Below are 72089 nucleotides of genomic sequence, written 5' to 3' on the forward strand. Positions count from 1 at the left end.
TCATTTGTACTTTTGGGACCGGGTAGTTTCCGACAGGTTGCTTTCGGTGTGGTTCCCTATAGATGGAAATCGCATGGAGTAGTCGGACGTAGGAAGTCTTTTTGGAAGCCGTTTTGGGCTGACTTACTTTCCGGAGGACTGTATTTATAAAACCTATGACTCTATTTATGAGTTGCACTTATTTGCTTGCGGGTACTACTTTCAGTTACCTGGTGTTACTTGCCGTCACTTGAGGATACTCATGACGATGCTTTTAGTTGCAGCGAGGGCTGTGCTTGTAATGTATATTATTCGCTGTTAATCGCGATTGGGTTGAGTCTTTATTTCGACAAGTATTTTATTTAAAAAGAAAACGAAAAAAAAATACCTGCTTTTCCGCTTTATTTTATTTTTGGTTATTAAAGTGACGCCACCGAAATCGGGGTGTTACAGGCGCTGCTCTACTCTTTCCTTCTCCAGACGATCGAGTATGTACTCTATGTTGCAGAGCCTGTTGCTCAGCTCATCCCTCTCCAGACACTCCTCCATCGTCTCCAGATCCTTCTCCACAGCTTCCTTCTCTTCCAGCAGATTCAGCTCCAGCTTGAAAAGCTCCTGAATCTCCTCCACAAAGCAGAGGAACTCCTTCAGATCTTTCTCCAATTCTGGACTAAGATCCTTTTCAAGCAGCTTTGTAGTCAGCTCATGTATGGTTATCGGACCCTCTGGGTGCCTAATATTGATGAAAAGATCTTCATCAAAAGCCTTCCTTCTGAGCTCCTCTAATGCAACCATGTATGATGCCATTTGTTATTCAGAAGTAGTCTTGTTGTGAAGCCTACTTTGTTTCTAATCGATTTATATAAGCATCCTTCTCTCTCCAAAAGTTATTGCTCTTGCAGTTTCTCGAGGATAAGTTATTGGTAACTGAAACTTCTCTTTACTCCCGTGGCCGGTGGTAAACGTTCTGCATATGCATTAACTCCTTTCATTAATTCGCTAATCTCTTTTTCATCATTATTTTTTTTCTCCATCTTTTCGAAACTTAGACCTTCTCTGAGGGGGAGTACCTTGTACTTCAAGCTAAGTTTTTCACACCCCAAGCTTTTTGCTTATGACAAAAAGGGGGAGTATAACCCAGTTTTTGATGTGTAAGCTGTGTTAGTGTGATTTCTTTTTCTTTTGGAGAATTTAAGAGTTCCACTTTTATGACCATAGATGTGTCACTGGGCAAATACAAGGAATACATTTCACTTCTTCTGAAGTGATATTGGTTGACTCTGATACATTACCATACTTATGCGCTCTGATTATTTCATTTCATCTATGTCATGCGTTTTCACTCTAAACTCTTTTATTATTTAGCTCAGAATCTAGATATCACTAATGTTTTCATTAAGTCTTAGATTCAATGGGAGCTAAGCTCAGAATGAGCAAAATAAACCATTCACATCATGATAAGTCTAATTCTATTTCTCTAAACTCTGAGTGAATTCAGCTTATTGTTTAAGAATTGTTCATCAAAATACTTTGTTTTGTCATCATCAAAAAGGGGGAGATTGTAAGATCAAGTTTTGATCATGTAGTACAACTCTATGTTTTGATGATTACAAGTTAACGTTTTAGTATGAACAATTATGGTACTCTAACGTGTTTTCTGAGTGTGCTCTTGACAAGCTCTGACCTGGACATAATCTCACACAAATCAGAAGCACTTTGCTTAAAGAGTGACCCTAGCAACGCTTTCGCAATATCTATGTTCAAACTGAACAGTAGAAAAGCTTCAGAAGATCTGAAGTTAATCAAGCTCTGATGTGGACTCAACTCACTTGAAGTTCTGAAGATCCAGACGTTCTGATAACCCAGACACTCTGAAGGTTCAGAAGCTCTGATGGTTTAGAAGATCCAGAACCTGAAAAGTGGAGACTCTGAAGTCCAGAAGCAAACTGGCTCTGAAGACCAAGTACTTCTCCTCTGAGTTCAGAATCAGAAGGTACAACGGTCAGAGGATCCATGCTTCCCTCTAACTCTGATCAACAAGCTTCACAAGTTCCAACACGAAGCATTCCTCTGATCAGAAGTCAACAAGGTTAAAGGTCACGTCACTATCCAAAGTACAAAAGCAAGTGTACTATCCTGACGACCTGGCCTAACATTCTCAGCCACAGCAGAAGCTGGAAATCCCAGATCTGCCCTCCAACGGTAGCATTCCCATGCAATGTTCAAACCCTAATCCTTGGAGTATATATAGAGGCTGAAGACTGAAAGATGCTGTTGGAAGAAACTTATACGCGCAAGCAATATTCAAATCTTCTAAGCAATCTTTCTTCATCGAATTCATTGTGTTTACTACAAGCTTTTCAGAAGCAATTTCTTTGTAAACAAAATTCTTTAAACAGTTGTTTAGTTTACCTTTAGGAGATCAAGGTTGATCGGATCCTAGAGAAGACTAAGAGAGTGAATCTTAGTGTGAGTTAAGTCAGTGTATTGTTAGTCACTTGTAGGTTTCAAGTGCAGTTGTAACAAATCTCTGATTAGTGAATTGCCTTCATTCTAAGAAGGAAGAAATCACCTTCACGGGTGGACTGGACTAGCTTGAGTGATTCATCAAGTGAACCAGGATAAAATCCTTGTGTGCTTTTCTCATCTCTTATCTTAAGCACTTTACTTGTGTCTCAAAAGATTTGTTAAAATCTTAAGTGTGAAGTTTTATTCTGAAAACGCTATTCAAACTCCTCCTTTCTATCGTTTTTCATACCTTCATCTATCAGATCTAATTCTCCCAATTTGCCCGTTTAATTGATGTTCTAAATCAGCCTTAGAGGAAATCAAAGACTCTATCCTTATTTCTAACTAGTATTTTTTACCCGTGCGTTGCACGGGGAATATACGTTTTTTGTTTATTATTTGTTACGTTTATTAAAAGATAGTTTATAACCTAAAATTAATTTTAGATATGAAAAAACATAAATTTACACATGGTTTTATTGTGTGATGCATGTGTCTGACTTTTTTTGTAGTAGCGTAATATTTATATTAATCTTTTGTGTCATTTTTTTATTAGAATGTTGCATTATTTAATTTTTTTATAATAATTTAATAGTTTATTGTGGAGAGTTGATGAAACATATATGAGCTGTAAAAGGCATATGAAATTGCATTAAATTTTTATAAGTGGAATAATTACATTGAGAAAGAAACCAAAGAAACTGAAATAATCAAATTATTCCTAATTAATTTACTAAAATAAATGAAAAAGAAAGTTATATTTATTTTTTGGTGCATCGGAAAACTAAAGAAATATATTTTTAAAGAAAACAAAAATGAAAAAGATAATAATTAGTATAATGAGGTAAAATTATTTGATTTTTTTATAGAATTATAAAATAAGTCATTTTATCAATTGGAAAATTCAATACAATACTACTTAGAGTACACAATTTACAAATGTGATTGTTGTAAGATATTTCTGAAAAAGAAATTAACATTAAAGAATTATTATTAGAATAATTTGATAAAAAAAATTATATTTTTTATTTGTATTAAAAAATCCTTCTTATATGACATTTCGGAAAACATCCACATAAACTACTTTTAAAATAGTGAGAGTTGTTGTCACCATTGTCGCAAATAGCTTTTATAGTTCTGTACGATTTGTAACTCTAGAGAACGCTACAAAGAATATGAGTGGGAAAAAAATATAAGAGCGAAAAATATAAAAGGAAAATGAGGTGATTTAATTTTTAAGTTATACTTTTTAGGGTTGATATGCTTTTAGTCTCTAACTTAAAGAGATACATCTAAATTGGTCCTGAGAATTTTTTCATAGCTTTTGGTCCCGAAAAAGTTTTATTTGAAACAAAGACTTCCAAGGCCTCTTAGTCACCACTATCACCCACCTTATTGCAAGAGTTGAATCATTCTCAATCTGCACATTATAAACATTATATTGTTGACATAACAAAGCACATCCGCTTCATATATAACATACTTGCCTAGTTGCCTTCCTTTAAAAAAAACATACGGATAAAGGTTTTAATTTTAATGAATTCACACCAACTTTTCTTTCATATCAATTTCACTATTCTACCTATCATGTCACACGTTTCTTTCTCTATTAGTCTTATGTCACTATTAAATCTTAATACAAAAATTATTCCAAGTGTTAAGTTTTAAATTTATTGCAAGTAGAGGTGGATATGGGTGAGCGGCTCATCGGGGGCCTACGGCCTAGCCTACCAAAGGTCAGGCCTAGGCCGGACTTATTTCGTAAAAAGATCAAGCTAAGGCTTTTTAAAAAGCTAGATTAGCTAAAATAAGCTTATTAGGCCTGATAAGCCGACCCATTTATCAAATTTTTTTTTTGAAAATTCAATAAATATATTTATTAATATATTAAAGAAATTTAATTGTAACAAAAAAATATATATTAATAAATTTAATATCATGTCTAAAAAATACAAAAATACAAAAACTTAAAAGAGAAGAAATCCTAAGATGAAAACCTAAATTAGAAACGTTCTCTCCTTTTGTCTTTCACTCTGTTAACTCTCACTCTCTCAGCCTCTCACCTAGTGGTTGCTCTCCTCAAGGCTTGAAGCAACCGCCGCTAGCCCGCCACTCGTCGTCTGCCACCCACTACCTCGTACGACCACCCCAAGACCTATTAGCCTCTTTAAGAGGATTCTTTTTTAGGTAAATATGCTTTCAAACAGGCTCGTAGGCCAGGCTAGGCCTCCTAGAAGACCAAACCTTAAAATTTGGCCTACGAAAAGCCACGAGCTAAGGCTTGGGCCGCGAGTTTCGATTGCAGGCCAGACCTAGACCTCGCAAAGCCTAGCCTAGCCCAACCCATTTCTACCCCTAATTGCAAGTGTTATCTTAAGTTTCAACTTTAAATAATGTTGTTTTTATTTCCTTCATGTATAAAAAAAAACTCCACTTTAGTAATTTGACATATTGGAAGTCGACATAGTAGGAGGAGGGAATTATAGTTGTTAAAAATAGAAGAACATATAGTATCTCTCCTCTAAGCCCACATGTTGTCCGAGAAAATTTTGAAGGCATAAGCTTCTCACTCATGCAGACTGTCTCTCCCCGATGATCATTTAGTAAGTGCTCCAAAGGAACTGTCTTGTTCAGCTCTGACCTCTGACCTCTGACCTGTCAAGATCTATTATTTATAAAATTATAGTTCATAATCAATTTTAAAGATAAAAATAGAGTGGGAATTTTGCAAAAGCTTGTGTAGAAAATCTATGCATAGCATAGCCCTCTTGGTTTCTTATAAAACCTATGGATATCATATATAAGTGATATGCCCCCTGTCTTTCCAGAGAGCTGAGAAGCATATGGTAAGTTATATTATATCAACATGCAAACGAATCCAAATTTATATAGTCCAAATCCTAAAGCTAATGCATGTAGGCCGAAAGATAAGTTGATTAAAGGTGAGCATGAGTTACTCCAACTACCCATAAAGAAACTTTGCTAAGCATATAGAAAATTCAGCAAACTTCAGGAGCCACTCATTCAACCCTTTCCTCAATGAGTCTTCTTCAACTACAATAGAAATTCAAGATGCATGTTTATGAAAATTCAAGGACCAAGACTATTAAAAAACAAAGTGTTTGTAATAACTCTTTCAAAATTGTATCTTTTCCCCTGTACCAATGATACCGTGTTCATCTAATGATATAGTTCTGATTCACCAAGTTGGGTACAAAAAAGTCACCTAAAAGACAAACCATAGCCCAAAGATGAAAAGCTTTATCATTGCACAACAAATACGGCAGTTTCAGTAGGGTTCAATATTTGCTTTCATAGAAGTGTGATCTTGTTTAGGACCTTGTCAAACTATCATATTTTCTATCTAATAAATTTCAGCTTCATGGGAGGGGGATTGGTTGCATTGATTCAGCTGCATAGTTAATAACAGAACACTTTTCGTACATAAAATGTAATTTTTTTCTGCATGCATCAAAGACAAAATATTTTGTGGCATCTCACATTTGGAAATACTACACTTTACACAATTAGTTTCAGATGGAGTGCTGCAAAAGAAATATGCCATCATCATTTTATTTTAGCCCCTACCAAAAAAACATTTTATTTTGGTGCTGCAACTCCATACACAGTGAGTCAAGCTTATATATGATATGATAGCATGGGCTACACAAAGAAGGCAATGAAAATTTTTAATTACAGATTAGATGTTGCCATTTAAAATTCCAAAAAAAGTGTCTCTTAGATATACCATTCCCCAAACAGTGTTTCTCAAAACAGCCCAAAATCTCATCCTGCAACACTCCAATTAAGCAAAAGTAAGAAAAGGCAAGAAAAAATGTGATCCATTTCACTAAAGCTGTTAATTCTGGTAAAATTCTTTCAGGACACAAAAGGGTCCTCCCAAAAACACAATGCATTCAACACTGACTTTCATATAGACAAAATGAAGCATATAATGAATACGAACTAAAATAGTTCTATACAAATTAAACCAAGACAGATAAATATGCAGACTTTGGGAGCTTACTTCATATAAGAGAACAATCTTCCCACTCCAACTAAGCCCACCTCAACAATTCTCTCACATGAACATTCAGATGCAATGCGAAGCACAATCCAGTGCATCAAAATCACTTAGCCACATACCCCTAACATTTTCATATAAAAAACTACAAAAAAATATTTAAACTCAAATCAGTACCTCAACTGAAAACATGAAATCATTCCTAAATCTTTTGCCAATAGTTGCACAATGTATTGCACCAGTTGCTTGCTGGAGGTTTTTTAATGGCTAAATACATGAAACAGGGTATACATATGTAAGTGGAACCTGGTTATCATTTATCAAAATCATATGGAATGTTTAGACTAATTAACAATTCTGCAAAGAATAGTGTTTACCTGGTTCCCATAAGCCTAGAATCCGGCAATTGCAAGGGGGAACACCTACATGGCAATGAATATATAGGAAAAGTTTCATGAGTTGAAAGGTTTCTAGATGGATCAGTTTAGAAGATGAGGTGACTATGAGTTATAAAATAGTGTGAGAAATCAAACTGATGCTTCAAATTCCAAATAAGTTATGACTAAGTGATGACCTGATGCTTCAAAATTGTATGCTAAGATAGTGGAAGTGTGGAACATAAGGGAAATAAACAGTCTGAACGCTGTGAGGAATATAAACGATTCCGCACTACAAAAACAACATACGGTCAAGATTAAAAGATATGAACGGCCCAGATTGCATTCCTGATCATTTCTGTTGAAATTTACTAAAATAACCATGGACAATCTCTAGTTCATGTACACTAATTTATTAAATTACTAATTTACCATCAAAGCTCCCAAAACTTCTCCTTTATATAGATTATAGATAGATAGATAGATAGATAGATAGATAGATTATAGATAGATAGATTATAGATAGAGTGAACTTTAGAATATATCCTTCCAATTTAAAATTAAATCAATATATTCAAATCAAATTAAAATCAGTTTAGCACATAATCCAGATAGAGGGAAAAAATAATATGTTTATACTAGGTGTTACTATTTTGATGCACACATATCAATCTTCAATAGTAGATTTCACATATCACTTATCTATAATAAGCTGCAGCATGAACCAAAACTACATTTCTAAATTTAGGACCACATTTGTCATCCTTAAATTTGTTTCTCATAAGATTTACTATCTCATATGAACTCAAAATTAATGCCTAATAGTCATCAAGTTTCCAATTCCACTGATTTGTGTTTCGTATGATAAGAGAAAGTAGAACATATCCACTGATATGCAAGTTCTTATGTCTAAGCTGCTTCTTGGAATTGTAGAGACAAATTGAAAAGTGAAAACACAACTCCGATTCAACTCTTAATTTCCTTTCTTAAAATCACTTTAGATTTTTTTTTCTCGACAAGAAGCCAATTGGAAAGGGCAAGTCACTTCAGCAAGACCATTTGAATAATTATAATCTTTAACAAAAGGAGCAATAAAATAAAGACTCAACGTATTTCTCATCGATAAAAAACCTCTTTCATCTATAATCAGAACATGAAATACATGCTAAATAATATCACCCATCAATCAATGAATTTAATCTTCGAAAAGAAAACATCTGAAAGTTAAAGACTTTGAATTTGGCATCAGGATAACACTTGATTATGTAACTTTTCATAATTTTGATTTGGTGATAAATTCGAAATTTCTGATTTCAAGATTTACTTAATCTAAGCATTAGAAATTAAGCATGACCAAAGACCAATAAACTTAATAAATAAATCTTCTACCAGTTTACAAACATAAAGTGTTTGCTGCACAATCAGTTTCAATGAATATCATAATTGCTTACTGCAAAATTTCATATCATGAAGGCAATAAAGGAGTAGAGTTTGGAAGTTGGAACAGTCCCACGTAAACAGAGAAAAGTAAGACCATCATCCAATGAGAGAAAAATGTTTCTAAAGACTTCCATCAAGAAAACTTTGTAACGTCTTTATCACATCATAAATATATACGATAATAATAGTTGCTCCCTCCGTTTCTATTTATCTGTCCAAGAAGAGAAGGTTCACACAAATTAAGGAAAACAATTAATTGTGTTAATTTTCATAAAAACATTATTTGTTTTCATATATAACCCTTAAGAATGTATTTTATCTTTCTTCATTTATTGTTTCTGTAAAGGCAATTTCTTGGAAAAACATCAATTAATGCTCTCTTGAAACTCTAAGTGGACAGATATATAGGAACACAGTTTTTTCTTCAAAGTAGACAGTTAATAAGGAACGGAGGGAGTATTATTATTATTATTTTTAATATTGGAACTTGATATTATTGAGTAATGCAAAATACAAACTCTCACGTTTCTACTTAACTGGGCATACTACAAACTTTAATGTAAATCGTTGAATTTGACTGTGATTGTGAACTTCAATCATTTATTTTTATCCAATCCTTGAAATAGAAGAATCGTTGAATACTACTAAATTATTTAGATGTTACAAAACCACGCATTTTAAGAAATTGAACGATGAAAGGTGAAAGCAAATTAAATACTACCTCCGGTCCTATTTATAAGCATAAAAGAGAAGAAAAATCTTGGTAATTTTAATAAGAACCAAATGAAAGTTTTAGTTATATTAATTATTTTTTTCCAATGATGCCCTTATCAATTCTAACTTGTAGAATGTGTCTCATTAATTATTATCTCTATTAACAAAGGGTAATTTGGAAGTTTATTTTGATTCAAGACAAATTTAATGCATTTTATCTAGTTTTACTATATTTCTTAAACTATGTGAATTTTTTTTTTGTTACTTATAAATAGGACCGGAGGGAGTATCCAGCAACCATGAGAAAGTATTACCACAACACAACACAAGAGCTAAGATAGAGAAACTATACCAGGAAAGAGTGCAACCCAATGATGAGCGATGGCATTGGTAAGAGAAGAGCCCAATTGAAATAATTATCGACAATGATAGGTTCATGAAGTGTGTTGAAGGAGAAACAATCTCTTACGTACCAACCTTATTTGCTGCATATCTTGCCAGATCACCATCTCTGTGTGTGATAGTGAAAAAAGGAAAGCATGATGCTGCAGTGCTCCATTTTCATTGGTGTTTGATTTCTCAGTGTTGGCGTTGTACCCACTAATTCTCGAATAAAACTCTCAAGATTGTTGGAAAATTGGGGATGAACGACGCGAGCACCGAGCCAAGTAGCAACTTTGGTGGAACAAAAACGGCAAGAACACGAACAATACACCTTTATGAACCAGAACCTGAAAAAAACAAGCTGAGTTGCGAAAATCAATTCGTTGTCCTTGAGAATTTTATTCGGGAATCATCCCAAACACTCCCACAGGATTAAACAGCCTCTCCTGGTAAGCCGGGTGACAGAACTAATGAGATTTACTTAATCAATATGTGCAAGATACAATTTAGGTGGGAAAGGAAGGAAGAGGAAGAACTAGTTTGTGGCTATGTTTCTGCACGAGAATAAGCTTAGTATTTATAGGGAATGATTTCACCAAATACATTATAGTGGAGTGCATAAATGATGGGCGGCGAAAATTAAAGAGTGGGCGACAAACCTTTAATTAGAGGGTGACAACACACTAAACAAGGGTGATACACTCTAGATTGGACGGTGACATTTATCATGAATGGTGAGCACATGTAAAATATGTTTAAACTTTTAAAAAACACAACATTTTTCCAACCGCTAAAAGAATTGATTAGCTACCTGTCAACAAAAAACCTCTAGCTAGAGACATATAACCTTATGAGTAGTATCCAGAAATTCTAATAGAAAACTTAAGTTATCCAATGTTAAAAGAGAATCAAGAATAAGGCGAAATTATTGCCAGAAATGATACCTTTCATGTGTAGCTCATCATGGAATATTCAATTACCTGCAATGTTTTTTTTGGTTACAGAGGAAAAACAATAACCTGCAATGTAAGCATGGATACATGTTAATATACGAAAAACAAAAGGAAAATAGTAATTACAAAAAGAAAGAACCGGTTTAATCGAGGCAATTGCATAATTGAATAAATCAATTCCAAAAGTTTACAATTTTCCAAAAATTTAATTGAAGCTAGCTACTGGCCTACTGCAACCCTCAATCACTTTGACTGAGTTTGAGGTTCAATCAAGTCCAAGACAACTCAAGCAACGCTACTATTACACCCTCATTCAGGCAAATCTATTGTGCCGAAGAGCACCACGCCTCACTGATACCACAACATGTATTGAACCGCATCTCATTTGGGCAGAGCTCCATACATATGCCAAGGCAGGAAGCTTTGACAAACATGGTAGAGAAGGTTCAAAAAGCACTAAGTACATAACGTGAACATACGTGAACATTTGAATTTTGACAAATAGGTGCATATGTTATAAATTCCTGCACTCACCTATTACCTCTAAAAAACCAAAAATAAATGAGTGGAGGAAAGCAAAACAACGAATTAGTTAACATATCACAGAGTCTATTAATGAAACTAGTACCCTCAAAATGACAAGTGGAAAAGAATTAGAAATCTGGTAAAAGAACAAGAATAGTTGGCTTTGAATTGGAGCTCCTCAAACCTGAAAACAAATGCATCATAATTCTAATAAACATATCAGAAGAAGAAACATAAGAGAAGAAAAAGGAACAAATCAAGATAAGGATCAGATGTTTACCATGTGAATTTTTGATGGACCAAAGTGAACATACAACGCTCTCCCCAACTTCACCCAGTCAAGAGACAATCACAGGGATTCATCCTATTCTACAGGGACCTAGCAGCTCATCATCAGCGATTTCGTGATCCATCCTCTATTCCTCTGTAGATTTCTATAGCAGAGCAGGAGGGCTTGTGTTTGTCTCAGCAGTTCTGTAGCCTCCGGGTTTGTCTTGGAAATGTTCAGGTATAGTAAAATCTAAACTCAAACTGCCTCAGAACTAAAACCGTAGTTAACCAACACATAGAAAAATACAAAAAAAGATTTAGAAATATATGGTCGGATTTTTTTATTGATCTTGTGATGAGAATTCACAGGTTGTTCTATCTAGGAACATTTTAGTATTTAAGCACATCTTTGTGGAGAACACCTCACTTTCCTGGAAACTTCTCGGATGAACGATCACTTGTGAAAATGGAAAGTTTTTGTAAACTAAGGATCTGTTTGATTGTGTTTTCTGTTCTTGCCTTGAAAATTAAGATAGGGTATAGTACCTATAGTAGAGAGATTGCACTAAGAGAGAGAATAACCTCTCAAGAGAGAGAAAATAACTGAATTTCAAGTGTGTATTGATCAAATGAGTTAAGAGGCCCTTACAAATGATAATCACTCCTTGTTTATAATAGGGGAGTTGGGCCTAGCGCATCATAACTGCATCTGCTGGGCCAGTTGGGCCTTGCGTGAGGAGGCCCAATTCCCAGGCTGGGCGACCTCCGCTTGGTGGGTAACCCCTGGGCATAGGTCCCCTAGGCGCTCGCTCAGTCCACCAGTCCACAAGACACTGAGCACGAAGCATGAGAGCTAAGTGTGTCTTTAAGGATCAAAATGGCTAACTGAAGCGCTTAGTGCAAAAATATTTAAGTCGCCAACATGGCGTAAAGAGCAGTAAAATTTCACAAGTCCACAAGTCCACGAGTCCACGGACGGCGGTTGTGGAGTGTTTGGTCGCCACGCTTGAAAGGCGATCGTGGTGATTTTGGTCGCCTAGTGCGTTGACACGTCAGCGAAAGCGGATAGGTCAGCGTATCTTTGAAATCTCAACTGCTATATTCAAAGCGTCACCTCACGTCATAAAGGCAGAATTCGAACCAACCCCGCGCTTACAACGCCCCCCAAGGTTATGTCGTTTACTTTTCCCAAGGGAATCATTCCCTCCTGTCATCATGAGGTGCAACTCACCATCCCCTATACGCAGTGAAACGACCGCTCGAAACACCGCTCAAAATCTACACGCGTCCTATGCCATCACCAGCCCTTTGCCTATAAAGACCCTCATTTTCCATCACTTGCAACTTTCGAAACCTCCACTTTTCTCATCCCCAATCTCTTCCAAAGGATCCCCGACCTACCAACACTCCCGCACCGTCACTTACCACTCATTTGGCTACCCTCTGTTTACCTCCTTTCCTGGCGAACTCCCTACTTCGTCCATAGTGCCCGTTATTGATAGTCCCCATTCGTCCTTATTTTCTCCAATGGTGGTCTCCAAACGCCAAACCAGGAACTCTTCTCGTCGAGACCCCCCCACTTCTCCTCCGGGACGAGTTCCAACGCCTAAGATGCCAACTGGACCTCCCCATCCCGACGGGGTCCCTCTGGCGGCATCCCAGATAACGGCGTTTCGGCTTAGAACCTCCGCTACTCTTCCTCTTGTCGCCAAAACGCCCCCGCCCCCCTCAAGAAGCTATCGACCAACCCTCTGAGTACGTGGACCTCCTTTCCGTTTCGGAACTCTCCTCGGAGATCGGGGGCTTTTTGTCGTGAGGTCTCCCCGGATAATATCCTTGTCTACATTGGCTGCTCAAACAACGATCGCCCCAGCGACATCAGCCGACGGGCGAGCCCTGCAATTCCGACTTCTTCTTCGTCTGTGATTACTTGTTCACCGAGTTGGAAATAAAACTCCCTTTCTCCCCGTTCTATTGCTCCATTCTGAATGACATAAATGTCGCTCCCTGCCAGTTGCACCCCAATGCATGGACGCCATCTAGTGCGAGCCTTTGCCTACTCACTTCTTCTATTTCTACGACGTGGACGCCAAGTCCTTGCAGTCACGCAGCTGGATTTCCTTGAAGGCCAGGCCCAGCCGCAAACGGCTCAACCCGTTCATGTGCAATGCTAAATCCAGCTTTGCCCGGAGGTATTTCATGATCGGGTGACCCATGACTACCCCGCGGTTTTCACCCAGAGGGACGGGACCACCCTCTTTCCTTTTTACTAGAAGGAAGATCCCAACAACATCGCTAACCCGCTAGAGGACTCTCTCACCGACACTGACAAGATTATCATCAGCTTCTTCGCTAGAATCCCCATTCTGGATTGTGGTAAGGTTATTGACGCCGCCAAAAATTCGCTGACTCCCAAGTATCCAGGTTGTTAAATCTCTCGCTCTCTGCTCCTTAATTTTGTCATTTTTCATTCGCACCACCTATTTTAACCTTGTTGGCATATCTCTTTTCAGAGGACCTGAAGTTCACGAGCGCTGAGCTTTCCAATGCCTTTTAACGTAAGAAAACTACTCCCTTCCACCCTAGTTTGACGCCACGGGCGGGAAGAAGAAAACTAGCCCAAGGAAGCGTCCTTCACAGGACCCTAACAGTGAGATTCCTCGCCCACCGCCGAAAAAGAAGTCCCCCCTTATTTTTGGCCAATCCGCCAGGTCTGGGATCGCCGTCCCTTCTCCAAAATGAGTCAAGGTCCCTACTCAGACCTCACGCCCGACGCAGAAAGGAAAACCATCCTTTCCCAGGGCGAGGCTGACGTCCTGCCGGTCTCTCCCCTCCGCTAAGCTGATCCATCATCACGGGAGTTCCTACGACCCTCGTTGTCTCCCAGAACGCCAATGACCCTCAGCAAACCTCTCGCTCTGAGGGCGAGCAAGATGGTCCTTCTCGCCCCCTGCCTTTGAGGATATCGAAGATCCTATTGCCTTTATCCTCTTACAAGTTCGCCACGAGAAGTTAGAAGAGGAGGTGCTGAGCAAAGATCTGGACCACATGGCTGATGAAGCCATGGCGAGCCTCCTGTATGCGGGGAGTATCTGTGGTCACGCATTTAAAACATACAATTCTGCCACCAAAGATGTTGTAGAGCTGCAACGAGAGATTATCCGGCTTCACGCCGCCCACTCCGAGCGGGATGAAAGGTGCAAGGCGCTGGAAACCCAACTGTCAGCCCAAGAGGCCACTTTTGAAGAGAAGCTGACTAAGTTGGGACAAGAAACCACCCAGACCAGAAACGATTTAGAGGCACAAAAACAGAAAACTCTGCTAGAGGTGGCGGCCAGGGAGGAAATTATTGCTGCAAAAGACTTTGAGCTGGCCAAATACTGTCAAATCTTGCCAAAAATTCACAAGTCTTGCCAAAGACTTGCTGCAAAGTACCTGTAATTATGCAGCAAAATACTGTCAAATCTTGCCAAAATTCACAAGTCTAACCTCCAAAATTTGTATGTCTCTTCTTCCTTTCTTTTCAATCATAATGAGACATTTATATCTGCAATTTAAACCTGTGAATCACTTAAATTTCACATGTTAATCTTCAAAGAACATGAATTCAATTTAGCATTCATTTTGACTATTTGCACAAGTGGATACCTCAAATTTTGATTCATTCATTCTCAAAGCTTCCTAAGAAGGTAAACCACTTACTTATCATCTAAGAAACTTGTATGAAGACTAAAATCATGAAAAGAGACACAAGATTCTTATTTCACATTCTAACTCATCCCCCTTACACAGTTTTGTTATTTTTACAACCCAACACCTCAATTTCTTATTTTCTCATTTTTCAGGCTTTCTAAGTCCTCAGACTCATCATTCATATCATTTTAAACTTGTGAGAGGCCTTAAACTACACAGTTGAAGCCCATCCCCACAAGAAAACTACACAATAAGCAGTCTTAATGCATTTCCACTTCAAAGCCAAAAAGTTCACATTGGAATTTATTCTAATATTTGAAAAATAACATTAAAATTCAAACATGAGTTTGCTTAAAAGCTACGGAAAGCAATTTTGTACAGTTTATGCAGGAAATCACCTAGGGGGACTTGTTTTTCATCATGAGCACACTACTACATACCTCCATTTTCTCAAAACACACAAACCTAAAAAACCATCCATTCCTATGCATGGTATGTATCAAATTAGGCCTGTTACAACTTTGAAACTCAGGTTTTACACATAAAATCACAGGATGCACAATTTACTCAAGTTCACATGAAAAAAAAAATCACAACCCTATCTTTTACAAATCCAACAAAGCATTGATTTCCAAGCCTTTGAACACACTCAAAACACTAAATTAAACTTGTGAAGCACATAAGTATACAAATTTAAGCACAACTTCACAAATTCGCACTAAAACTTACTAAAAGTCTAAAACACATAAGAACAAGAAAATCACATTAAAACACTGGGTTGCCTCCCAGGAAGCGCTTTTTTAACGTCAATTGCTTGACACTTTGAAATTCAATTTATCAAGGAGACCAAAGACAAGAGGAGAGAATGGTTCCCTTCTTCCTCTTTGGTTCCTTCTCCTTTTTCAGAAGTTCTTTGAAGCACTTTTGACACGTAGTCACAACCTTCCACATCTTAGAAAACTTTTTCTTCTTTCTTATCCTTCCTTTCTTCCCTAATCACAGTTTTTATTTTTAGAATGTTTAGTTTTTGCATTTTCAAGCTCAGACAAGTGATTTGATGTATCAATTGAAGATGATGATGGATCATGCTCATCAAATAATTTTTCCAAATCAAAACCAACATTTTGAATTAAATAAACCATACCTTTGCTTTGTCAGTGATGATTATCACTAAAAACAGTAAGATGTACCTCATCTTCACCTTGTCTCACCTTCAGGATCCCAATATCTACATCAAATGCTATCCTAGCAGTGATAATGAATGGCATCCCTAAAATTATTGGGACCTCTTTGTCTTCAGGAACATCTACAACCACAAAGTCTATTGGGAAATTCAGCTGCTCCACCATCACACTCACATTCTCTGCAACTCCTTGAGGTAATTTTACTGATTTATCAGCTAGTTGCAGCGTCATCCCTGTAGGCTCTACTTCCACATCTCCCAACCTTTTCAACAAGGAAAGAGACATTAAATTAATGTAGCCCAGAGTCTATCAGTGCATTACATAATTGATTGTTGTCAAGTTTAACCGGCAAGACAAGACTCCTGGAACTTCTATGCTTTGGAGGTGGTAAGCGTTGCAGAATTGCACTACAATGTCCATTGAGCTGGATCACCTCATCTTCATGCAGTGCCTTCAACCTGTCCTTTTTCTATAGAAGCTCTTTCATGTACTTTCCATATGAGGGAATTTGCTCCAATGCTTCAGAAAATGGCATGGAGATGTTGAAATGCCTGAAAATGTCAATAAACCTCCTCATTTGCCTCTCATGATCAATCTTCTTAGAATTAGGAGGATATGGCAAGCGTTGGATAGGAGGACTCCATCTGATTTCCTCATTCTCTTTTTTTTCTCTCTTTTTTTTCACTCTTTTTCTTTTCCTCTCTATCTACATCCTCTCTTTTATTAGTTTCTTCTTCTTTTTCAACTTCTTCCTCTTTTTCACTCTCTTTTGGATCATGGCTCTCATTTTTCTCTTCATCCACATCAACCGCATCACCAACCTTTCCACCAACTACTCTCCCACTTCTTGTGAATATTGCATTGCAATGCACCCTAGGATTGTCTTCTGTATTGGCATAGAACTTACCTTTCTGCTCAGTAGTCAGCTGACTCAGCTGTTTAGCCATTTGTCCAACTTGTACTTCCAAGTTTTTAATGGATGTATTAGTATTTTTCTGGTTGGATTTCGAAACCTGCATAAATTGAGTTAGTGTATCCTCCCGTTTGGAAGTCCTATCTTGTGATGGTTTTTGAAATTGTTGATTCTGCTTGTATTGTTATTTTGGTACGGTGCTGGTGGTACCCTGCTGGAAGATGGTCTTGTGTCTTGCCTCCAAGGTTGGTTATTGTACCGGTTACCTCACTTGGGGTAGTTGTTCTGGAACCCTTGCCTTGGCTGGTTTCCTACATAGTGGACCTCCTCTTCTTGTGGCTGACAATGCTCTATTGAATGATCATTCGTATACACATCACACTTGTTCACCTTTTGCCTTGATGATGGTTCTTTTATTTCCTTGATCTGCTTAGGAAGCTCAGCAAGTTTTTTATTCACCTCATCAAGTTGTTGTTGTAGTTGCTTGTTTTAAGCTAAGATAGCATCATTTGTCCCCAACTCAATCATTCCACCTCTCCTTGGTGGACCACGGTGGTGTTGATCTTGTTGGTCGTTTAGAGCCACAGCCTCAATAATCTAAATGGCTTCAGTAGGTGTTTTAGCCATAAGAGACGCTTCAAACCCATGATTCGGGCACTTTCTCAACATAGACTTAAATCTCTCCCAAGCTTCACATAGGCTCTCACCTTCAAACTAGGAAACAGTAGAAATATCAGTTTTACAATCCCTAAATTTTAATTCCGAGAAGTACCTTGCCATGAATTTCCTTTCAAGTTCATTCCAATCAGATTAGATAGTCTGCGACTGATCCAAGTACCAGTCTTTGGCCTGCCCATTCAGAGTCAAAGGAAAGAGCCTCAAGAACACAGCTTCTTCCTCGGCTTGTGTAAGGCCAGCAGTGCCACAAAGATCATAGAACTTTGTCAAATGCGTGTACGGATTCTCATGGTCCAAACCGGAAAATGGATTGTCATACATAAGTTGCACCAATCCAGACTTCATCTCGATGGCCTGTCATACATAAGTTGCAAATTTAGTTTTCTTGACCCTTAGCAATACCACTTTCAGGTTGTGTCAAAATTTTCTTATTCAAAGTCACTATTTGAAGCACGATTTATGTTGGGGGAGACAGGAGAGCCCATGGGCCGAGGAGCAAGACACCAAGAGATCACGACGCCACATCTTAACCCAAAGCCTTAAGGCATTAGGTTTATGAGTCACATCTCTTATAAACTCTTCTCCTCACCCAAACTTAACCAATGTGGGACTCTAACTCCGCACTTGAATTCTCAACAATCTCCCCCTCAAGTGCGAGTAACCACCACATTGTCATGGCCTCCTCCGCGGAAGCTTATCCACTCTTACACCGCCGTTCGCTTCACTGCGTCAACGGAACCCGCCGCCTAGCCACACTGCCAGGAAGACTTTCGACACAAGGAGCCGTCATGGTCTCATGAACCATCGGCTCTGATACCACTTGTTGGGGAGAGTCACGGCAAGGACCCATGGGGCAAGGTCGAGGGGAAACACCAAGGAGATCTTGGACACCACATCTTAACCCAAAACCTTAAGGCAATGGGTGTATGGGTCCTCTCACTTATAAAGTGCTCATCTCTCCTCTAACCATCCAATGTTGGACTTCTTTATTCACACTTGACATCCCAACAATCTCCCCTCAAGTGTGAGTCCATCTCAAGCGCAAACCTCCAATTACTTGCACCGTCGTTGGATCTCCATCAACGGGACACGCCGCCTAGCCACTATTGCTAGCAAGACTTTCGGCACAAGGAGCCGTCATGGTCCCACAAACCATTGGCTCTGATACCACTTGTTGGGGAGAGTCACGACGAGGACCCATGAGACAAGGCCGAGGAGCAAGACACCAAGAGATCTCGACGCCACATCTTAACCCAAAACCTTAAGGCATTAGGTTTATGGGTCACATCTCTTATAAAGTCTTCTCCACACCCAAACTTAACCAATGTGGGACTCCAACTCCGCACTTGAATTATCAACAATCTCCCCCTCAAGTGCGAGTCACCTCCACATTATCATGGCCCTCCTCCGCGGAAGCTTATCCACTCTTACACCGCCGTTCGCTTCACCGCGTCAACGGAACCCGCCGCCTAGCTACACTGCTAGGAAGACTTTCGACACAAGGAGCCGTAACCATGGCTACACCAACCATCAGTTTGATACCACTTGTTGGGAGAGACAAGGGAGCCCATGGGCTGAGGAGCAAGACACCAAGAGATCTCGACGCCACATCTTAACCCAAAACCTTAAGGCATTAGGTTTATGAGTCACATCTCTTATAAAGTCTTCTCCTCACCCAAACTTAACCAATGTGGGACTCCAACTCCGCACTTGAATTATCAACAATCTCCCCCTCAAGTGCGAGTCACCTCCACATTATCATGGCCCTCCTCCGCGGAAGCTTATCCACTCTTGCACCACCGTTCGCTTCACCGCGTCAACGGAACCCGCCGCCTAGCTACACTGCTAGAAAGACTTTCGACACAAGGAGCCGTAACCATGGCTACACCAACCATCAGCTTTGATACCACTTGTTGGGAGAGACAGGGGAGCCTATGGGCTGAGGAGCAAGACACCAAGAGATCTCGACGCCACATCTTAACCCAAAACCTTAAGGCATTAGGTTTATGAGTCACATCTCTTATAAAGTCTTCTCCTCACCCAAACTTAACCAATGTGGGACTCCAACTCCGCACTTGAATTATTAACAATCTCCCCCTCAAGTGCAAGTCACCTCCACATTATCATGGCCCTCCTCCGCGGAAGCTTATCCACTCTTGCACCGCCGTTCGCTTTACCGCGTCAACGGAACCCGCCGCTTAGCTACACTGCTAGGAAGACTTTCGACAGATGGAGCCGTAACCATGGCTACACCAACCATCGGCTCTGATACCACTTTTTGGGGGAGACAGGGGAACCCATGGGCCGAGGAGCAAGACACCAAGAGATCTCGACGCCACATCCTAACCCAAAACCTTAAGGCATTAGGTTTATGAGTCACATCTCTTATAAAGTCTTCTCCTCACCCAAACTTAACCAATGTGGGACTCCAACTCCGCACTTGAATTCTCAACAATTTATACATTCATTGAGTGAATCATTTATTGATAAATGAAAACTAAAACAGTTAAACATAAAAAAAATCCTTAGCATAAAGTAATCAATATATTGTCTTTTCTGAAAACATTTTGCAGTAAAAACTTTTCTTGCTTGAATTAAGTCAACTAAAGTTCACGAACTATTTTTGAACCTCAATCTTTTTCAATTTTAGTTCCTAAATTAACGTGATTCAATAAAAACATAAAAAAGATAAAGAGTCACTGACTATAAAACTATCCATATAAATCTGGTTCTTTGCTTCTTACTCCTTCTCAAATCCTTGTTTTCATACCATTATCATTGTCATAATCATATGAGATTAATTCATTAGATTTCTTTCTTTGACAATGAGAAATATTACCTTTCCATAAAAGAAATATGCTCAAAGCTCACCAATATTGTGTTATAGAATTGTAATCATGCATGATATTCTTTAAACAAGAAATATACGCAACATAATTATGCAACAAAGGATTTGAATCTTATTTAAAGATGAGAAAACATTACTTTAGTAAGACACCCCACATTTTTAAATATTCCAATTGGTGTTTATAACCTTTCAAAGACTCATAGAGTGTCTTTTAAACTTTCTCATAAGGAATCGTGCTTAAAGTAGACATGCAGATAAAACAATTTTTTTCCATGCATAAAAAGTGAGGTGCAAAAGCACTTACCAACAATGCATTGAACATATTTTCCTTTCGGCCAGTCCACTAGTATGAGAAGGTATTTTGTAAACTATATTTTCTCTTCCTCTTTTCAGATCCATATCTCATAAGTTTTTAGTTTCTACTTCAATCTTATAGAAGAGAAACATGTCAAAGATAAGTCATTAACCAATAAGAGAAAAACATTGTACTAGTAAACAAGCATTCAACAATATCGAAAACGTATTGTACAAATAAAATTTCTACTTCTCTATCAGATCTAATTCTCCCAATTTGCCCGTTTAATTGATGTTCTAAATCAGCCTTAGAGGAAATCAAAGACTCTATCCTTATTTCTAATAGAGTGAACTTTAGAATATATCCTTCCAATTTAAAATTAAATCAATATATTCAAATCAAATTAAAATCAGATTAGCACATAATCCAGATAGAGGGAAAAAATAATATGTTTATACTAGGTGTTACTATTTTGATGCACACATATCAATCTTCAATAGTAGATTTCACATATCACTTATCTATAATAAGCTGCAGCATGAACCAAAACTACATTTCTAAATTTAGGACCACATTTGTCATCCTTAAATTTGTTTCTCATAAGATTTACTATCTCATATGAACTCAAAATTAATGCCTAATAGTCATCAAGTTTCCAATTCCACTGATTTGTGTTTCGTATGATAAGAGAAAGTAGAACATATCCACTGATATGCAAGTTCTTATGTCTAAGCTGCTTCTTGGAATTGTAGAGTCAAATTGAAAAGTGAAAACACAACTCCGATTCAACTCTTAATTTCCTTTCTTAAAATCACTTTAGATTTTTTTTTTCTCGACAAGAAGCCAATTGGAAAGGGCAAGTCACTTCAGCAAGACCATTTGAATAATTATAATCTTTAACAAAAGGAGCAATAAAATAAAGACTCAACGTATTTCTCATCGATAAAAAACCTCTTTCATCTATAATCAGAACATGAAATACATGCTAAATAATATCACCCATCAATCAATGAATTTAATCTTCGAAAAGAAAACATCTGAAAGTTAAAGACTTTGAATTTGGCTTCAGGATAACACTTGATTATGTAACTTTTCATAATTTTGATTTGGTGATAAATTCGAAATTTCTGATTTCAAGATTTACTTAATCTAAGCATTAGAAATTAAGCATGACCAAAGACCAATAAACTTAATAAAGAAATCTTCTACCAGTCTACAAACATAAAGTGTTTGCAGCACAATCAGTTTCAATGAATATCATAATTGCTAACTGCAAAATTTCATATCATGAAGGCAATAAAGGAGTAGAGTTTGGAACAGTCCCACGTAAACAGAGAAAAGTAAGACCATCATCCAATGAGAGAAAAATGTTTCTAAAGACTTCCATCAAGAAAACTTTGTAACGTCTTTATCACATCATAAATATATACGATAATAATAGTTGCTCCCTCCGTTCCTATTTATCTGTCTAAGGAGAGAAGGTTCACACAAATTAAGGAAAACAATTAATTGTGTTGATTTTCATAAAAGCATTATTTGTTTTCCTATATAACCTTTTAGAATGTATTTTATCTTTCTTCATTTATTGTTTCTATAAGGGCATTTCTTGGAAAAACATCAATTAATGCTCTCTTAAAACTCTAAGTGGACAGATATATAGAAACACAGTTTTTTCTTCAAAGTAGACAGTTAATAAGGAACAGAGGGAGTATTATTATTATTATTTTTAATATTGGAACTTGATATTATTGAGTAATGCAAAATAAAAACTCTCACGATACTACTTAACTGGGCATACTACAAACTTTAATGTAAATCGTTGAATTTGACTATGTGATTGTGAACTTCAATCATTTTTTTTTATCCAATCCTTGAAACAGAAGAATCGTTGAATACTACTAAATTATTTAGATGTTACAAAACCACGCATTTTAAGAAATTGAACGATGAAAGGTGAAAGCAAATTAAATATCCAGCAACCATGAGAAAGTATTACCACAGCACAAGAGCTAAGACAGAGAAACAGTACCAGGAAAGAGTGCAACCCAATGATGGGCGATGGCATTGGTAAGAGAAGAGCCCAATTGAAATAATTATCGACAATGATAGGTTCATGAAGTGTGTTGAAGGAGAAACAATCTCTTACGTACCAACCTTATTTGCTGCATATCTTGCCAGATCACCATCTCTGTGTGTGATAGTGAAAAAATGAAAGCATGATGCTGCAGTGCTCCATTTTCATTGGTGTTTGATTTCTCAGTGTTGGCGTTGTACCCACTAATTCTCGAATAAAACTCTCAAGATTGTTGGAAAATTGGGGATGAACGACGCGAACACCGAGCCAAGTAGCAACCTTGGTGGAACAAAAACGGCAAGAACATGAACAATACACCTTTATGAACCAGAACCTGAAAAAAACAAGCTGAGTTGCTAAAATCAATTCGTTGTCCTTGAGAGTTTTATTCGGGAATCATCCCAAACACTCCCCCAGGATTAAACAGCCTCTTCTGGTAAGCCGGGTGACAGAACTAATGAGATTTACTTAATCAATATGTCCAAAATACAATTTAGGTGGGAAAGGAATGAAGAGGAAGAACTAGTTTGTGGCTATGTTTCTTCATGAGAATAAGCTTAGTATTTATAGGGAATGATTTCACCAAATACATTATAGTGGAGTGCATAAATGATGGGCAGCGAAAATTAAAGAGTGGGCGACAAACCTTTAATTAGAGAGAGGGTGACAACACACTAAACAAGGGTGATACACTCTAGGTTGGACGGTGGCATTTATCATGAATGGTGAGCACATGTAAAATATGTTTGAACTTTTAAAAAACACAACATTTTTCCAACCGTTAAAAGAATTGATTAGCTACCTGTCAACAAAAAACCTCTAGCTAGAGACATATAACCTTATGAGTAGTATCCAGAAATTCTAATAGAAAACTTAAGTTATCCAATGTTAAAAGAGAATCAAGAATAAGGCGAAATTATTGCCAGAAATGATACCTTTCATGTGTAGCTCATCATGGAATATTCAATTACCTGCAATGTTTTTTTTGGTTACAGAGGAAAAACAATAACCTGCAATGTAAGCATGGATACATGTTAATATACGAAAAACAAAAGGAAAATAGTAATTACAAAAAGAAAGAACCGGTTTAATCGAGGCAATTGCATAATTGAATAAATCAATTCCAAAAGTTTACAATTTTCCAAAAATTTAATTGAAGCTAGCTACTGGCCTACTGCAACCCTCAATCACTTTGACTGAGTTTGAGGTTCAATCAAGTCCAAGACAACTCAAGCAACGCTACTATTACACCCTCATTCAGGCAAATCTATTGTGCCGAAGAGCACCACGCCTCACTGATACCACAACATGTATTGAACCGCATCTCATTTGGGCAGAGCTCCATACATATGCCAAGGCAGGAAGCTTTGACAAACATGGTAGAGAAGGTTCAAAAAGCACTAAGTACATAACGTGAACATACGTGAACATTTGAATTTTGACAAATAGGTGCATATGTTATAAATTCCTGCACTCACCTATTACCTCTAAAAAACCAAAAATAAATGAGTGGAGGAAAGCAAAACAACGAATTAGTTAACATATCACAGAGTCTATTAATGAAACTAGTACCCTCAAAATGACAAGTGGAAAAGAATTAGAAATCTGGTAAAAGAACAAGAATAGTTGGCTTTGAATTGGAGCTCCTCAAACCTGAAAACAAATGCATCATAATTCTAATAAACATATCAGAAGAAGAAACATAAGAGAAGAAAAAGGAACAAATCAAGATAAGGATCAGATATTTACCATGTGAATTTTTGATGGACCAAAGTGAACATACAACGCTCTCCCCAACTTCACCCAGTCAAGAGACAATCACAGGGATTCATCCTATTCTACAGGGACCTAGCAGCTCATCATCAGCGATTTCGTGATCCATCCTCTATTCCTCTGTAGATTTCTATAGCAGAGCAGGAGGGCTTGTGTTTGTCTCAGCAGTTCTGTAGCCTCCGGGTTTGTCTTGGAAATTTTCAGGTATAGTAAAATCTAAACTCAAACTGCCTCAGAACTAAAACCGTAGTTAACCAACACATAGAAAAATACAAAAAAAGATTTAGAAATATATGGTCGGATTTTTTTATTGATCTTGTGATGAGAATTAATAGGTTGTTCTATCTAGGAACATTTTAGTACTTAAGCACATCTTTGTGGAGAACACCTCACTTTCCTGGAAACTTCTCGGATGAACGATCACTTGTGAAAATGGAAAGTTTTTGTAAACTAAGGATCTGTTTGATTGTGTTTTCTGTTCTTGCCTTGAAAATTAAGATAGGGTATAGTACCTATAGTAGAGAGATTGCACTAAAAGAGAGAATAACCTCTCAAGAGAGAGAAAATAACTGAATTTCAAGTGTGTATTGATCAAATGAGCTAAGAGTCTCTTACAAATGATAATCACTCCTTATTTATAATAGGGGAGTTGGGCCTAGCGCATCATAACTGCATCTGCTGGGCCAGTTGGGCCTTGCGTGAGGAGGCCCAATTCCCAGGCTGGGCGACCTCCGCTTGGTGGGTAACCCCTGGGCATAGGTCCCCTAGGCGCTCGCTCAGTCCACCAGTCCACAAGACACTGAGCACGAAGCATGAGAGCTAAGTGTGTCTTTAAGGATCAAAATGGCTAACTGAAGCGCTTAGTGCAAAAATATTTAAGTCGCCAACATGGCGTAAAGAGCAGTAAAATTTCACAAGTCCACAAGTCCACGAGTCCACGAACGGCGGTTGTGGAGTGTTTGGTCGCCACGCTTGAAAGGCGATCGTGGTGATTTTGGTCGCCTAGTGCGTTGACACGTCAGCGAAAGCGGATAGGTCAGCGTATCTTTGAAATCTCAACTGCTATATTCAAAGCGTCACCTCACGTCATAAAGGCAGAATTCGAACCAACCCCGCGCTTACAACGCCCCCCAAGGTTATGTCGTTTACTTTTCCCAAGGGAATCATTCCCTCCTGTCATCATGAGGTGCAACTCACCATCCCCTATACGCAGTGAAACGACCGCTCGAAACACCGCTCAAAATCTACACGCGTCCTATGCCATCACCAACCCTTTGCCTATAAAGACCCTCATTTTCCATCACTTGCAACTTTCGAAACCTCCACTTTTCTCATCCCCAATCTCTTCCAAAGGATCCCCGACCTACCAACACTCCCGCACCGTCACTTACCACTCATTTGGCTACCCTCTGTTTACCTCCTTTCCTGGCGAACTCCCTACTCCGTCCATAGTGCCCATTATTGATAGTCCCCATTCGTCCTTATTTTCTCCAATGGTGGTCTCCAAACGCCAAACCAGGAACTCTTCTCGTCGAGACCCCCCCACTTCTCCTCCGGGACGAGTTCCAACGCCTAAGGTGCCAACTAGACCTCCCCATCCCGGCGGGGTCCCTCTGGCGGCATCCCAGATAACGGCGTTTCTGTAACACCCCGATTTCGGTGGCGTCACTTTAGTAACCAAAAAGAAACTTAAAGCGGAAAACGTGATTTTTTTTTTTAAACAGAACCAAAGACTTAAAGAAATAAACTCTCAACGAAAGATAACAGAACTAATATATAATATAAATGCAGCCCCCGCTGTAAGTAGCAAACCTCGTCACGAGTAACCTCTAGTGACGGAAAGTAGAAAAGTGTAACGCCCGTAGGCAAAATGTACAATCCCAAAAGGATAGGTCAAGTGTCAGCAACACAAGCCCTCAAAAGTAAGAATAAGTCAGAGCTATGACACTAACACCCAACCTTAGTAGACTCTAAACACCCATCCCCTATACTTCCATCATCGACTCTCATCTGGTCATGCATGAAGTCCGGGTCCATGTCGAAGGCTCAGTAGTAGTCATTTCGCTCCGGGTCTTCCCCGTACGACGAAGCATCACGAAACAGTCCGTCAACGGCATCTGACAAAAAGGGCATACATAGCCCCCCAAACACAGGTAGCACGTGCAAGGGTCAACTTACGGAAGACAGTATAGAGAATACGATACAACAAGTAGAGTATAAAAGGGTATATATATATGTTGTATATACACATAAAAGTTCTGCATTGTCTACCCTAAGGTTTAAACATAGCATGTTATCAAATCTCTAGTACAATTCAATCATCAAAGCACATAACAATATTTATCAACATCTACTCATTAAAACACATAACGATGTTTATCAACTTCAACTCCTCTAAATCCCAACGAATATAATTAGAGTGAATGATTCGTCAATGCCACGTCAATCCCGACGATTCCGGAAGAGATAGGCTGGGCACGATCGAGTCGGTCCTAACACTGGCATTGTGTCGACCATAATCCCTCGAGTGTCACTTACAACCTTGACATAGCCAGATCAGTCCTAACCCTGCGGGTCGACTTTTCCCTCCGCTATGCCCGACAATCAGCAGGTCGATCCTAACCTCACGGTCGATTATATCCCCCGTCGATGTCCGAATTACCCGAAGGTATAAACTGTACCCGAAGGCATAAACTGTACCCGAAGGCATATACTGTACCCGAAGGCATAAACTGTACCCGAAGGCATATAGATATACTGTACCCGAAGGTATATACAGTACCCGAAGGCATATAGATATACTGTACCCGAAGGTATATACTGTACCCGAAGGCATATAGATATACTGTACCCGAAGACATAAAGTGTACCCGAAGGCATATAGATATACTGTACCCGAAGGTATATACTGTACCCGAAGGCATATAGATATACTGTACCCGAAGGTATATACTGTACCCGAAGGCATAAACTGTACCCGAAGGCATATACTGTACCCGAAGGTATATACTGTAACTCATGATGATCTCCAAATCATCCGACTCATCTCAATCCGATGGTCAAAACTGCTCCTCGAGCAAAGAGTATCAACATACTCGGAAACTATCAATTTCCCGGCTTATCCCTCGGATAGCCCAACAAACCCCGCTGCTCCAACAGCACAAGAGTATCAACATACTCAAAACTTCTCAACTTCCTCAACACTTGGATCCGACGACACTTCTCGTTTTCCAAAAACTAAGATTTGCATCCAAAGCTTCCTTTCGAGCTTATTATCTTTATTTAAAGATTTAGAGGTTGTTTAATGTCTTATGAGTTTTCTTTACTAAATGATATCCTTTTAGTCTTATCGCAAATCCTATAAGTTCTCGGGATCTCCTAATCCCCAAATGACTCCAGAGAATGTCTCGATCCATAAACACCATAACAAGGCCCGAATCTCATTCGCCCTATCAAACTTTCTCAAAACTCTCAAAATAAAATCGGCATGACCTGCCCGCTATTCTCACTACTCGGAAACTCAGATTTCATTGCAAATGCATAATTAACTCAGCACAAACAACCAACCTGTCAAATCAACATATTATGCAATAACCACATAGCACTTAGCATATAAAGCATGCATCACACATCCTAAATTACCCACATAGCACTTAACATGAAATTCACTCTCAAAAACATTCAGTAGATGAATCATCTACATTGTCAGCCGAAGCCTCAGAAAACTTTTCCCAATCAAAACACAAACAAGAGCATAAACAGTAAATCAATGTCGAAAGCATCGACACCTAAAGCATTAGCTAGTAAGGTAAGTTGCCCTTACCTCTAGTTATTCCAGCGTTCTCCTCAAACGTTCCTTCACAATGAGCTCCTTAATCTTCAGGAAATTCTACAAAAGAACCTTTAGAGTAAAACCACAGACTTCCATCAAAGACTATCAGAAATTCAGTAATCAATACTCACTAAGGTTACACAAAGTAGTATATACTCCGAGGTACGATAATCTAGCGCGAAAGGACAAGTTTTTGAAAAAGAAGTTTTCCTCCTCCTTCTCTATAGCTCTCGGCCACTATTCACAAATAGGAGGGTCGATTTTTCTTCGATCAAACTTGGTTCCTATGCTATCATTAGCCGTAACTAAGGGTATTCTAAACTCGGAAAAATTATCGGATCAAAAACTGTCGCAGGGGTATTTTGGTCATTATTTTTAGCTCAGAAATTCAAAACTGAAATTTCAAAAAGTAAATTGGATGGGGACGTCACCAACGACGTTTATGACAACTAATCCTACTAGCACTAAGCTAAGGCGATAGTTTTCAGCCCAAAGGACGAAGCTTTGCCCCAAAATGGGTATTTTCACCAGAATTGAAACTCGACGGTAGTTTTTCGAGAATCGGCGGAGTATTATTAGCTAAACATACTCAGAAGAATGTAGGGAAGATGTTTAGAATCAAAAATGAGATATTCAGGATAGTTTTGCAAAAACCTCAAAACTATGAGCACAGAAATACCTAGAGAAAAGCTATGGAAAAAGCGATCAGAGGTAAGGAAAAGCATCAGTACCTCGAGGCCTACGCGTAGCAACGAACGGAACGACGATCGGTCAAGAATTGGAAAAATCACTTTTCTTCCTTTTCCTCCTCTTGAAGCTACGGCCGTGTGTGTGTGTGTTGTGATTTTTTTGTTGTTTTTTTCTTTTTTCTTTCATATACTATATATAGGAAATGGAAAATGCGGAAAAATGAGAATTTCGCGATTCCGATTTTTCCTACTGATTCAAACGTATATTAGACACGATATTCTTCCCGTTGAATCTTCTAATTCTCCAAAGAAATATCAGTATGATTTTTGGTTTTCGAGGCTTGTTTTTAATGTGTACCGGCTTAAAATGCACTTTATGCACTTTATGATTTTGACCTCGGATGCAGAAACTTCCATCTGAAGAAAGATCTGGAACGTCGATTAGAGTGGGCGTACGCGAATGAAATCTTTATTTGATGCTCCGAATAGAAAAAATCTTCATCGTCCGTTGATTTTAGGGTTTCTGAACTATCAGTGATTCGGTTTCGGCAAACTTCCGATGATTGGAATCGGACGTTCGTAGATCCTAGAGTTTCGCCTCGAAACGATTGTTATATATGGAAAAAGAGAAGTTCTAACATTTCTCTGAAGATTTTTGGACTAAATTCCTACAGTGTTCCAAGGGTGGAACATAGTTTGATTTTCTAAGGTTCTTGTCCTAGGTTTTAAAGCGAATATTATTCGTGCTATAACTTAAATCGACTTCGATACAATCCTTTGACTTTTCCTGAACTCCCTCCTTCATAATTTATTCCATTTAGTAAACTCTTGTTCAGGTTTTCCTTTCACGATACATCAACCCTAATCGTGAATAGGAAGTTTATTCACTTAGCATAAGCTTAAAACTTGGGTCTTACATTACTACCCTCCAAAAAGAAAGTTTCGTCCTCGAAACTTAGGGTTCAGCAAAAGTTCTGGATATTGTCCCTTGATCTTCTCATCTAACTCCCATATAGCACCGTCTGTGTCCTTGTTCCAAATAACTTTCACTAAAACACTCTGCTTTCTCCTCGATTGTTTCACTCTTCTGGCCCCAATGTTGACCGACGACGTCTCAAAAGACATATCGTCTTCTAACTCTCTGTTGTCCGGTTCGACCACTTGCGTCGGGTCTCCGTTGGAAATAATATTTGTTGGCATTCGTGCAATCGCATAACCTTAACCACATGCTCCTTTTCTTTCGTTCGTCCAAAATGCTGATTAGAAACTCGGTACGTTCCTATGTTCCGAAGTGAATGCTCAACTTGTCCCCGTGATGTTCACTCATGATCCAAAACTCAACTCGATCGCTTGATAACTCCTAGACGAACTATTGCCTTGGAATCTACTAGTCCATTAACGTTACTTCCAACGTCGTAACTATCGTCGCTCGCACCATGAAATCAATCTTCCCCTCAGTCACCGTTCAAATTAAAACTCAACTTGAGTCTTAACACCTCGTGCATAACAAGACTCATCCCCTCAATCATCAATTCATCGACCACTCATAAGCTAATCATCCTCTTAATATCAAACAATCCATTATTGTCGTCTTCGTCCTCAAAACCTTCCTCACTCAACCCAATTTAGGCTTACTGACATCCCTAACACTTCGCATAAATCGAGGTTTATCCTCTAGAAGATCCAATCATAACCATACCTCAAGTATTCATCTTGATACTAACACTTTCCTTCTTGTAACTTGATTACCATCTCGTCGATAAACTTCTTAATCTCCCAATCAAATTATGACAAACTTCAAGTCCTACACACTTATGACAAGAATTAATAGACTTAAAACCTAAACCTTTTCCAAGTTCGGATCTCTGATGCTCTGTAACTCTTCAACATTTCCTAAACGAATATTCATCTCTTAAAACTACAACTCCTTCGCAAGGAAAACAAATACTTAATGAGAACCTTTTCCTCCCAAACTCAACTAATCTTCGATCAACTCAAGTTAATCTTACCAATCCTTCTATCAAAGTCCATAGCCAGCTATGATTCCGAATATCACCCCCTCAATATTAAGTTGATCAGGCCTAATACATCGAAGGTGGAAATCTAGAAAAAGCCCACTGGAACAGTCAATGAGTTTCCTATCATCCAGTGGTCACATACACCCTGATGATAAATCTTCAATGATGTCGCTACGGAACTACACACCCTCGACATCATACGTATACTATCCATGAGGAATCTCTCTGAGATTCATTCTTCGGCTTCTACCTTCCTTATAATCGCATCGGCGCAATACTACTTTCTAGGCTTAGTGGGTTATTCTAAACCTCGTGTAACTTCTATAGCTAAGCCATTCGGTCAGGGCTTACCATCATATGCTTAGTTAAACAAACAGTTGGTACTTATCACAAGATAGTCTCTGGCACAACTATACAGTATGATTAAGCAATAACTTCAATCAATTCAAAGCGAAAAATCGCTTGCAGACAATCAATTTTCACTCTTTGCAGAGTCACACAACCTAGCACAGAAGACCTATTCCCCAACAACTCCCGAAAGACTCGACAAGCTCTGATACCACAATGTAACACCCCGATTTCGGTGGCGTCACTTTAGTAACCAAAAAGAAACTTAAAGCGGAAAACGTGAATTTTTTTTTTTTAACAGAACCAAAGACTTAAAGAAATAAACTCTCAACGAAAGATAACAGAACTAATATATAATATAAATGCAGCCCCCGCTGTAAGTAGCAAACCTCGTCACGAGTAACCTCCAGTGACGGAAAGTAGAAAAGTGTAACGCCCGTAGGCAAAATGTACAATCCCAAAAGGATAGGTCAAGTGTCAGAAACACAAGCCCTCAAAAGTAAGAATAAGTCAGAGCTATGACACTAACACCCAACCTTAGTAGACACTAAACACCCATCCCCTATACTTCCATCATCGACTCTCATCTGGTCATGCATGAAGTCCGGGTCCATGTCGAAGGCTCAGTAGTAGTCATTTCGCTCCGGGTCTTCCCAGTACGACGAAACATCACGAAACAGTCCGTCAACGGCATCTGACAAAAAGGGCATACATAGCCCCCCAAACACAGGTAGCACGTGCAAGGGTCAACTTACGGAAGACAGTATAGAGAATACGATACAACAAGTAGAGTATAAAAGGGTATATATATATATATGTTGTATATACACATAAAAGTTCTGCATTGTCTACCCTAAGGTTTAAACATAGCATGTTATCAAATCTCTAGTACAATTCAATCATCAAAGCACATAACAATATTTATCAACATCTACTCATTAAAACACATAACGATGTTTATCAACTTCAACTCCTCTAAATCCCAACGAATATAATTAGAGTGCATGATTCGTCAATGCCACGTCAATCCCGACGATTCCGGAAGAGATAGGCTGGGCACGATCGAGTCGGTCCTAACACTGGCATTGTGTCGACCATAATCCCGCGAGTGTCACTTACAACCTTGACATAGCCAGATCAGTCCTAACCCTGCGGGTCGACTTTTCCCTCCGCTATGCCCGACAATCAACAGGTCGATCCTAACCTCACGGTCGATCATATCCCCCGTCGATGTCCGAATTACCCGAAGGTATAAACTGTACCCGAAGGCATAAACTGTACCCGAAGGCATATACTGTACCTGAAGGCATAAACTGTACCCGAAGGCATATAGATATACTGTACCCGAAGGTATATACAGTACCCGAAGGCATATAGATATACTGTACCCGAAGGTATATACTGTACCCGAAGGCATATAGATATACTGTACCCGAAGGTATATACTGTACCCGAAGGCATAAACTGTACCCGAAGGCATATAGATATACTGTACCCGAAGGTATATACTGTACCCGAAGGCATATAGATATACTGTACCCGAAGGTATATACTGTACCCGAAGGCATATAGATATACTGTACCCGAAGGTATATACTGTACCCGAAGGCATATAGATATACTGTACCCGAAGGTATATACTGTACCCGAAGGCATAAACTGTACCCGAAGGCATATACTGTACCCGAAGGTATATACTGTAACTCATGATGATCTCCAAATCATCCGACTCATCTCAATCCGATGGTCAAAACTGCTCCTCGAGCAAAGAGTATCAACATACTCGGAAACTATCAATTTCCCGGCTTATCCCTCGGATAGCCCAACAAACCCCGTTGCTCCAACAGCACAAGAGTATCAACATACTCAAAACTTCTCAACTTCCTCAACACTTGGATCCGACGACACTTCTCGTTTTCCAAAAACTAAGATTTGCATCCAAAGCTTCCTTTCGAGCTTATTATCTTTATTTAAAGATTTAGAGGTTGTTTATTGTCTTATGAGTTTTCTTTACTAAATGATATCCTTTTAGTCTTATCGCAAATCCTATAAGTTCTCGGGATCTCCTAATCCCCAAATGACTCCAGAGAATGTCTCGATCCATAAACACCATAACAAGGCCCGAATCTCATTCGCCCTATCAAACTTTCTCAAAACTCTCAAAATAAAATCGGCATGACCTGCCCGCTATTCTCACTACTCGGAAACTCAGATTTCATTGCAAATGCATAATTAACTCAGCACAAACAACCAACATGTCAAATCAACATATTATGCAATAACCACATAGCACTTAGCATATAAAGCATGCATCACACATCCTAAATTACCCACATAGCACTTAACATGAAATTCACTCTCAAAAACATTCAGTAGATGAATCATCTACATTGTCAGCCGAAGCCTCAGAAAACTTTTCCCAATCAAAACACAAACAAGAGCATAAACAGTAAATCAATGTCGAAAGCATCGACACCTAAAGCATTAGCTAGTAAGGTAAGTTGCCCTTACCTCTAGTTATTCCAGCGTTCTCCTCAAACGTTCCTTCACAATGAGCTCCTTAATCTTCAGGAAATTCTTCAAAAGAACCTTTAGAGTAAAACCACAGAATTCCATCAAAGACTATCAGAAATTCAGTAATCAATACTCACTAAGGTTACACAAAGTAGTATATACTCCGAGGTACGATAATCTAGCGCGAAAGGACAAGTTTTTGAAAAAGAAGTTTTCCTCCTCCTCCTCTATAGCTCTCGGCCACTATTCACAAATAGGAGGGTCGATTTTTCTTCGATCAAACTTGGTTCCTATGCTATCATTAGCCGTAACTAAGGGTATTCTAAACTCGGAAAAATTATCGGATCAAAAACTGTCGCAGGGGTATTTTGGTCATTATTTTTAGCTCAGAAATTCAAAACTGAAATTTCAAAAAGCAAATTGGATGGGGACGTCACCAACGACGTTTATGACAACTAATCCTACTAGCACTAAGCTAAGGCGATAGTTTTCAGCCCAAAGGACGAAGCTTTGCCCCAAAATGGGTATTTTCACCAGAATTGAAACTCGACGGTAGTTTTTCGAGAATCGGCGGAGTATTATTAGCTAAACATACTCAGAAGAATGTAGGGAAGATGTTTAGAATCAAAAATGAGATATTCAGGATAGTTTTGCAAAAACCTCAAAACTATGAGCACAGAAATACCTAGAGAAAAGCTATGGAAAAAGCGATCAGAGGTAAGGAAAAGCATCAGTACCTCGAGGCCTACGCGTAGCAACGAACGGAACGACGATCGGTCAAGAATTGGAAAAATCACTTTTCTTCCTTTTCCTCCTCTTGAAGCTACGGCCGTGTGTGTGTGTGTTGTAAGGCCCTAAGTCCAATTTGGAACAATTTTATGGAAGTTCGAATAAAATTGAAGTTTTAGTTAATGTTTGATAGCTGGCAGATTAGAACTGTCAACTTGTGCGAATTTTTAGAAGATCTTAACGACTTCATTTGGGAAAACGTCCTTCATGAGTGTTGTAGCCCTTTAAGTCTAGAAAATTCTCCAAGTGGTTTCGTGTCGATCCGATATCTGTAGCTCCAGATATCCCCGTTTTAGTGAACGTAGTTCCGGCTGTACAGTGCCAGCGGGATTATTACATTGTTTTTCTTCTAAGTCCGAATTTAATTATGAATTTACCTTTGAGGGCTTAGGTTTTAGTAAGTTTCAGGTCTGATTAGGTAATTAGACTGGTGGGTTAAGGTTGGACTTGGGTCGGGCTTGTGGAAAACAAAACCCTAGCCCACTTGTGGTTTGCATGGGATTAAGGGGAAAACCCTATTTTCTTTCCCTCATTCAGAACAGAACCTGCACAAGTTTCACGTAAGAACAGAAAGGGAAAATACAGAAGAGAGAAAAGAGAGAACGTGTGAGAGAAGAGAAGGGAGCCGCCGCCCAAGCCACCACCATTGTCGCCGGTCACGCACGCGAGCAAGGGAGAGAGCGCGAGTAGAGAGGGATTCGCGAGGGAGAGGAAATAGAGAACGAGGACAGCAGCTTTTGAACCTTCTTTCCATCTCCAAACTTCTGTTTTTCCATCACCAAACCCGAGGTAAGGGCTGGTCCTAGGACTTGGGTAGTTTATTAGGGACTTGTTGCTATGTTTGTTTGTGAAGAATCTTGATTGTTGAAGGTTTGCTTGCTGTACTATTATCATATGAGACCTATGTGATTTGATTTTATTGCTGGAACATAGCTTAAAGCCTTGGGCTGAGATGGTTTATAGCTTAAACTAGAGGTGGGAGTTTCGCTGCCAGTTTCCTGTACTGGACAGCGGACTTCAGAGCCCCTTTTTACCTGTTTATGGTCATCAAATGAAAAAGTGATTAAAATGAAAGTTGTAGATTTTCGAAATACCTTTCCAGACATATAAAAATCATAATTTTTGGTTTAGTAATGTGATCTGGGGGTCGTGTTTAGTAACTGTCACACCTGCTGTCTTCCTGTTCCGGACAGTTAGCTTTAAAGCCTAATATCACCTAATTCTGGGACTCAAATGAACAAGTCTGTAACTAGAGAGTTGTAGATATTTAAAATAGCTTTCTAGAAAGGTATCATACGTGATTTTTGGTTGAAAGATGCATTCTGTGGCTCTATTTTTGTGAAAGTTGTTTCTGCTGTCAATATGTTGAAGTTGCGATGATATATTATGCATGAGTGAATGTTCTTGCGTTCCTTTACGTGGATTATATTTATTTTCTGAGTTAATGGTTCAAGGGTCGCTCACCTTGCCGTAATTCCCTTGTAACCCGTGAATGTTGTGTTGTGAAGGTTGTTGTATAAAGAGTATGATAAGACTCTAGGATTGATTTTAGAGACTTAACAAAGAGAAAAGTGTAATAAACTCGCTTGCAAGTAAATGTGAATAATTGGACATAGGTCTGGTGAGGACTATGGACCATGAGAACGATGGTACCTTGCACGCGAGGGTGTTTTGTGGGTTGTACGGTGAGTCCCCACGTGATTGGCTGACTGCGGTCGCCTTGTGATTCTGTGGACGGACGGTGAGTCTGGTGGACGGTGAGTCCCCCCACATGATTGAGGGTTGTACGGTGAGTCCCCTCCGAGATTTGTTCATCTGCGGATGATCGTGATTATGGCCATGGAAGTTTTGGTGGGTTGTGTGAAGTGAGATTCCGTTAGTAACTGACTCTTTCCCATAAAAGACATATAATGTACTTATATTATATATGTTGTTGTTGATTTTGTCATTATCATTCTTTTGTTGGACCTGACCCTGCTTGTTTGCTATGTGTTTGTTTGGGGGGGGTAGATGGTCGTGAAGATAATGGCGATGACTCATTCTTGGGAGTTGATGCTACGTGACGTGCCAATACTGGAGGACGACTACACTTTAGAGGAAGAGGAAGAGGCTAAGGAATAGGGTTTGGGTTGAGAGTCTTTTGTTTTCTGTTGGTATCGAACAATTTTATTGCTTAAATTCGAATGAACAAGTTTTGATGTAATCTTTATTTTCATTCAGGCCTTTGTTTCGTACTCTTTACAGTTGGTTATTTAAAAAGTTTTACGAAGTTGGTTACTTCCGCGTGTTTTTTGGAAAGGTTATGTTTCAAGAGTTTTTGTAAAATGAAAGGTTTGTCATTAATTGAAGATTAATAAGTGAATCGACGAAAACTCTTTACGAAAATTGGTTAATTAGTTACTGTGTAACACTCGAGAAATCGAGGCGTTACATTGTGGTATCAGAGCTCCGGTTGAGAAACCAGAGCACTAAGGGTTTTGGGCTTACGAGTTTCCGAACTCGTTGATGTTTTGTTTTGTTTTTTTTTTTTTTTTTTTTGATAAAGGTGTTTTTGAAATTCCGCGGTGAGGATTGGGTAGACTTGTTTGCTAAGATGTTTGCTTGACTGTGAGATTGTCTGAAATTAGTATCATTGCCGTGATACTTGAGTCTTTAATGGTGTTATTTGATTCTGGTGCTACACACTCATTCATTGCTGAGGAGTGTGTGAAAAAGTTAGGATTGCTAACTGCTGATTTACCATTCGATTTGGTGGTGTCGACCCCTGCCGCCGATCGATTAGTTACACGCACGACATGCTTACAATGTCCGTTGGTTTACGAGGATCGGAAGTTCTTTGCGAACCTCGTCTGTTTAGGGCTCAAAGGGCTGGATGTGATCTTGGGAATGGATTGGTTAGCGCAATATCACGTGCTCTTAGATTGTGCTAACAAGGCGGTAGTATTCCCAGATCCCGGCGTTACGGATTACTTAAACTCGTACAACTTGGGAAAGGGTTCACCGACGTATGTGAACTCTATCGTAGCTGAGGCGAAGAACGACGGCGACGTACGCAACATTTTGGTGGTGCAAGATTTTGTGGATGTATTTCCGGAGGATGTACCTGGATTACCGCCAGTGAGAGAGACAGAGTTCTCCATTGATATTATACCGGGTACAGGACCAATATCAATGGCGCCTTATCGGATGGCACCAGCAGAGTTGACGGAGTTAGCAAAACAGTTGGAGGATCTCTCTTCCAAGGGATTTATCCGACCAAGTGTGTCGCCATGGGGAGCACCGGTGTTGTTGGTGAAGAAGAAAGACGGAAGGTCCAGATTGTGTGTGGATTACCGACAACTCAACAAGGTGACAGTGAAGAATCGTTACCCGATGCCTCAGATAGATGATTTGATGGATCAACTTCGGGGAGCTGTTGTTTTCTCGAAGATAGATCTGAAGTCAGGATATCACCAAATCCGTGTCAAGGAGGCTGACATACAGAAAACCGCATTCAGAACTCGTTATGGGCATTATGAGTATCTCGTGATGCCATTTGGAGTTACAAATGTACCCGCAGTATTTATGGACTACATGAACAGAGTGTTCAGGCCATTCCTGGACAAGTTCGTGGTGGTGTTCATTGACGATATTTTGATTTACTCGAAGAGTAAAGAAGAACACGAAGAGCATTTGCGTCAAGTGCTAGGAGTATTGCGGGAGAAGGAGCTATATGCTAATGGCTCGAAGTGTGAATTCTGGATGGAGGAGGTGAAATTTTTGGGTCATGTCATATCAAGTCAGGGTGTGGCAGTGGACCCTAGCAAGATCGAGACGATTCTGTCATGGGAGCAACCTAAGACGGCAAGCGACATCAGAAGCTTTGTTGGGCTTGCTGGCTACTATAGACGATTCGTCAAAGATTATGCAAAGTTGACTTCGCCGTTGACCCAGTTGACAAAGAAGAATCAACCGTTTGCATGGACGGAGAAGTGTGAGGCTAGTTTCCAGGAGTTGAAGAAGCGGCCGACCACCGCACCCATACTAGCTTTACCTAAGGAAGGAGAACCTTATGACGTGTACTGTGATGCGTCACACAATGGTTTGGGGTGTGTAATGATGCAAGATAAGAAAGCAATTGCCTATGCTTCAAGGCAGTTGAAGACTCATGAGAAGAACTACCCCACACATGACTTGGAGTTGGCTGCCATAGTTTATGCTCTCAAGATTTGGAGACACTATCTCTATGGCAGTATGTTCACGATCTACAACGATCATAAGAGTTTAAAGTACTTATTTGATCAGAAGGATCTGAACATGAGGCAACGGAGGTGGATGGAATTCCTTCAGGACTATGAGTTCACTCTACAGTACCATCCGGGGAAAAGCAATGTCGTAGCCGACGCTCTCAGCCGGAAGGCTATACATGTGTCCTTAATGATGGTCAAGGAGTTAGAACTGTTCGAGGCTTTCCGAGATATGAGCTTGGACGTTAAGCTCGCACCAGGAAGACTGAGTTTCGGAATGGTGACGGTGTCAAGTGGACTTTTGGAAGAGATCAAGTCTAGACAAGAGACTGATGAAGGGATAGCTGAGTGGCGAGACCGTGTGACTCAGGGAAAGGCACCAGAGTTCTCTATTGGGAATGACAATATTCTGCGATGCAAGGGACGGATATGTGTGCCTAACGATGCAGAAATGAGAAGATTGATCCTGGATGAGGGACACAAGAGTAGACTGAGTATCCATCCCGGAATGAACAAGATGTATCAGGACTTGAAACTTCACTTCTGGTGGCCTGGAATGAAGAAACAAGTGGCTGAGTATGTTTCTACTTGCTTGACATGTCAGAAAGCGAATGTAGAGCATCAGAAGCCCGCAGGGAAGCTGCAACCACTAGATGTCCCAGAGTGGAAGTGGGACAGTATTTCTATGGACTTCGTGACGGCTTTACCTTTAACTCGGAGGAAGTTCGATGCAATTTGGGTTGTTGTTGATCGTTTGACAAAGACCGCTCATTTTATCCCGATCAACCTGAAGTACAAGGTGGAGAAATTGGCGGAGATTTATGTGGCTGAGGTTGTGCGTCTACATGGTGTACCGACCAGCATCGTGTCAGACAAAGATCCGAGGTTTACCTCTCACTTTTGGGGAGCCTTGCAGCAGGCCCTCAGAACTAAGTTGAGATTGAGCTCTGCCTATCATCCGCAAACCGATGGGCAGACAGAGAGGACAATCCAGTCGCTGGAAGATTTGCTACGGGCCTGTGTGTTGGATCACAAGGGCAGTTGGGATGAGATGCTGCCATTGATCGAATTCACTTACAACAATAGTTTCCATGCGAGCATCGGCATGGCACCTTACGAAGCTTTGTACGGTCGGAGGTGTCGTACGCCCTTATGCTGGCATCAAGATGGGGAAAATTTGGTGATTGGCCCGGAATTGGTGCAACAGACCACCGAGGAAGTCAGGAGAATTCAGGAAAAGATGAGAACCGCGCAGAGTCGCCAAAAGAGTTACGCCGACAACCGACGGAAGGAGTTGGAATTTCAGGCCGGAGACCATGTCTTCTTGCGGGTTACCCCGATGACAGGTGTTGGAAGGGCAATCAAGTCCAAGAAGCTTACTCCGAAGTTTATTGGGCCGTACCAGATCACGGAGCGAGTTGGACCGGTGGCGTACAGGATCGCCCTACCACCGTTTCTATCCAACATCCATGACGTTCTTCATGTGTCGCAGTTGCGGAAGTACATGGCAGATGATTCGCATGTGATTACGCCAGACGACATACAGCTGAGAGATGATCTGACAATGGAGGTGCCACCCATCAAGATCGTCGACCGAAGCATAAAGCGCTTAAGAAACAAGGAGGTGCCTTTAGTGAAGGTCGTGTGGAACCAAGAGACTGGTGACGCGACCTGGGAGTTAGAAGATAAGATGCGGGAGTCACACCCCGATTTATTTGTAAACCCTTAAGTTTCGAGGGCGAAACTATTTTAAGGGGGGTGGTATTGTAAGGCCCTATGTCCAATTTGGAACAATTTTATGGAAGTTCGAATAAAATTGAAGTTTTAGTTAATGTTTGATAGCTTGCAGATTAGAACTGTCAACTTGTGCGAATTTTTAGAGGGTCTTAACGACTTCATTTGGGAAAACGTCCTTCATGAGAGTTGTAGCCCTTTAAGTCTAGAAAATTCTCCAAGTGGTTTCGTGTCGATCCGATATCTGTAGCTCCAGATATCCCCGTTTTAGTGAACGTAGTTCCGGCTGTACAGTGCCAGCGGGATTATTACATTGTTTTTCTTCTAAGTCCGAATTTAATTATGAATTTACCTTTGAGGGCTTAGGTTTTAGTAAGTTTCAGGTCTGATTAGGTAATTAGACTGGTGGGTTAAGGTTGGACTTGGGTAGGGCTTGTGGAAAACAAAACCCTAGCCCACTTGTGGTTTGCATGGGATTAAGGGGAAAACCCTATTTTCTTTCCCTCATTCAGAACAGAACCTGCACAAGTTTCACGTAAGAACAGAAAGGGAAAATACAGAAGAGAGAAAAGAGAGAACGTGTGAGAGAAGAGAAGGGAGCCGCCGCCCAAGCCACCACCATTGTCGTCGGTCACGCACGCGAGCAAGGGAGAGAGCGCGAGTAGAGAGGGATTCGCGAGGGAGAGGAAATAGAGAACGAGGACAGCAGCTTTTGAACCTTCTTTCCATCTCCAAACTTCTGTTTTTCCATCACCAAACCCGAGGTAAGGGCTGGTCCTAGGACTTGGGTAGTTTATTAGGGACTTGTTGCTATGTTTGTTTGTGAAGAATCTTGATTGTTGAAGGTTTGCTTGCTGTACTATTATCATATGAGACCTATGTGATTTGATTTTATTGCTGGAACATAGCTTAAAGCCTTGGGCTGAGATGGTTTATAGCTTAAACTAGAGGTGGGAGTTTCGCTGCCAGTTTCCTGTACTGGACAGCGGACTTCAGAGCCCCTTTTTACCTGTTTATGGTCATCAAATGAAAAAGTGATTAAAATGAAAGTTGTAGATTTTCGAAATACCTTTCCAGACATATAAAAATCATAATTTTTGGTTTAGTAATGTGATCTGGGGGTCGTGTTTAGTAACTGTCACACCTGCTGTCTTCCTGTTCCGGACAGTTAGCTTTAAAGCCTAATATCACCTAATTCTGGGACTCAAATGAACAAGTCTGTAACTAGAGAGTTGTATATATTTAAAATAGCTTTCTAGAAAGGTATCATACGTGATTTTTGGTTGAAAGATGCATTCTGTGGCTCTATTTTTGTGAAAGTTGTTTCTGCTGTCAATATGTTGAAGTTGCGATGATATATTATGCATGAGTGAATGTTCTTGCGTTCCTTTACGTGGATTATATTTATTTTCTGAGTTAATGGTTCAAGGGTCGCTCACCTAGCCGTAATTCCCTTGTAACCCGTGAATGTTGTGTTGTGAAGGTTGTTGTATAAAGAGTATGATAAGACTCTAGGATTGATTTTAGAGACTTAACAAAGAGAAAAGTGTAATAAACTCGCTTGCAAGTAAATGTGAATAATTGGACATAGGTCTGGTGAGGACTATGGACCATGAGAACGATGGTACCTTGCACGCGAGGGTGTTTTGTGGGTTGTACGGTGAGTCCCCACGTGATTGGCTGACTGCGGTCGCCTTGTGATTCTGTGGACGGACGGTGAGTCTGGCGGACGGTGAGTCCCCCCACATGATTGAGGGTTGTACGGTGAGTCCCCTCCGAGATTTGTTCATCTGCGGATGATCGTGATTATGGCCATGGAAGTTTTGGTGGGTTGTGTGAAGTGAGATTCCGTTAGTAACTGACTCTTTCCCATAAAAGACATATAATGTACTTATATTATATATGTTGTTGTTGATTTTGTCATTATCATTCTTTTGTTGGACCTGACCCTGCTTGTTTGCTATGTGTTTGTTTGGGGGGGGTAGATGGTCGTGAAGATAATGGCGATGACTCATTCTTGGGAGTTGATGCTACGTGACGTGCCAATACTGGAGGACGACTACACTTTAGAGGAAGAGGAAGAGGCTAAGGAATAGGGTTTGGGTTGAGAGTCTTTTGTTTTCTGTTGGGGTTGAGAGTTTCCGAAGTGTTGGTATCGAACAATTTTATTGCTTAAATTCGAATGAACAAGTTTTGATGTAATCTTTATTTTCATTCAGGCCTTTGTTTCGTACTCTTTACAGTTGGTTATTTAAAAAGTTTTACGAAGTTGGTTACTTCCGCGTGTTTTTTGGAAAGGTTATGTTTCAAGAGTTTTTGTAAAATGAAAGGTTTGTCATTAATTGAAGATTAATAAGTGAATCGAAGAAAACTCTTTACGAAAATTGGTTAATTAGTTACTGTGTAACACTCGAGAAATCGGGGCGTTACATGTGTTGTGATTTTTTTGTTGTTTTTTTCTTTTTTCTTTCATATACTATATATAGGAAATGGAAAATGCGGAAAAATGAGAATTTCGCGATTCCGATTTTTCCTACTGATTCAAACGTATATTAGACACGATATTCTTCCCGTTGAATCTTCTAATTCTCCAAAGAAATATCAGTATGATTTTTGGTTTTCGAGGCTTGTTTTTAATGTGTACCGGCTTAAAATGCACTTTATGCACTTTATGATTTTGACCTCGGATGCAGAAACTTCCTTCTGAAGAAAGATCTGGAACGTCGATTAGAGTGGGCATCCGCGGATGAAATCTTTATTTGATGCTCCGAATAGAAAAAGTCTTCATCGTCCGTTGATTTTAGGGTTTCTGAACTATCAGTGATTCGGTTTCGGCAAACTTCCGATGATTGGAATCGGACGTTCGTAGATCCTAGAGTTTCGCCTCGAAACGATTGTTATATATGGAAAAAGAGAAGTTCTAACATTTCTCTGAAGATTTTTGGACTAAATTCCTACAGTGTTCCAAGGGTGGAACATAGTTTGATTTTCTAAGGTTCTTGTCCTAGGTTTTAAAGCGAATATTATTCGTGCTATAACTTAAATCGACTTCGATACAATCCTTTGACTTTTCCTGAACTCCCTCCTTCATAATTTATTCCATTTAGTAAACTCTTGTTCAGGTTTTCCTTTCACGATACATCAACCCTAATCGTGAATAGGAAGTTTATTCACTTAGCATAAGCTTAAAACTTGGGTCTTACATTACTACCCTCCAAAAAGAAAGTTTCGTCCTCGAAACTTAGGGTTCAGCAAAAGTTCTGGATATTGTCCCTTGATCTTCTCATCTAACTCCCATATAGCACCGTCCGTGTCCTTGTTCCAAATAACTTTCACTAAAACACTCTGCTTTCTCCTCGATTGTTTCACTCTTCTGGCCCCAATGTTGACCGACGACGTCTCAAAAGACATATCGTCTTCTAACTCTCTGTTGTCCGGTTCGACCACTTGCGTCGGGTCTCCGTTGGAAATAATATTTGTTGGCATTCGTGCAATCGCATAACCTTAACCACATGCTCCTTTTCTTTCGTTCGTCCAAAATGCTGATTAGAAACTCGGTACGTTCCTATGTTCCGAAGTGAATTCTCAACTTGTCCCCGTGATGTTCACTCATGATCCAAAACTCAACTCGATCGCTTGATAACTCCTAGACGAACTATTGCCTTGGAATCTACTAGTCCATTAACGTTACTTCCAACGTCGTAACTATCGTCGCTCGCACCATGAAATCAATCTTCCCCTCAGTCACCGTTCAAATTAAAACTCAACTTGAGTCTTAACACCTCGTGCATAACAAGACTCATCCCCTCAATCATCAATTCATCGACCACTCATAAGCTAATCATCCTCTTAATATCAAACAATCCATTATTGTCGTCTTCGTCCTCAAAACCTTCCTCACTCAACCCAATTTAGGCTTACTGACATCCCTAACACTTCGCATAAATCGAGGTTTATCCTCTAGAAGATCCAATCATAACCATACCTCAAGTATTCATCTTGATACTAACACTTTCCTTCTTGTAACTTGATTACCATCTCGTCGATAAACTTCTTAATCTCCCAATCAAATTATGACAAACTTCAAGTCCTACACACTTATGACAAGAATTAATAGACTTAAAACCTAAACCTTTTCCAAGTTCGGATCTCTGATGCTCTGTAACTCTTCAACATTTCCTAAACGAATATTCATCTCTTAAAACTACAACTCCTTCGCAAGGAAAACAAATACTTAATGAGAACCTTTTCCTCCCAAACTCAACTAATCTTCGATCAACTCAAGTTAATCTTACCAATCCTTCTATCAAAGTCCATAGCCAGCTATGATTCCGAATATCACCCCCTCAATATTAAGTTGATCAGGCCTAATACATCGAAGGTGGAAATCTAGAAAAAGCCCACTGGAACAGTCAATGAGTTTCCTATCATCCAGTGGTCACATACACCCTGATGATAAATCTTCAATGATGTCGCTACGGAACTACACACCCTCGACATCATACGTATACTATCCATGAGGAATCTCTCTGAGATTCATTCTTCGGCTTCTACCTTCCTTATAATCGCATCGGCGCAATACTACTTTCTAGGCTTAGTGGGTTATTCTAAACCTCGTGTAACTTCTATAGCTAAGCCATTCGGTCAGGGCTTACCATCATATGCTTAGTTAAACAAACAGTTGGTACTTATCACAAGATAGTCTCTGGCACAACTATACAGTATGATTAAGCAATAACTTCAATCAATTCAAAGCGAAAAATCGCTTGCAGACAATCAATTTTCACTCTTTGCAGAGTCACACAACCTAGCACAGAAGACCTATTCCCCAACAACTCCCGAAAGACTCGACAAGCTCTGATACCACAATGTAACACCCCGATTTCGGTGGCGTCACTTTAGTAACCAAAAAGAAACTTAAAGCGGAAAACGTGAATTTTTTTTTTTTAACAGAACCAAAGACTTAAAGAAATAAACTCTCAACGAAAGATAACAGAACTAATATATAATATAAATGCAGCCCCCGCTGTAAGTAGCAAACCTCGTCACGAGTAACCTCCAGTGACGGAAAGTAGAAAAGTGTAACGCCCGTAGGCAAAATGTACAATCCCAAAAGGATAGGTCAAGTGTCAGAAACACAAGCCCTCAAAAGTAAGAATAAGTCAGAGCTATGACACTAACACCCAACCTTAGTAGACTCTAAACACCCATCCCCTATACTTCCATCATCGACTCTCATCTGGTCATGCATGAAGTCCGGGTCCATGTCGAAGGCTCAGTAGTAGTCATTTCGCTCCGGGTCTTCCCCGTACGACGAAGCATCACGAAACAGTCCGTCAACGACATCTGACAAAAAGGGCATACATAGCCCCCCAAACACAGGTAGCACGTGCAAGGGTCAACTTACGGAAGACAGTATAGAGAATACGATACAACAAGTAGAGTATAAAAGGGTATATATATATATGTTGTATATACACATAAAAGTTCTGCATTGTCTACCCTAAGGTTTAAACATAGCATGTTATCAAATCTCTAGTACAATTCAATCATCAAAGCACATAACAATATTTATCAACATCTACTCATTAAAACACATAACGATGTTTATCAACTTCAACTCCTCTAAATCCCAACGAATATAATTAGAGTGCATGATTCGTCAATGCCACGTCAATCCCGACGATTCCGGAAGAGATAGGCTGGGCACGATCGAGTCGGTCCTAACACTGGCATTGTGTCGACCATAATCCCGCGAGTGTCACTTACAACCTTGACATAGCCAGATCAGTCCTAACCCTGCGGGTCGACTTTTCCCTCCGCTATGCCCGACAATCAACAGGTCGATCCTAACCTCACGGTCGATCATATCCCCCGTCGATGTCCGAATTACCCGAAGGTATAAACTGTACCCGAAGGCATAAACTGTACCCGAAGGCATATACTGTACCCGAAGGCATAAACTGTACCCGAAGGCATATAGATATACTGTACCCGAAGGTATATACAGTACCCGAAGGCATATAGATATACTGTACCCGAAGGTATATACTGTACCCGAAGGCATATAGATATACTGTACCCGAAGGTATATACTGTACCCGAAGGCATAAACTGTACCCGAAGGCATATAGATATACTGTACCCGAAGGTATATACTGTACCCGAAGGCATATAGATATACTGTACCCGAAGGTATATACTGTACCCGAAGGCATATAGATATACTGTACCCGAAGGTATATACTGTACCCGAAGGCATATAGATATACTGTACCCGAAGGTATATACTGTACCCGAAGGCATACACTGTACCCGAAGGCATATACTGTACCCGAAGGTATATACTGTAACTCATGATGATCTCCAAATCATCCGACTCATCTCAATCCGATGGTCAAAACTGCTCCTCGAGCAAAGAGTATCAACATACTCGGAAACTATCAATTTCCCGGCTTATCCCTCGGATAGCCCAACAAACCCCGCTGCTCCAACAGCACAAGAGTATCAACATACTCAAAACTTCTCAACTTCCTCAACACTTGGATCCGACGACACTTCTCGTTTTCCAAAAACTAAGATTTGCATCCAAAGCTTCCTTTCGAGCTTATTATCTTTATTTAAAGATTTAGAGGTTGTTTAATGTCTTATGAGTTTTCTTTACTAAATGATATCCTTTTAGTCTTATCGCAAATCCTATAAGTTCTCGGGATCTCCTAATCCCCAAATGACTCCAGAGAATGTCTCGATCCATAAACACCATAACAAGGCCCGAATCTCATTCGCCCTATCAAACTTTCTCAAAACTCTCAAAATAAAATCGGCATGACCTGCCCGCTATTCTCACTACTCGGAAACTCAGATTTCATTGCAAATGCATAATTAACTCAGCACAAACAACCAACCTGTCAAATCAACATATTATGCAATAACCACATAGCACTTAGCATATAAAGCATGCATCACACATCCTAAATTACCCACATAGCACTTAACATGAAATTCACTCTCAAAAACATTCAGTAGATGAATCATCTACATTGTCAGCCGAAGCCTCAGAAAACTTTTCCCAATCAAAACACAAACAAGAGCATAAACAGTAAATCAATGTCGAAAGCATCGACACCTAAAGCATTAGCTAGTAAGGTAAGTTGCCCTTACCTCTAGTTATTCCAGCGTTCTCCTCAAACGTTCCTTCACAATGAGCTCCTTAATCTTCAGGAAATTCTACAAAAGAACCTTTAGAGTAAAACCACAGAATTCCATCAAAGACTATCAGAAATTCAGTAATCAATACTCACTAAGGTTACACAAAGTAGTATATACTCCGAGGTACGATAATCTAGCGCGACAGGGCAAGTTTTTGAAAAAGAAGTTTTCCTCCTCCTTCTCTATAGCTCTCGGCCACTATTCACAAATAGGAGGGTCGATTTTTCTTCGATCAAACTTGGTTCCTATGCTATCATTAGCCGTAACTAAGGGTATTCTAAACTCGGAAAAATTATCGGATCAAAAACTGTCGCAGGGGCATTTTGGTCATTATTTTTAGCTCAGAAATTCAAAACTGAAATTTCAAAAAGCAAATTGGATGGGGACGTCACCAACGACGTTTATGACAACTAATCCTACTAGCACTAAGCTAAGGCGATAGTTTTCAGCCCAAAGGACGAAGCTTTGCCCCAAAATGGGTATTTTCACCAGAATTGAAACTCGACGGTAGTTTTTCGAGAATCGGCGGAGTATTATTAGCTAAACATACTCAGAAGAATGTAGGGAAGATGTTTAGAATCAAAAATGAGATATTCAGGATAGTTTTGCAAAAACCTCAAAACTATGAGCACAGAAATACCTAGAGAAAAGCTATGGAAAAAGCGATCAGAGGTAAGGAAAAGCATCAGTACCTCGAGGCCTACGCGTAGCAACGAACGGAACGACGATCGGTCAAGAATTGGAAAAATCACTTTTCTTCCTTTTCCTCCTCTTGAAGCTACGGCCGTGTGTGTGTGTGTTGTGATTTTTTTGTTGTTTTTTTCTTTTTTCTTTCATATACTATATATAGGAAATGGAAAATGCGGAAAAATGAGAATTTCGCGATTCCGATTTTTCCTACTGATTCAAACGTATATTAGACACGATATTCTTCCCGTTGAATCTTCTAATTCTCCAAAGAAATATCAGTATGATTTTTGGTTTTCGAGGCTTGTGTTTAATGTGTACCGGCTTAAAATGCACTTTATGCACTTTATGATTTTGACCTCGGATGCAGAAACTTCCTTCTGAAGAAAGATCTGGAACGTCGATTAGAGTGGGCGTACGCGGATGAAATCTTTATTTGATGCTCCGAATAGAAAAAGTCTTCATCGTCCGTTGATTTTAGGGTTTCTGAACTATCAGTGATTCGGTTTCGGCAAACTTCCGATGATTGGAATCGGACGTTCGTAGATCCTAGAGTTTCGCCTCGAAACGATTGTTATATATGGAAAAAGAGAAGTTCTAACATTTCTCTGAAGATTTTTGGACTAAATTCCTACAGTGTTCCAAGGGTGGAACATAGTTTGATTTTCTAAGGTTCTTGTCCTAGGTTTTAAAGCGAATATTATTCGTGCTATAACTTAAATCGACTTCGATACAATCCTTTGACTTTTCCTGAACTCCCTCCTTCATAATTTATTCCATTTAGTAAACTCTTGTTCAGGTTTTCCTTTCACGATACATCAACCCTAATCGTGAATAGGAAGTTTATTCACTTAGCATAAGCTTAAAACTTGGGTCTACAGTTTCGGCTTAGAACCTCCGCTACTCTTCCTCTTGTCGCCAAAACGCCCCCGCCCCCCTCAAGAAGCTATCGACCAACCCTCTGAGTACGTGGACCTCCTTTCCGTTTCGGAACTCTCCTCGGAGATCGGGGGCTTTTTGTCGTGAGGTCTCCCCGGATAATATCCTTGTCTACATCGGCTGCTCAAACAACGATCGCCCCAGCGACATCAGCCGGCGGGCGAGCCCTGCAATTCCGATTTCTTCTTCGTTTATGATTACCTGTTCACCGAGTTGGAAATAAAACTCACTTTCTCCCCATTCTATTGCTTCATCCTGAATGGCATCAACGTCGCTCCCTGCCAGTTGCACCCCAATGCATGTACGCCATCTAGTGCGAGCCATTGCCTACTCACTTCTTCTATTTCTACGACGTGGACGCCAAGTCCTTGCACTCACGGAGCTGGATTTCCTTGAAGGCCAGGCCCAACCGCAAACGGCTCAACCCATTCATGTGGAATGCTAAATCCAGCTTTGCCCGGAGTGAAGGTATGAAAAACGGTAGAAAGGGGGGGGGGGTTTGAATAGCATTTTCAGAATAAAACTTCCACCTTAAGATTTTATCAAATCTTTCGAGACACAAGTAATGTGCTTAAGATATGAGATGAGAAAAGAACACAAGGATTTTATCCTGGTTCACTTGATGAATCACTCAAGCTAGTCCAGTCCACCTGTGAAGGTGATTTCTTCCTTCTTAGAATGAAGGCAATTCACTAATCATAGATTTGTTACAACTGCACTTGAAACCTACAAGTGACTAACAATACACTGACTTAACTCACACTAAGATTCACTCTCTTAGTCTTCTCTAGGATCCGATCGACCTTGATCTCCTACAGGTAAACTAAACAATTGTTTAAAGTATATTGTTTACAAAGAAATTGCTTCTTAAAAGCTTGTAGTAAACACAATGAATTCGATGAAGAAAGATTGCTTAGAAGATTTGAATATTGCTTGCGCGTATTAGTTTCTTCCAACCATATCTTTCAATCTTCCGCCTCTATAAATACTCCAAGCATTAGGGTTTGAACATTGCATGGGAATGCTACCGTTGGAGGGCAGATCTGGGATTTCCAGCTTATGCTGTGGCTGAGTATGTTAGGTTAGGTCGTCAGGATAGTACATTTGCTTTTGTACTTTGGATAGTGACTTGACCTTTAACCTTGTTGACTTCTGATCAGAGGAATGCTTTGTGTTGGAACTTGTGAAGCTTGTTGATCAGAGTCAGAGGGAAGCATGGATCCTCTGACCGTTGTACCTTCTGATTCTGAACTCAGAGGAGAAGTACTTGGTCTTCAGAGCCATTTTGCTTCTGGACTTCAGAGTCTTCTACACCATCAGAACTTCTGAACCTTCAGAGTGTCTGGGTTATCAGAACGTCTAAATCTTCAGAACTTCAAGTGAGCGAAGTCCATATCAGAGCTTGATTAGCTCCGGATCTTCTTAAGCTTTTCTACTCTTCAGATTGAGCATAGAGATTGCGAAAGCGTTGCTAGGGTCACTCTTTAAACACAGTGCTTCTAATTTGTGTGAGATTATATTAAGGTCAGAGCCTGTTAAGAGCACACTCAGAAAACACGTTAGAGTACCATAATTGTTCATACTAAAATGTTAACTTGTAATCATCAAAAAATAGAGTTGTACTACACGATCAAAACTTGATCTTACAATCTCCCCCTTTTTGATGATGACGAAACCTGTAAGATCAAGGTTTGATCAGTGGTTGCATCTCTATATTTTGATGATTACAATTAAGGTTTGTGATGATTGACCCTAACGTTTGTCTTCTTTAGTTGTGACAAACAGGTTCTGAATCTGACCCAAGCCTATTCGTTCAGAGGAAGAAGAACCAAGGGTTACTAAAAAGAGAGCTCTTTAGCTTACCATGTTCGTTCTGAACAGTGGCAAATCCGTCAGAAGTTCTGAAGATAGAAGCTCTCAGAAAGTCTGAAGAACCGGAGTCAGAAGTTCTGAAGACCAGATGTTCCAGTGGAGCGGTCCAGAAGTAGAAGACTCAAGTTCTAATGACGTGAAAGAAGTTAGCATCTGAAGACCCAAGTTTTTCTAGCTCTGACGTTCATAAGTTCTGAGGAACTTGTTCAGAAGCAGAAGTTGCAAGGTCAGAGGATCCAAGCTTCCATCTGACTGTGATCAGAAGCTTCACCAACGTTCATATGAAGCTCTTCAGATCTCAAGTCAGCGGGTGAAAGGACAGGTCACTGTCACAGTACAGATCGTACAAATCTCAGTCTGTCCGCCACCTACCTCGTGCAGCCTAGCAGTCTGATATTACGGGATTGCCACTCCAACGGACAAAACCCTAGCAACGGCTACATCATATGCCTTGGAGTATTTAAAGGCTGAAGATAGAAGAAAGAAGCTAAGAAACTTTGCTGAAAACATTCAACTTATTCAAACAATCTCTTAGCATTATTTCTTCAATGTTCTTAAACATCTGAGTTTACTATCAGCTTTTTAGAAGCACTTTTGTAAACCCGAAACCTCTTACATCACATTGTAAAGTTCCTTAAGAGACCAAGGTTGGTCGGATCTTGAGAGGACTGAATCAAGGTTGATTCAGTGTTTAGCTATTCTTAAGAGGATCGGTAGATCAGCTTCTTAAGAGGATACTAGTGAGAAAATCAGTGTATTGTTAGTCACTTAGCAGGTAGCAAAGTGCAGTTGTAACACTCATTGATTTTAGTGAATTACCTTCATCAGAAGAAGGAAGAAATCACCTTCACAGGTGGACTGAATTAGCTTGAGCTTTTATCTCAAGTGAACCAGGATAAAATACTTGCGTGCTTTACTTCTTATCCTTCAGCACTTAGTTCTTATCCTTGAGTTTTGAAAAGGTTCCAAAAGTATACCATTTATTCAAAAACTCTATTCAAACCCCCCCTTTCTATGGTATTCAGAGTCACGAGTAGGGTATCAGAGTCAACCAATATCACTTCAGAAGAAGTGAAATGTATTCCTTGTATTTGCCCAGTGACACATCTATGGTCATAAAGGTGGAACTCTTAAATTCTCCAAAAGAAAAAGAAATCACACTAATGCAGCTTACACATCAAAAACTGGGTTATACTCCCCCTTTTTGTCATAGGCAAAAAGCTTGGGGTGTGAAAAACTTAGCTTGAAGTACAAGGTACTCCCCCTTAGAGAAGGTCTAAGTTTCAACAAGATGGAGAAGGAATTAATGAAAAAATGAAATTAGCGAATTAAAGAAAGGAATTAATGCATATGTTGAACGTTTACCACCGGCCACGGGAGTAAAGAGAAGCTTCAGTTACCAATGACTTATCCTCGAGAAACTGCAAGAGCAGTAACTTCTGGAGATAAGGGGATGCTTATATAAAGCAATTAGGAACAAAGTAAGCTTCACAACAAGACTACTATCGAGTAACAAATGGCGTCATACATGGTTGCATTGGAAGAGCTCAGAAAAAAGGCCTTTGATGAAGATCTGTTCATCAATGTTAGGCACCCAGAGGGTTTGAGAACCATACATGAGCTGACTACAACGCTGCTGGAAAAGGATCTTAGTCCAGAATTGGAGAAAGATCTGAAGGAGTTCCTCTGCTTCGTGGAGGAGATTCAGGAGCTTTGCAAGCTGGAGCTGAATCTGCTGGAAGAGAAAGAAGCAGTGGAGAAGAATCTGGAGACGATGGAAGAGTGTCTGGAGAGGGATGAGCTGAGCAACAGGCTCGACAACATAGAGTACATACTCGATCGTCTGGAGAATGAAAGAGTAGAGCAACGCCAAGAGTGTAGGAGAATGAGGAAGGATCCTCCATTCTAGAGTAGTGCAGATGAGTGAATGTAACATGTAATGTTTGGTTATATATAAGAGAAAAAATTTCAGAAAAAAATGTTGTGTTAAATGCAAGAAGAAACACGAAATAAATAATCACATAAGGCAGTAAATAGACTTAAAATATAGAAGCAAATAACTAAAAGTTTATCAAACAAGGAAGAAAACGAGAGAAATCCTAAAACTAAGGTTTTGCAGTGCGACGAAGGAGCTCTTAAATAGCTTCATTCATGCTGAACAAGAGAGTCTCATGAGAGTTAAGACGTTGTTCCAAAATAGCAAGTCTTGAAGAACTTGGCTGAGTAGAAGTGGATGGAACATCCTGAAGATTGTCTTAAGCAGAGTGAGGAGCTTGAGTGGAGTGTGAAGCAGCACTTGTGAAAGGCACTGGTGCAAGAACTTGACCTCTGAGAGCATCAGCTTCAGCCTGTAGCCTCTCAGCTTCTTTCAGAGCTTCTAACCTTGCATCCTCAATTCGTTCAGCTTCTAGACGTGCAGCCTCATCTTCTTGTTCTTTCTTCTTTCTAGCTTCCTCAATAGCATCAAGTAACTCAACCCTTAGTTGTTGTTCATGCATAGCCACTCTTCTGTTGAAACGCTGCCTAGCAGCTTCAATCCTCTGATCCCTTTCAGCTGTAAGATGACTCAACAAGATAGGAACTTGAGCAATCATCCAATCACATAGATGATCCCATTCTTCAGCAACAGAGTCAGGGTTCTCATGAAGGTCAGTGTGACCTTGCACATTGCGAACCATTAATGATGCTTCATAATTAAACACACTGATGCACTCAAGAAGGGAGTTGAGTTTAAGATATGAATAGGGAACAATGGAGAGATTAGTTTCAGGAGAAGTGGGATGATTACTGCTATTTGCTTCAGAAGCACCTTGAGGAGAACCAACATCTAGAGTTTGGACGTTTGATGTGTTGATCTCAAGGTTAGGCTGAGAGGTCTCAACCTCAGGGTTTGGAGATCTAACCGAGGAATGGTTAGAGACCGAGTTTTCTAGTTTGACATGTTCTGGTTGTGAGGGAAGTGCTGGTTGTACAGGAAGAGATGAAGGAGATGTTGCATTCAAGGGGACTAATGGAATGGGATGATCTGGATCAACTAGACGTTCTGGTCTAGGTCCAGGATATTTCCTTGGGCTAGGAATGGTTTGATAGTAGTCAGGAATAGCAGACTCTTTTTGTTTCGCAATTTGATCAAATTGGCGAATGGATTCAGAGTTATTTGAGGGTGAGGAATCAGCAACATTTGTTGGAAAGGATACAGAGGGACAAGGAGCAGTATTTTCTGTACCAGTTGTTCTGCGAGCAGGATGATCAGATGCTCTGAGGACAGAGTGATCAAAGGTTCCGAGTTCATGGCGAGATTGATCAGAAATAATGGGTTCAGAGGCTTGTGGATTATATTGAATGGTTATAGGTGAGGTAGGTTCAGAGGGTTTGGGAGTCTGAAGCATATTCCAGAGAGGTTCTTCTTCATCAGAGGGTTGAAAGAATGAGGATCTAGGTGAGGTAGTTGGAGAGGGGTTTGGTCAGCTGGTTGAGACTCTTGAATGGGAGAGAGTAGGGTAGCACTGCGATTTAGAAGGGCAGAAATTGGTAGTGCATCAAATGCGTTTAAATCATCATCATTAAATGAAATAGCAAACTTACTTGATGATTTCACTGCAGACCGAGTAACCCTGGCAGGAGCCTCAGTTCTGGTTACCTTAACAGCTGGTTCCACACGAGTTGGCTTCTCCACAATTCTCACTTGCTTTTTCAACTTCTTTGGAGGAGGAGCATCATCATCATCACCATCAGATGGAGCATCTGGCTTAGAGGTTCCTCATGCTTCCTCTTAGGCTTTTCATTCTTCTTCCTCTGATCAACACCATCAGAGGGATCAGTCTCTTCAGAGGATTCCTCTTTAATTATTCTTCTATTCTTCTTCTTCTTGGGAGGAGAATCAAATTCTGGAGCTGGAGGCAGGGCTCTGAAAAACTCATCCACATCTATTTCAAAACCTTGTTCCCTCAGATCAGCTAGATAGTGCAAGATAGCAAGCTTTGGACCACAGAGGGTAATCAGTCAGAGGGATTCTTCTCTGTCTGACTTCATCAGAGGTATCTTCATGAGCAGGTGCCACCTTTGTCTAAATCAATCCCATCTTTTTCATGGATGTGGAAGTGAAGACATCACCAACAACGGTCGTTAGATCTTCTGTGCAGCCTGCTTTAGTCAGATCTTCTATCAATTTGCTTTCCAGAAAGAGGTCTGAGAGCAATCTTCCAAATGGAATATGATTGCAGACTTTGGAGAAGCAGTTGTTCTAGACTTCTTGATGCACTCTTTGAGATAAGAGAACAGAAAGAAAGGAAGGCAGATCTTCTCGCGGTCCTGAATGAAGAAAAGCATCACTTTCAGACAGAAATTGATGTAATCTGGGGAGCTTCCCTTTGGCCTTTGATTGATGCAATGCAGAAAAATCTTGTGCCAAATCTTCAGCTTAGGATGAAGTTCTACCACTTTGCAATCACTCTTGCCTGACTTCCAGTTTGTGTAGAGAGCTTGATGTAAGACCCAAGTTTTTAAGTTTAGAATAGGTGAATAAAATTCCTATTCGCGATTAAGTTGATGTATTGTGAAGGGAAACCTGAACAAGAGTTTATTGAATGAAATAAATTTGTGAAGGAGAAAGTTCAGGAAAAGTCTAAGGATTGTATCAAAGTCGATAAAAGTTATAGCACGACTAATATTAGCTTAAACCAAGGGCAAGAGCGCTAGTAAATAGCTAATTTACGCTTAAAGACACGACGGAAACTAATTCCAAAAATCTTCAGAGAAATGTTAGAACTTCTCTTAATCCATCTATAACAAGCGTTTCGATGCGAAACCCTAGAATGTACGAACGTCCGATTCCAATCCTCTGAGGTTTGCCGAAACTAAAACCCTGATAGTTCAAGAAACTTAAGATGAACGGTTGATGAAGACTTTTTCTATTCGGAGCTTCAAAGGAAGATTCCACACGCGTACACCCATTTCTCTTGATGTTTTCAATCTTTCTTCAGAAGGAAGTTTTCTCTTCCGACATCCACTGCAAAAAGTAGTTTATCGGGTAAAATAGATTTACACCGACTTTGGATTGTTTACCTTAATTCCAAGAAACCTCTTTTGAGTTTTGGAATTCTGTCGCCAAAACCTATCTTAGAATTCACGGAGAATGAAGCGGGAAAAATCGGAATCACGAAATTTTCATTTTCCCGCATTCTTCCATCCCCTATAAATAGGAGAAAAAGATCAAAACCTTCACCATTTTCACCATAGAGGCCGCGATCTTGAGAGGAGAGGAAGGAGAAAAGATTTTCGCCATTTCTTGCTTGATCGTTGCTTTGACAATTGCTGCTTGAAGGTATCGAGGTATAGTTGCTAATCCTTACCTCTGATCGTCGATTCTGTAGCTTTTCACTATGTCTTTCTGTACTCTAATTTTTGTGGTTTTTGCAAAACTGTCCAAATAACTTCATCTTTCTATCTAAACATCTTCCCTACGCACCCAAGAGCATGTTTAGCGTATTACATTTCGCCGATTCTCGACGAGTTTCAATTCTGCCTCAAATACCCATTTCTAGGCAAAGTTTCGTCCTTTGGACTGAAAACTATCGACTTAGCTTAGTGCTAGTAGGATTAGTCGTCATAAACATCGTTGTTGACGTCCCCATCCAATTTGTTTTTCGAAATTCCAATTTTGAAATTCTGAGCTAAAAATATTGACCAAAATACCCCTGCGACAGTTTTCGATTCGATAATTTTTCCGAGTTTAGATTCACCTTAGTTATGACTAATGATAGCCTAGGAACCAAGTTTGATCGAAGAAAAATCGACACACACAATTGTGATGTGTGGCCGTGAGCTACCCTAGGGGAGGAAGAAAATTTCTTTTTCGAAAACTTGTCCTTTCACGCTAGATTATCGTACCTCGGAGTATATGATACTTTGTGTAACCTTAGTGAGTATTGATTGCTGAGTTTCTGACTGATTATGATGGAATTCTGTGGTTTTTGCTCTAAGGTTCTTTTGAGGAATTTCTCGAAGAACAAGGCGTGGAGTGTGAAGGAACGTTTGAGGAGAACACTGGAGGAACTGCAGGTGAGGGCTACTCACTGAACTATTAGTTAATGCTTTAGGTGTTGACGCATTCGACTTGATTTACTGTTTATGCACTTGTTTGTGTTTGACTAGGAAAATGTTTTCTGAGGCTTCGGCTGACAATGATGGTGATTCATCTATTGACTGTTTTTTAGATTGACTTACATGCTAAGTGCTACGTGGTTAATCTAGGATGTGTGATATCTGCCCTATATGCTAAGTGCTACGTGGTTAATCTAGGATGTGTTGATATATGTGCCATGATTGTTGGACTGTGCTAATTTGACAATGCTATTACTCATATGTCTGCTGTACTTCAGAGTGAGGATAACGGGCAAGTCATGCCAAATTTTTATGAGATTCTGAGAGAGGTTGACGGGACGAACGGAGATTCGAGCCTTGTTATTGTTTTAGTGGATCGAGACATTCTCTGGGAATTACTTGGGATCATGGGATCTTTGAAAACTCATAGGAATTACGATAAGACTAAATGGAAACTATTTCTACAAGGAAAATTCATAAGATATTAAAATACCTCTAAACCTTTAAATAATGATAACAATCTCGGATGCAAGCTTAGGATTGAACCTTAGTTTTGGAAAATGAGAAGTGTCGTCGAATCCAAGTTTTGGGGAAACTGTAAGTTTCTAAGTATGTTGATACTCCTCCGCTCGTTGAGCAGTTTGTTTAGCCATCCAAGGGATGAGCCGAGAAGCTTCACTGAGGCGTGAGACCTCGTGAAAAGCTTGGATCTTCACTGAGGCGTGAGACCTCGTGAACAGCATGGAACTTCACTGAAGCGTGAGACTTCGTGCAAGTGTGTAAATTCACTGAGGCGTGAGACCTTGTGAAAGCATAAAACTTCACTGAAGCGTGAGACTTCGTGATTGTATAAGACTTCACTGAAGCGTGAGACTTCGTGAAAGCATTGATGACTCGAAGAGTTATTATGAGTGATTGCACTCTTTTTATGATTAATTGCATTTTGTCGCAGAATCGACTTTTACCTTAGGGTATTCTTTTAGAGACAATAAGTTAGCTAGAACACGTGGTGACGTGTCGTGTGAAGTAGGAGACGTTGTTTGGCTAATCACTTTGCATTCATGCACTCATTTTGAGGTTAATACACGGCGGGATACCGGACCTCGTTGGATTCCAAAATGGTCATAAGACCCGGATTTTCACATAAGAACACAGCGGTGATTCTTCGTAGCAGACAGAAATGGCAGACCTTCGGGTTCACTGCTGATCTGACTACACTTTGTTTGGTGTATGAGACGCGCGAGCAGAAATGGTCCCACCGTGGCTGGTGTTAGGGCTGACTCGGTGATGCCCATCCCTCCGGAATGCATCTTGTCAATCGGCATTGCATTTCATGCAACATGCATACTGACTTAGTTGCTGAGTGTGATTGATATTTGTTAACCTTATCTGAGACATGATAATTGTCATTATTGTCGTTTATATTCATTGTGAAATATACAACCCTAGGATGTTATCTCTAACTTATAAGTCTAAGTGGCTACCCCTTATCTTTACCTATTGGAGTTATTATTTACATAATTCTTTGGAGTTGACCCTCGCGTCTTCTGTGTGTGCTTTGGCGGACTACGCCCATTGTCAGATGTCCATGGCGGACTGGTTCACGATGGTTCACCCTTCGGGGGGGACTAGATTCGAGATGATCGATCAGGATGACCCCGGCTCATGGGTGGTCGACCCCGCTGGCGGACTGTGTCGACCTTTTGGGACACTTGACGGAAGATGTGCTGAAGAGATGTACCGTCAGCTTCAACCTACCACCCGGCGTGCATTGCGGACCCGGTGTAGGAGCACCACCACCACCGTCATCTTCGGATGATGAGGACCCCTCAAAGGAGGAGCCTGTGGGAGGGGCTTCTGCGGAGTCTAGCTCACCCACTGTTGCTGTCGTTGATGACCATGGCTCGGGCCCTAAGCCCGTGAGGCCAGCACAGGAGCGCATCGCGGTAGCGAGAGGAGGGAGGATGGTGTACATAGACTTGGTCGTTCTGGATTCAGATTCGGACGACGATCACGCTAGCACATAGTTTTGAGTGCTGGTGTGAGCTCCTCTGACAGTCATTGTTTCTTTTGGGAACATGGTAGTTTCCTGCCGATAGCTTTTTGTGTGGTTTCTCTACGGAAATCACAGAGAGTTGGTTGGACTAGGGGGTCTTGTTTTAGGCCGTTTGGGCTAACTTATTCTCATTTTTGAGGGTTTGTGTTGCGGACACTTAACCTTTCCTTTTGGATTGTACATATTGCCTATGGGTGTTCCTATTTGTTACTTTCCGTCCCTGGAGGTTACTCGTGACGAGGTTCGCTACTTACTGCGGGGGCTGTAATTATATTGTAGATTAGTTCTGTTATCTTTTGTTGTTGAGTTTTATTTCATTAAGTTCTCAGTTTTATCCGTTAAGTAAATCGAAAAAAAAATATTCACGTTTTTTTCCGCTTTAATTTCTTTTTGGTTACTAAAGTGACGCCACCGAAATCGGGGTGTTACACTTGGTTAACAGCTTCTTTGGTCTTGGGTTTCACCTTTGATTCGGACAGTTGGAATCTGTAGCCTGTGCCGATATTTTCACCCAGAAGATCAACAATTGATTTCTCCGTGATGATAATTCTTCTTCCAGCAATGTAGGAGACTACTTGATTGTCATCACAGTCGGCATGTTTCCAGAATTCTTTTACTAATTTGACGTAGACTGGACCACGAAGCCTGTTGATGTATTCTTCCCAGCCTTGAGCTTTTACTTCAGGACGAAGATCAAACCCGTTGGCAGCAATGTTGTCAAGATCAAATATCCATTCAGCAAGAACCTGGAGTTCATCAGGAGAGTAGACACATGTAACAACACAACCCCTTTGTGGAAGAGGAATCATCTGGCCTGTAGCTTGAGCTTCTGGTTGATTTCGCTGAGTTGCGGAGCTCAATTGACCGGTGGCCTGACCCACCACCATGATAGGAAATCTCCTTCCTTTAACAGTTTCACCTCTGTTAGATTTCACCATCTCTGAAGCGGTTGAAGGTTTGGGTAGAAAGAGAGAGGATGAATGAAGAGAGAGAGAGAGATCGTGGGGATAAGGGTTTTGCAAACCGAGAGAGAGATAGTAAAGTAAAATAAGTGATGGAGAACGTGTGTGCATAGTGGTTTTTGAAAATAAACGTTGTTGATTAAAAGGCAAAGTAAAATCAACGGTTAAAAATTAAAGACAACATTATAAATAGTTAATACACATATCACACGATGGAGAGAAGCACATCAACACTCATTACAACAGATTGTCAGCACGGGCACAAGGAACGGTGTATCATAGCTACTGTCACACGTTTACTGTCTCACCTTCAGAGTGAGCACCAATGGGTACTCATCCTCTGATGGAGTTACCTTCTGAACTAGACATCTTCTGATAAGGAAGCATCATAGTCAGAGGTTCTGATCCATCTTCATGCTGGACAAAAGTCCATATTCAGATTTTTCAGAATGAAATTAAATCTATCCTCTGCTAAGGGCTTTGTAAAGATATCTGCCCATTGATGGTCAGTATCAACAAACTTTAGAAGAAGTACGCCCTTCTAAACATAATCTCTAATAAAATGATACTTTACCTCAATGTGTTTTGCCCTTGAGTGTAAGATAGGATTCTTACTCAGTGAGATTGCAGCAGTGTTATCACAGTAGATTGGGATGTTGCTCTCAAGGATTTGATAATCCTCCAGCTGATGTTTCATCCAGAGCATCTGAGTGCTACAGATTGCTGCTGAGATATATTCTGCCTCTGCAGTGGATAGTGCAATGGTTGATTGCCTCTTGCTTGCCCATGAGACTAAGTTACTTCCAAGAAATTGACAATTTCCAGAAGTGCTTTTTCTCTCAATTCTATCTCCAGCATAATCAACATCACAATAACCTGAAAGCTAATACTCTGATGTTTTCTTATACATCAAGCCAAGGTTAGTGGTACCTTTCAGATATCTCAGGATCCTCTTAACAGCAGTTAAGTGGGTTTCCCTCGGATCTGATTGGAAACGAGCGCATAAATGAACACTAACCAGAATATCTGGCCTAGATGCAGTTAAGTATAGAAGTGATCCTATCATACCACGATAGAGCTTCTGACAAACTTTACCAGTTGCATCTTCTTTCTCCAGGATGCATGTAGGATGCATTGGAGTATTAGAAAATGTAGATTTTGTCATGTTGAACTTCTTCAGAAGTTCTTTAGTGTACTTGCTTTGATGGATGTAAGTTCCTTCTGGTGTTTGATCAACTTGTATACCCAGAAAGTACTTGAGTTCTCCCATCATGCTCATTTCAAATTCAGCTTGCATCATCTCAGAAAACTCTTTGCATAGAGATGGATTAGCAGATCCAAATATAATATCATCAACATAAATTTACACAATTAAGATATCATCTTTGTAAGTTTTGCAAAAGAGAGTTGTATCTACTTTACCCCTTACAAACTCATTTTCCAGAAGGAATGAGCTGAGTCTCTCATACCATGCTCTGGGAGCTTGCTTCAGACCATAGAGAGATTTCTTCAATTTGAAAACATGGTCAGGGTTCTTCTCATCCTCAAAACCTGGAGGTTGATGAACGTAGACTTCCTCTGAGATATAACCATTTAGGAAGGAACTCTTAACATCCTTCTGATGAAGAATTATGTTGTGATTCACTGAGAATGAGATCAGTAGTCTGATAGCTTCCAGTCTTGCTACCGGAGCAAACGTTTCAGTATAGTCTATTTCCTCTTGCTGACTGTAGCCTTGAGCAACTAGCCTTGCCTTGTTTCTGACTACATCTCCTTTCTCATTCAGCTTGTTTCTGAAAACCCATTTGGTTTCGATCACATGAAGCTTTGAGGTTTCTTCACTAGGCTCCAAACATCATTCTTGGAAAATTGATTCAGTTCTTCTTCCATAGCCAGAATCCAGTCCTTGTCTTGAAGAGCTTCATCAATTGACTTAGGTTCAATTAAGGACACCAATCCTTTCAGACTGAGCAAAGTCTCTTCAGAGGGTCTGAAGGCAGATCTGGTTCTGACTGGTTCATCTTTGTTACCCAGAATCAATTCCTTAGGATGAGACGCAGTGATTCTGCTCTTCTTCTGAGGTTGTGAATAAGAGGGACCAACTTCTTCTGGATCATCTTCCTCTGGCTCAGATTCCTCTGGAGCTTTGCCTTTGTGAGGGACATTTATACTTAAATCTGCAAACTTCTCAACTAGCTTTGACTGATCAGAGTCAAGCTTATCATCAAATCTAACATGAATAGATTCTTCGATAGTTTTAGCATCAGTATTATAAAATCTGAAACCTTTAGATCGATCAGAGTAACCAAGTAATAGACATTTAGAAGACTTAGCATCAAACTTATGCAATCTATCCTTAGTGTTTAAAACATAGCAAACACAACCAATAGGATAAAAATAAGAAATGTTGGGTTTTATTTTCTTCCACAATTCATAAGGAGTCTTATTCAGAATTGGTCTCACAGAGATTCTGTTCTGAATGTAACATGCTGTGTTTACTGCCTCTGCCCAAGAGTGCTTTGCCGTGCCAGTTTCTTGGAGCATGGTTCTAGCCATCTCCTGAAGAGTTCTGTTCTTCCTCTCAACAACCCTATTTTGTTGAGGAGTTATGTGAAAAGAGAAATCATGTGCAATTCCATAGGAATCAAGCAGACTCTCAAACTTGTCATTCTCAAACTCTCCACCATGGTCACTTCTGACACGCACAATCCTACAAGTCTTCTCGTTTTGCACTTGGGCTATGAAGGTAGAGAACACAGAATGAGACTCATCCTTGCGGGATAGAAATTTTACCCATGTCCAGCAGCTATAGTCGACAACAATGACCATCCCATATCTTTTGCCACCTATAGACTCAGTTTTCACTGGTCCAAACAGGTCGATATGCAGAAGTTCCAACGGCCTTTAGGTAGAGACAATATTCATTGCCTTGAAAGGGACTTTTGTGAATTTGCCTTTCTGACATGCTTCATAGAGAGCATCTGAAGAGAACTTCAGAGCGGGTAAGCCCCTGACAATGTTGAGCTTACTCAGCTGAGAAATCTTTCTCATACTGGCATGCCCTAACTGTCTATGCCATACCCATTGCTTCTCATTAACAGAAAGAAGGCACTTCACATTCTGAGATTCCAACTAAGATAATCTGATCTTATAAATGTTGTTCTTCCTCTTGCTGTTAAACAGAACAGAGCCATCGATCTGACTTACAGCCCTGCAAGACTTTTGCTTGAAAATAACATCATAACCCTTGTCAGTTGTGACGCCTTGAGCTGACGAGGGCGAGGATTGATCGCCTTCGATGTGGAAGGACGCACCACACCCAAACAAGAGGTATTCCGAGACTGTGTAGGGATGGACTATACAGTTGAGGAGGGGATATACGATTTAATTGTACTACTCATAACAAAAAGTTGCAAGGGGCGAGTTTGTGTACCCAATGACGCAGCTATGAGGAGGTTGATCTTGGATGAAGGTCACAAGAGCAGGTTGAGCATTCATCCGGGAATGAACAAGATGTACCAAGACCTAAAACTTCATTTCTGGTGGCCTGGGATGAAGAAGCAAGTAGATGAGTATGTGTCGAAATGCATGACTTGTCAGAAGGCTAAGGTGGAACATCAGAAGCCAGCAGGAAAATTACAGTCGTTGGAAGTTCCAGAGTGGAAATGGGATAGCATCTCTATGTACTTCGTGACGGCATTACCCCTAACACAAAGAAGATTTGATGCAATTTGGGTAGTGGTTGATCGACTGACGAAGACCGCTCACTTCGTGCCGATCAATCTGAACTACAAGGTGGAGAGACTAGCAGAAATCTACATTGCAGAGATTGTTCGTCTGCATGGGGTACCATCTAGCATTGTGTCGGACAGAGACCGGAGGTTTACCTCACGTTTCTCGGGAGCTTTGCAACAAGCTTTGGGAACCAAGCTGAGATTGAGTTCCGCTTATCATCCACAGACGGATGGGCAAACCGAAAGGACTATTCAATCCTTGGAGGATTTGCTAAGAGCTTGTGTGCTAGATCATAAAGGAAGCTGGGATGAGTTGTTGCCGCTGATTGAGTTCACCTACAACAACAGCTTTCATGCGAGCATCGGAATGGCATCTTATGAAGCTTTGTATGGTCGGAGGTGTCGGACGCCTTTGTGCTGGCATCAAGATGGGGAGAACTTAGTGATTGGGCCCAAGCTGGTTCAGCAAACCACCGAAGAAGTAAAGCGAATTCAAGAAAAGATGAGGATCTCGCAGAGTCGTCAGAAGAGTTACGCTGACAATCGAAGAAAAGAGCTGGAATTTCAAGCTGGAGATCATGTCTTCTTACGGGTTACCCCGATGACAGGTGTCGGAAGGGCGATCAAGTCTAAGAAGCTTACTCCAAAGTTCATTGGACCGTACCAGATAACGGAACGAGTTGGGCCAGTGGCATACAGGATTGCGTTTCCGCCTTTCCTATCCAATATCCATGATGTACTTCATGTGTCACAGTTGCGGAAGTACATGGCTGATGATTCTCATGTTCTTGAACCTGACGACATTCAGCTAAAGGATGATCTGACGATGGTGATGCCACCCATCAAGATCGCCGACAGGAGCACGAAGCGTTTAAGGAACAAGGAGGTGTCCTTGGTGAAGGTCGTTTGGAATCAAGCGACAGGCGATGCTACATGAGAACTAGAGAATAAGATGCGGGAGTCACCTCCCGATTTGTTTGTAAACCCTAAAGTTTCGAGGGCGAAACTATTTTTAAGGGGGGTGGTTTTGTAAGACCCTACTTTGATGAATAAAATTATTTATTTTAGAATAAATGATAAAATGTGTCTTGCTTGTGAATTGTGAATCTTCCTTGATGCATTGAAGTGTATAGTATTATTAATATTGAAGTGATAATACTCGGGGTTTAGGAAATAATTATGTGTAAGGTCAAGGACTCCATGATAAGTGATTTTGGGTTGCTTGAGGGCCAAGAATGAGGGCCATACTCGAGTATGTGAAGAGGAGAGGAAAGAAGATTTGTTTTTGACTAGGATTGCATGAATCAAGGGGAAATTTGGGAGTTATGTCTCTTAGTTAAGTGCTGATCAGTTTCTGGACAAGGGAGTTATAGGCAAATGATGAGCCATAAATGCTTGGTCTCCTTTCAAATTGGTGAAAAGTTTTGAAGGCCCTTGCTTGGCATAGTGTGGCCGCGGGTATAGGGGTAAAAGGGGGAGAGTTTTCAACCTTTTGAGAGACAAAAGGAGCTGAGTGAGAAACCCAAACACATACCCTCATTTTCCACACACATTCAGAAGAAAAAAAGAAAAGAAAGAAAGAGCAAGAGAGTGAGAGAGGGCGGCGGCTAGAGGAGAGAAAGAAGAAGAAGAAGGAGTGAAAGCAAGTGAGGTCAAGAGAGAAAGGAGAAGATCAAGTCAAGGCTGAAGGTGCAGCAAGGAGAGGGCTTCTCGATTCATCTATTCCATCACCATTCTTTCATCTTTTAAAACCCAACAACTAAGGTAAGGGGTGGATCTAGTGGGTAGAGTCTAGGATTCTTTATGTCGGGGTTTTCTTGACTAGCATATCCTTGATCTGAATCAGGTTAGTTTGATGATGTATGAGGGTTGAGGGTAGAGAACATGCTTAGGGTACTTGATATGTGCAGCCATGAGGTTGATCAAAGCTTGATGCCATGCTTATGTGTCCTAGTTGCAAAACTTGTCCAATTTGCTATGTCCTTGACTAGAATGAATTCTGGGTTGATTGGTGTGCTTAGGGACAGAACATGTTGATGGTTTGTATGATGATTTGCTACTGTACTATGGCCTAGAGAATGGCCAAAATGATTTTCACAAAAATGGATCAAAACCCTAGAGCAATGGTGCTATCGGCCTTGCCCAAATGTTGGGTTTTGGTGGATTTTTCTTTAACTTTTGTTGTACTGTTGGTTGCTGATTGCTACTGGAAATTTTACTATATTTGTGAAGCTTGGGTGATACCATGATCAGTAGGTTAATGTTTGGCAAATGACCCTAGGCCTTGTGTATGAAAACCATGATTTTATGCCAAATTTGCCTAGATTTTCACATGATTTTAACATGCAATTTGAAACATGATCAGTTCTGGAATTTTGTGAGAAATTTCTTATTGTTGTTTGGCTGGACATTGGCTTATGAACTTGATATGGAGGGAAGAAAGTGTTTTTGAAAACCCTTGAGCCCTTTAGGGTTCGGCCAAGCCATTTCTGTGGTTCTCGGAAGTTTTCTTACTTCCATATCAAGCACAAGTTTATGTGTTGGCTTGGTTTATGAAGTTGCCATAACTGAAGTATTGCTATACATGAGAACATGACTAAGTGCTTAGTATAGCTTATATATGCTTAACTTGGTTACTGCCAAAAGGTCGCTCATCTAGCTGTAATTCCTTTTGGTGCTGTGGTTATTATTGTGATTAAGTTGTATAAGTCTTGTGAAGACGTTAAGACTCTAGGTTGACTATTAGATCCCTAACAAAGAGAATTGAGACTTAATCGCTTGCAAGTAAATGTGAATAATTTGGACATAGGTCTAGTGAAGACTATGGGCCATGAGAACGATGGTACCGTTAGAGACAAACGGTTACTTGCACGCGAGGGTGTTTTGTGGGTTGTACGGTGTGTCCCCACGTGATTTGGTTGACTGCGGTCACCTTGTGATCTTGTGGGCGTACGGTGTGTTCCCCCACATGATCGAGGGTTGTACGGTGTGTCCCCTCCGAGAATTGTTCATCTGCGGATGATCGTGATATTGGCCATTGGTGTTGAGGCGGTTGTGTGAATGTTGAGGTCGTTAGCCTAACTTAAACTTAGGTGATTGACTGTGACTTAACTTAAGAATTTTCCTTATTGGATCTTGTTATTTGTGAGAATTACATGGATATGTGAATGTTTATATGAGAACATGAGATCTGACCCTGTTATTTGTTTATGTGTTATTCTGGGGGGGGCAGATGGTGAAGGTCAAGAGCGCAGTGACCTCGTGGACGATAGATTTGCATGATCAGCATAAGGACAATGCCTGGCAGACCAACTCTGCCAAGGTACGTCGCCTTTATGTCGGCAGCGCTACGATCACGGGACGTGACCGGCACGAGAACGTCGTCGAGACACAGATCATGGAATGGGGCAAGGTCAAGATGCCCTTCGCACCATGTCGCTTCTTGCATCCAGGAGATGAGGGTTCTTGCTCGAACTCTCCACAGTGGGTTGCAGGAGAGGAGGGTTCTTCACGGGTGTTCGGGGCACCAGATTGGTGGGCACGCATTGGCGACTTTCCAGCTCCGCCTCCAGAGTCCCTTCCAGTTCCTACTGAGCCTATGGAGGACTTTGCTCCACGGTACGTTACAGTAGCTGATGCACCTGGGGATGCCGAGACTGAGGGAAATGGGGATGCACCAGAGGTCAGGGCTCCTGTGAAGAAGCGCCAGAGACAGTGCGGTTGGCTCGACGAGTGACTGATGTTGCCATGTTGGGGGTTGAGCGTTTCGTAGTGTTGAACTATCTTTTATCAGTTTTGTTTTCCGGGTTTTGATGTAGTGTTGATGTAGGGCTTTAGCCCAAGGTTCCCATTTATGTACTTTGAATTATAGTGGTTTCTTTTATTATAAAGTCATATTATTCAGAAAAGCATGTCTTATTTATTCCGCAAATTTATATCGTAAAGTTTTCAAGAGTTTCGCATTAATTGAACTTTTGTCATTAAATAAAGATTAATAATCGAACGACGAAAATTCTTTACGGAAATGGTGATGTTTGATTTACTGTGTGACACTCGAGAAATCGGGGCGTTACATTGTGGTATCAGAGCCGACCTCTCCCAGTACGGTGTGGTTCTGGGATGAACCAAGCGGAAGCAAGTGGGCCTGTGACGCCCAAGGGCCGACGAGGGCGGGGAGTGATCGCCGGTGCAGTGAGGCACGGACAAGGAGCGGCTCCTGGCAGGCTTCTAGGCGGAGGGGCACATGAATGAACCGATCTCATACCCGAACAAGAGGTATTCCGAGACTGTATAGGGATGGACTATACAGTGTAGGAGGGCATAAAAGATTTGATTGGCACTACCCATAACAACAAGATGCATCTTCTTTTCGGGAGCCCAACTCTTAAAAACTTCATGGTTAAGTGGGCTTTCCTTGGAGCAATATTGGGATGGGTGACCTCCTGGGAAGTTTTCCTAGGAAGCGCGCGAGTGAGTACAAAGCACGCTGAAAAGACTCATGTTGTTGCCGTGAGGCCATTCGTCAGATCGGGATGTTACATCAGCTAACTGACTTATAGACAATAAGTTGTGAGTTAAGCCGTCTACCAATAAAACATTATCAATGCATGGACTATTATCAACACAAATAGTACCAGTACCAACAATTTTACCCTTCTCATTTCCACCAAAGCCAACTTCACCTCCATGCTTAAGTTTTAGCTCTTGCAACATACGTCTTTCTCCCGTCATGTGACGCGAGCATCCACTGTCCAGATACCATGATTGGTGTTTCAGTGGAGCTATCAAGGATATCTGCAACATAGATAATCTTATCCTTAGGTACCCACTTTCTAGGTCCTCTCTTGTTAGTTACCTCAGAGGTTATGAACTCCTTGGGTTTCTCAACATGATAGTGTAACGAAATTTTGGCATGATATTTAGACATGGAAAAAGTTCCCTTTTTGAGAGGGGGGTTAGCAACTTTAACAGGTAATGGTTCAGGCAATATAGTACCAGAGGGTACAAAACATTCATACAAGGATTTAGCCTTAGGCATAGGAGGCTCATTTCTATTGGGTCTATTGCCAATGCCATGCATTCCATTTCTGCTTACGCCATAGATCATCGAAGCCATTAAGCTTTTGTCTACGCTTTTAGCCAGGAATCTTTGAAAGGATTTTTCATATTTAAATTCATTCTTACTATCAGAGGCATCACATGCAACCACTTCTTCAAGCTTAGCAATCTGGTTCTTAAGCATAGAGTTGGAATTCACTAAAGCATGATTATTATTTTTCAATTCAGAAATAATTTTCTCATGTTTAGAAGAAGTCTTAAAAGCAGCAGAGAAATCCTTTTTCAAATTTTTATGCTTAGTCAATAAGGAGTTATACTTATCAATAATATCAGATAAAGCATGTTTTAGTTCAGAGGTTGAGAAAGAAGCGAATACCTCATTTTCATCGTCTGAGTTAGGATTGTAAGATCAAGTTTTGATCTAGTAGTACAACTCTATGTTTTGATGATTACAAGTTAACCTTTTGAAATGAACAATTGTGGTACTCTAACGTGTTTTTCTGAGTGTGCTATTTACAGGCTCTGACCTCTATTTTATCTCACACAAATCAGAAGCACTGTGCTTAAAGAGTGACCCAAGCAACGCTTTCGCATTCTCCATGTTCACTCTGAACAGTGGAAAAGCTTCAGAAGATCTGAAGTAAATCAAGCTCTGATAAGGACTCAGCTCACTTGAAGCTCTGATGATCCAGAAGATCTGACAACCAAAAGACTCTGAAGGCTCAGAAGCTCTGATGGTGTAGAAGACTCTGACGATCCAGACTCTGAAGAGTGAATACTCTGAAGTCCAGAAGCAACTGGCTCTGAAGACCATGTACTGATCCTCTGAAGTGAAGATCAGAAGGTACAACGGTCAGAGGATCCAAGCTTCCCTCTGACTCTGATCAATCAGCTTCACAAGTTCCAATACGAAGCGCTCCTCTGATCAGAAGTCTACGAGGTTAAGGTCAAGTCACTATCCAAAGTACAAAAGCAAAGTGTACTATCCTGACGACCTACCTAACATCCTCAGCCACAGCAGAAGCTAGAATTTCCAGAACTGCCCTCCAACGGTAGCATTTCCATGCAACGTTCAACCCTAATCCTTGGAGTATAAATAGAGGCTGAAGATTGAAAGAAGCGGCTAGAAGCATTCCCACACGCGCAAGAAATATTCAAATCCTTCTAAGCGTTCTTTCATCTTGAATTTCATTGTGTTTACTATAAGCTTTTTAGAAGCTCTTTCTTTGTATACAAGAACTTCTTATACAGTTGTATAGTTTGCCTTTAGGAGATCAAGGTTGATCGGATCCTAGAGAAGACTAAGAGAGTGAATCTTAGTGTGAGCTAAGTCAGTGTATTGTTAGTCACTTGTAGGTTTCAAGTGCAGTTGTAACACATACCTGATTAGTGGATTGCCTTCATTCTAAGAAGGAAGAAATCACCTTAACGGGTGGACTGGATTAGCTTGAGTGATTTATCAAGTGAACCAGGATAAAATCCCTGTGTGCTTTTCTATCTCTTATCTTTAGCACATAGTTTGTTTCGAAAGATTTGCCTAAATCTTTAAGGTGGAAGTTTTATCTTGAAAACGTTATTCAAACCCCCCCCCCTTTCTACCGTTTTTCATACCTTCAATTGGTATCAGAGCGCAAGTTCTGATTACCACACCTAACAGTGTTCAGTGATCCGGGCCGGTGTGAAAAACAATGGCTACCACCAGTGAAACACAGAAAGATGGATACAACGCAAAGCCTCCTATGTTCGACGGTCAAAGGTTCGAATATTGGAAAGATAGACTCGAAAGTTTCTTTCTGGGTTTTGATGCAGATCTCTGGGATATTATTGTCGATGGCTATGAGCGTCCAGTTGATGAAGAAGGCAAGAAGATCCCAAGGTCAGAGATGACTGCAGATCATTTTGCAAAAGGCATTTTTGAATTTCTGAAGATGTCTCATGAAGGAAACAAGAAAGTTAAAGAATCAAAGGCATTGTCTTTGATCCAAAAGTATGAATCCTTCATCATGGAGCCAAATGAGTCCATTGAAGAAATGTTCTCCAGATTTCAGTTGCTTGTAGCTAGAATACGACCTCTCAACAAGAGCTACACAACAAAAGATCATGTCATAAGGGTCATCAGGTGTCTTCCTGAAAGTTGGATGCCTTTAGTGACATCAATAGAGCTCACAAGAGATGTCGAGCGTATGAGTTTAGAAGAACTCATTAGCATTCTGAAATGCCATGAGCTGAAGCGTTCTGAGATGCAAGATCTGAGGAAAAAGTCTATAGCCTTGAAATCCAAATCTGAAAAGGCTAAGGCTGAAAAGTCAAAGGCTCTCCAAGCTGAAGCAGAAGAATCTGAAGATGCATCAGAAGATTCTGATGAAGATGAGCTGACTCTGATCTCCAAGAGACTCAACCGCATCTGGAAGCACAGGCAGAGCAAGTTCAAAGGCTCTGGAAAGGCAAAAGGAAAGTCTGAATCTTCAGGCCAGAAGAAGTCATCAATTAAGGAAGTCACATGCTTTGAGTGCAAAGAATCAAGGCACTACAAAAGTGATTGTCCAAAGTTGAAGAAGGACAAGAAGCCAAAGAAGCACTTCAAGACGAAGAAGAGTCTGATGGTGACATTTGATGAATCAGAATCAGAGGATGTTAACTCTGATGGTGAAGTCCAAGGACTCATGGCTATTGTCAAAGACAAAGGAG

At 40.3% G+C, this 72089-nt stretch overlaps 2 long non-coding RNA genes and 1 other non-coding gene across 10 annotated transcripts; 1 reads left to right on the plus strand and 2 right to left on the minus strand.

The window, feature by feature from the left end:
* Positions 1–4599: 4599 nt before the first annotated feature.
* Positions 4600–20066, minus strand: LOC130720673 (uncharacterized). 8 transcript variants are annotated; one of them, XR_009013209.1, is made up of 8 exons: positions 11185–20066; positions 11008–11088; positions 10371–10445; positions 9395–9773; positions 7086–7180; positions 6889–6933; positions 6515–6778; positions 4600–5142 (listed from the first exon to the last, which is right to left on the minus strand). It is a non-coding gene; the product is annotated as an uncharacterized LOC130720673 (long non-coding RNA). The 8 variants fall into 8 exon arrangements; XR_009013212.1 differs by having other exon boundaries at positions 9520–9787; XR_009013207.1 differs by having other exon boundaries at positions 6515–6656; positions 9395–9787.
* On the plus strand, positions 17605–17711 carry LOC130721628 (small nucleolar RNA R71). The gene has a single exon (XR_009013554.1). It is a non-coding gene; the product is annotated as a small nucleolar RNA R71 (small nucleolar RNA).
* Positions 20067–23580: 3514 nt separating the features above from the next.
* On the minus strand, positions 23581–24854 carry LOC130720440 (uncharacterized). Its single transcript, XR_009013056.1, has 3 exons — positions 24609–24854; positions 24432–24512; positions 23581–23869 (listed from the first exon to the last, which is right to left on the minus strand). It is a non-coding gene; the product is annotated as an uncharacterized LOC130720440 (long non-coding RNA).
* Between the last annotated feature and the right edge of the window lie 47235 nt (positions 24855–72089).

This window comes from Lotus japonicus, chromosome 5 (assembly GCF_012489685.1).
Source record: "Lotus japonicus ecotype B-129 chromosome 5, LjGifu_v1.2".
NCBI classification, from domain to species: Eukaryota; Viridiplantae; Streptophyta; class Magnoliopsida; order Fabales; family Fabaceae; genus Lotus; species Lotus japonicus.